The 63,437-nt window shown below is 41.3% G+C and overlaps 4 protein-coding genes across 5 annotated transcripts; 2 read left to right on the forward strand and 2 right to left on the reverse strand.

Annotated features, from left to right (window-relative positions):
• The first annotated feature begins 7,906 nt into the window (after positions 1-7,906).
• On the forward strand, positions 7,907-15,734 carry LOC144466858 (uncharacterized). Its single transcript, XM_078174398.1, has 7 exons — positions 7,907-9,490; positions 10,660-10,857; positions 10,925-11,120; positions 11,213-11,440; positions 11,546-11,688; positions 13,004-13,139; positions 14,930-15,734. The coding sequence occupies exons 1-7, from the start codon at positions 8,235-8,237 to the stop codon at positions 15,116-15,118; spliced, it is 2,346 nt and encodes a 781-aa protein (XP_078030524.1). The 5' UTR covers positions 7,907-8,234; the 3' UTR covers positions 15,119-15,734.
• Positions 15,735-16,587: 853 nt separating this feature from the next.
• On the reverse strand, positions 16,588-35,604 carry usp8 (ubiquitin specific peptidase 8). Of its 2 annotated transcripts, none has more exons than XM_033622913.2 (19): positions 35,504-35,604; positions 34,625-34,800; positions 34,286-34,430; positions 34,071-34,156; positions 33,815-33,956; positions 33,481-33,523; positions 33,170-33,341; positions 32,648-32,810; positions 32,382-32,523; positions 30,096-30,364; positions 29,499-29,978; positions 28,203-28,277; positions 27,729-28,027; positions 27,302-27,523; positions 27,003-27,213; positions 24,331-24,567; positions 20,200-20,342; positions 19,847-19,979; positions 16,588-18,199 (listed from the first exon to the last, which is right to left on the reverse strand). In XM_033622913.2, the coding sequence occupies exons 2-19, from the start codon at positions 34,726-34,728 to the stop codon at positions 18,041-18,043; spliced, it is 3,225 nt and encodes a 1,074-aa protein (XP_033478804.1). In that variant the 5' UTR covers positions 34,729-34,800; positions 35,504-35,604; the 3' UTR covers positions 16,588-18,040. The 2 variants fall into 2 exon arrangements, with proteins under 2 accessions (XP_033478804.1, XP_033478794.1); XM_033622903.2 differs by having other exon boundaries at positions 29,484-29,978.
• Positions 35,605-38,019: 2,415 nt separating this feature from the next.
• On the forward strand, positions 38,020-48,970 carry hdc (histidine decarboxylase). Its single transcript, XM_033626620.2, has 13 exons — positions 38,020-38,119; positions 38,517-43,222; positions 43,345-43,517; positions 43,610-43,723; positions 43,814-43,936; positions 44,036-44,173; positions 44,257-44,400; positions 45,601-45,667; positions 45,793-45,955; positions 46,062-46,152; positions 46,244-46,342; positions 47,755-47,856; positions 48,145-48,970. Exons 2-13 carry the CDS (start codon positions 43,195-43,197, stop codon positions 48,916-48,918), a joined length of 2,016 nt encoding a protein of 671 aa, XP_033482511.1. The 5' UTR covers positions 38,020-38,119; positions 38,517-43,194; the 3' UTR covers positions 48,919-48,970.
• A 1,071-nt stretch (positions 48,971-50,041) lies between these two features.
• LOC117256889 (long-chain fatty acid transport protein 2-like) lies at positions 50,042-56,975 on the reverse strand. The gene is made up of 10 exons (XM_033626630.2): positions 56,427-56,975; positions 53,805-54,014; positions 53,521-53,679; positions 53,183-53,307; positions 52,782-52,976; positions 51,955-52,045; positions 51,672-51,870; positions 51,194-51,291; positions 50,654-50,784; positions 50,042-50,566 (listed from the first exon to the last, which is right to left on the reverse strand). Exons 1-10 carry the CDS (start codon positions 56,905-56,907, stop codon positions 50,393-50,395), a joined length of 1,863 nt encoding a protein of 620 aa, XP_033482521.2. The 5' UTR covers positions 56,908-56,975; the 3' UTR covers positions 50,042-50,392.
• Between the last annotated feature and the right edge of the window lie 6,462 nt (positions 56,976-63,437).

Consider the following 63,437-nt stretch of genomic DNA (forward strand, 5'->3'; position numbering starts at 1 on the left):
GCATTCAGCAGCTTTATTACATCCTAAAAATGAAAATAATAAGTCAACTAGGTATAAAAGCCCAGACACGCCAAACTGACATTATCATTTTCATCATTATCACAACTAGTGGCGACTAAGGCCGACTGTCTTGTCACCTTAGTTGCACTTCAACATGTTGCAAAGACTTCAGCCAACAGTCAACTAACACGAATGATCTCTGTCTGTGTGAGAGGGAATAACTCTCCATACCAGCAGGCGGTGATGGTCTGTATTCATCATTAAAAAAAGTAAACTGGAAGACAGACAGGACAAATTCAACATGCTAGTTAGCCAGTTACATACATGTGCAACTGCAAACCATTTCTGCTAAAAAGCTCAATAGCTAAAAACACAATCTTTCCTTATATAACAAATTTGTTTCGATCCCTCTTCTTGACTTTATCTGTTTGTTTACTGCTCCTTACTTCTGTTTCTCTTCTCGTGCATTAAGTTGAACTGCCAATCAGATTGATTTTATTCACCGCTGGGCTCTGCTGACTCTGAGACCGATTCAACATGCTGAACTGGTCGGAAAAAAGCAGACAAGGGCCAGCTTGTGCCAACGGTGTGGGATTCACCACAAGAACTAGGGCAACAGACACTCACTAACAGCCTGACATTGACTGTTGGCTTGTTGTGTCAGGGCCCTAAAAGTAAGAAGCCAACAATGCCTCACACGGGACACAAACCTCAGTCTCCTGGGTGAAAATCCTGTGCTTGACCCATTAATCCACCACAACTTCCTCCACAAGTGGAATTTGTCACTCATTACTATGTCTATGTCTACACTACGTCACCAAACTTTCTGGCAGAAAGGCATTTTTCTCATACATTTGTGAATGTAATCGAAGAGAGTTTTTTTCTTTTAAATTTACCACTTTAATTTTAAAATTAGATTTTAAAAAAGTTTTTTTCACAGAATAATACCTCACTGAACAGACATAGTTAGTGACTGTGGAGAATTTAGCGGCTAAAGAGCCACACATGTCCCTCAGGAGATGGTGGAGACCAAAACCAGAGCTAAGAAGGAGTGAATATTGGACTTTTGTTCACCATATCAATGTGTAAATAAGCAAATGTATGCTAACAGGTTTGCAATATAGACTTAAAGGTTATGGTTTGCAATGTCATATTCACAGCTTCTGAGCAAAACAGTTTTTTGTACCAGGCCGTAAACATGTTATTTCTGCCGTAAGGTTGGGCATTTTAACATGGGGGTCTACGGAGATTGACTTATTTTTGGAGCCAGCCTTAATTGTTCATTCAAAGAACTGCAGTTTCTGGCACTTCAGTGTTGGCTTCGGAGGTTGCTGCTTGGTTCACATTCAAGTCTGTCTTAAAACCACACTCACATCCCAGCAAAATCTTTTGCTCTCAGTACTGATTTCTCCTCTACACACTGGCTGTGAAGAGCCTCTCTAATGCAATTTTGATGTAAGAAATGGATAACAAAATCCACAGCCTTCATTCTTAAGAAAAATGTCTACAATAAAACAGTTCTTCTGCATGCAAACAAATGGAAGCCACTATTTTTATCTGGTGTGATCAAAATATTATGTTGTGTGTAGTCTTTAGTAACAAGACAAATCTGCTTTTCCTCCCTACCATGCCCACACAGATTGTTTAATGTATGTACCCAGTGTTCCCCAGAGAGCTGTAATAAACTGAGTGAATCATCCTGGTGAAATAAAGTAAATTGAGTTGTTCCCACATGATAAAAATACAATATCTTTGGGAGTTTCCACGGTTCTGTTCTAACATTATAGATGTATTAAAATATCTGGGATTGCTGTACTGTACTCACACAGTTGTGAGGGAAATGGTTCAGGTCTGCAGGTGTCTGAACTGGCCTGAAAAAGAAAAAAGGAGACAGATAGACTTATCAGTTGGCCCCATTTTCCACACTGTGGCCACCGCTCACAAGCGAGCCTGCATGTATTCCCACCACAATAACAATTCCTTGTGTTTTCCAAAACAAAGTCGACCTTTTTCAGGGTGTGGATGTTTCCAATGTCACATAGATATTTCAGTTTCAGACAGAGGTACAGCTGATGTATACGTAGATGTCAAACTTTTCTCCAACTGATGACATACGGTGCTGTGAGTTCTCTGGTGGAGACGTAACAGAATGTATTTTCCCACAGACATCCTGGGAAAATACATTGGAAATGCATACTATACTATACTTAGAAATGCAGTTTGACACGACACGTTTTATATTCAGTCCAGTGTGATTTGCCTTTTTATTCGTAAACATATACACTGCTCATGAATAAGTAAATGTCCTGGTGCCAGAGCACAGGATGCAAAGAGGTGAAGACAAATTGTTCTTTAATATAAAACAGGTTTTTGTGTCTATGTCATCTGTGTGTGTGTGAGAGAGATACTAAACCTACCAAAGTTCAGGAAAAGGAAGAGCATCAGCATTTATGGTGTGCTGCACAAAACTTCAGTGACTCAATGTTCTTGCTGATTCTTAAAAAATAAATTTGAATATACGAAGGAGGCAAATAACTACTTGTGCTGCCTAATGCGTTTAATGAACGGGTGCAGGAAGAATTCACCCAGTCATTATAAGGCAAAGGTAAGACTGAGCGAGACAAGATGTCATTATAAGAAGTGCCTGTGGTGTGCGGTGTGTGTGTTATCAGCCAGACAAACTCATGTGACCTTTCACATGTTGTTAGCAGTATTAGAGGAAATGAGGGTGTCAGCACTGATGTTTTCTTTTTATATTTCTTTTTTGCCCTCAGTTGTGAAACATACATATGTTTACTTTTAAAAACTAAAGTACAATTTTGAGGTACAATTTGATGCTACTTTACAGGCTCTTTCTATTCCCTCACATTTATTTGACTGCTAGTAACTTTTCACTTAGTGTTTTTTTGTACACGTGCATTGTAGTATTTCCAGAATGTCGTGTTGTTATCAAGATGCTCATTCAGAATTTTTTTTCTTTTTTTGGTGACAGACAGCCGACCTTCATCAAACGATCATTAACCATCAACCCACAAGTGTGTGTGTGTGTGTGTGTGTGTGTCTGATGGGGGCTGCGGGCGCTGAACATGATGTTCCAACAAAGTGGTCAAGGGCCGACGAGTGCCAATGGTGCAGGACACACCGCAAAAACTAGGGCAACAGACATTCACCAACAACCTGACATTGACCAGCGGCTGACCATCGGCTTGGTGTGTCAGGAGCCTAAAAATAAGGAGCCAACAATGACTCACACAGGACACAAACCCCTGTATCCTGGGTGAAAATCTTGTGCTTGACCCTTTAATCCACCACAACTTCCTCCACAAGTGGAATTTGTCACTCATTACTATCCTATGTCTACACTACGTCACCAAACTTTCTGTCAGAAAGGCATTTTTCTCATATATGTGTGAATGTATTCTCAGAGAATTTCTGAGGGTTTTTTTCACTTAAATTTACCACTTAAATTTCAATATGTCAGAGTTTTGTTGTTGTTTTTTTTCCTTTTTTGATGTTGGTGTGAGTCTGTCGGGACCGTTTAATGACTCTCTGTTGAATGCTACCCGCTGCTGCTGTGTTAGCTTGTGCTAACCGGGCAGATTTTGAACTGACGATCCTGTGTAAAGGCAGCAGCAGAACGTTTGCTGATCCTTTCCACTCCTTTCCACCAATGAAGAGGGTTTGTATTCAATTGCATCTGGGTCAGTAGCTTGTTGAGGGGTGCTGTGGTCGTCTCCCAGGAGCAACATCATGGCATTGCCCTGGCGGTGGCGTAAGACTCCAGTCTGGGCAGCAGCAGACTCCACTGTCTCATCATCTCCTCCCATAGTGGCAGTATATTATATTCAATATATACTTTTAACTGTTTATCTGATAGTATTAATTGGTCAAAATTCGTTTTGTTGGTTATAATGAACATCCCTAGTTGTTAAACATTAAAAAATTCAACAGTGAATAAAAATAACACAAAAAGTGACAAGCTACAAAATAAACTGATTTATCAAAGATATCACATGTCTTAAATTTAGATGCACATGCAAACGCCCACCCTCACGAAGAAAAGCAAAAACAGCTCAGCTGCTGGACGTGAATCTTCAGAAGATAATTTGAGTGGTGTTTCACTGCAAAATATCGCCTACATATGTATGACTTGAGACTCCTACATTAAAAAAAAATCATCACCTTTGTATTTTCTTATCCATTGTGTGGGTTACATGAACTGGCCACTTCACAGTGAAGCACATCCAGGAACAGCGGATCTGTTCTCTATGGGTACATGAATAGTTCTTATATTAGAAGGTGCAGAAAGCTCAAAGGGCGTACAGAAGGAGAGGAGATGGCCTTTGATATTAATGGATTAACATATTTTGAGCTTGAAAGAGGATTTGATTTATGCAAGAGAGCTTCCAGAGCCCTCGAGGTAATTGTGTGATTCTTCCGCCCCCGATGACAGAAGGCAGGGTATTGTCACGACGCGCCGGTGCTGCAGCAGAGACAGTAGATTCACTGTGGAGAAAACACTTACAAAGACTGCTGCTGAGAGACTATTATTGTTTGTTCATCTACTTGATTAGCTATGCTCTTGCAGGATAGAAATCTACAGTGTTAGTGTCATGTCACTCTGCACTGAGCCTTAAAATGTTATTTTTCATTTGGGCGAAAAGTATAGTTTTTGCTCACATTGGATGACACTTTCTTTGGGAGGTTAAAGGTAAAATCACAGGTGAACTTTAGACTAATAAATGTTGTGAAATGAACCCAGGGAACTTTGGGGACTTGTACTAATTTTGTTTTGATCATAATCAAGGAAAACAATGCTAAGAAATGCCTCTTGTTTTTCTGCCTTCATTGCCAAATATATCTGCATTTCACAGCCAAACAGCTTGGAATATTACAATTGTGCTGAAGCCAAAAACAGAAAAAAAAGCTTACAACAGATATTTCTGTTCCCATATGGTGAATTTTGGATCAAATCTGTAGAAGCAGAAATGTGTTTTGTCAAAACACAGAATGTTGGCTCAATAATTTGGCTGAAATTGTCCAGACTTTATTATTCGAACTGATCTTGCCCCAATGGAAAGAGCTCTGTGAAATAAGAACTCCCCTGTCAATTATTGCGACGCACATGAAACCAGGAAATTCAAACCCACAATTTAACATGCATGTCAAGTTTAACCTGAACCACTTACTGGTAAGAGAAGCAGCAGCAAATGTAGCCCTGATGATGTGTGCCATCTACAGGCAAGCAAAGTAAGAGCTTCTACAACTGTTTGTGTTAATGCAAAAACTGTGCAGTGCAATTATTTTTATTTTTCTGGTTGCTCTGTGTGTACATAGGTGTTAAAGGATTTATATGTTAAACTTTAAACATGTACATGTTTGTTTAATTGGAAAATATTCTAATGAAGCAGCCTGGTGAGTTTGGCGAGGAGAGAAGGCAGCACCCAAACTGGATATCCACATGTCACATGAGCTGGTGGTTTATTATAGGGATTATAAATTTAGGCTCTTTATTAATGATTTACTAACATTAATCCCTGCAGATTTTATGGTTTACTATTCATGCACTATCAGAAGCTGGTTAATAGTTTACAAACATCTGTAAAAGTGGACTTGATACATGGTAACCCCAAAAGTATTTACTAGTATATTGACGACCATAAAGTGATTAAATTGTTTGAGCTATAACTTTATTTGCCTGCAGTAGGTGACATCATCATGTTTGGTCTAAATCTGCATGTCCAGTGTGATGGTGCTATCAATTTCTTTCCCTGTGGGTGACACAGGCCCCATTTACACTTCATATTGACATGCATTTTGGGTGATTCAGTCACCAGTGAACAGCTCCAAGTCTGTATGTTCACATTTGGCATTAGCTCCACATGCGTCTTGAGTGACCATTTGTGATTGGATCTCACTTCCCTGTTCTATAAACCCATAAACACGTACATTGCTTTCATTTGCAAAGACCAAATGTGTGGTTGTTTTAAACTTGCAGGAGGTTTGTCATGCTTTACACACTCCAGTGCTAATTTATTAGGTTGCCTTGAGAGGACAGACTATGGTAGACTGGCTTCAAGGAGAAATGGGGGTTCTCACAATGCACCAACTGGGTACATACTTCTGCCTATGCAGGGGATGTCAGCTAAGTTGTGGGCCCTTCAGTCTGGCCCAGGACACATAAGCTTACATACTGCTGAAAGAAATGCGGCCATATGTGGCCAAGACCACCTCCGAATGTCATCTCAAAACACATTTGGTGCATTCACACCTGCACTTAGAGCTGTCCACTTGTGATCTGAACACCTAAGACACATGTTAATCGCAGTTGGGAGAAATCTTTCTGCTGGAAACAGTTCTCTTGGTGAAGGGTAGGAAAAAAGTCATGGTTTGGGTTAAAATTAATAGATTTATGTCAGTCAAGGAAAACCTCTCTCATGTGCAATACTAGGTGTGAACAGGGCCACAGGTTGGCTCATGTCGAGCTGATCTGACAGTCACTAAACAGCTCCCCCTTGTGGAGGATCTGCAGACGGGTACACAATAAGCACATGATGTTGCTTGAGAGAGTGCTGTGTTAATCTACCTCCACTTCCCTGATAAATCCGGGCCTCCTGCTGATGTGCTGTTGAGCCAGGCACTTAATCTTGGACAGCTCCAGTGGCGCTGCTCACATCAGGGGAGCTTAATGTGTGTAACTGAGTGTGAAAGAGTTTTGCAAGTTTTGCAAAGTCAGTCATGATTTATTAAATACACAGTGCTGTTATCCAGACCCAGAAACACGAGAGGCCAGTTTGATCCACCAACAGAGTGATGGTGAGCGACACCATTATATTTTCTTGATGCTGATACTTACAGGATACACTGTTAATAAATCAAACCTGATAGCACTGCTACAAATATAAGTTACTTTCCACTGATCTGACTTGAAACTACCTGTATTACTCTTTTATTTACACACATATACTGATGTAAACAAGTCTTTAACACCCTCAAAAACATTCATGACTGACTGTAGTTGTTTTCTAGATGTTGCTGTTGTCTGCTTTGATTAAAGACAAATTGATAAATTTGGGAGTGATGTATCTGAATGTTGGTGACGGGGCTCCCCTTTTTATTTACACTTTGATCACAGATTGCCTCTAGGAGTAAGCACATGAGCAGTAGGCCACTCAGGTAGAAACAGTACAATCTGCACATTAAGTACGCATGTGGTTACCAGGACAAAATCACTCACCCTCTGCCGCAGAGACCCGAGAACAATCCCTAATGATACCTTCAGCTTGCCAGTACTCAGGGGGTGGGAAGCCAGTGAGGGGCTCATGTCCTTATTGCTGCATTGGCGGCTCCTACTGGCCAATCATAACACCTGCATGGAGTGGAGTGGGTGATCTGAGGGACATTACAAGCACCACATGCACTGCAAACAAGTGTTTCTCCAATGGGGATACATGTGCCCCTAGGGGTACTTTGGAGTACTGCAGGGGGTTGATGAAATTTCCTTTAAATGTTAATTTAACACGGACCAACAGTGGCAACTGGCTGTTCAAAGAGAGGACAGAAAAATGTGTAAGCAATAAAAGAAAAGATAAAAAATGTTAGTGGATATTGCTTTATTCTGTCAATGGCTAAAAGCTGCTGCACATGAGCTGTATTTCTTTCATTAGCTCACAAATTTGCATCCAGGCAGAATATTCCACAGAGTCCCATCTGGTGGAGGGTAAGAAAGATTGTTTAGACCTCAAATAATGACCAATATTTACACAATGAAGCAAACTGATGACACGCAGGGTTTCCCTTTGCTTCTAAATGGTTTGCTAAATGTCAAGCCAAACCCTGAACTCACACACAGGAGGACAAAACATGTCCTGAGAGCTGCACGGGAGTTTAAATGTTGTGTTTAAAGGTTGCCAAGACACAGTGGATCCCTGGTGATTCACCGCAACAGCAGATTCTCATGGGTGTTCACCTGAGAGCAGATCAACACACACATACATATATGTAGAGCACACACAGTTTGTTAGACACCCTATAGGAAGAGAGACATACAGTGTTCTGTGGAGTGGTTATCTTCTACGTTTGTCATCAGGGAGGAATCTCAGGCACGCGGCAATTAGGTTTTTGTGACTTATCTCTTGACATGTTGTAGCAGTTGCAGATCAGAGGTCTCTGTTGTGAGAGAAGATGTCACTGTTTTGAGATGACTTTTTCTTAGACCACGCAGAGAGGCTAAGATGAAGGCCAAAGCTCTGTCGGTCAGAGAGTGCACCTGGATGTCAGAGGAGTGCCATCTAGAGGATGAGCTGCATGGAGACACCCAGAGGGACAGCCTGTGTTTACCAAACATCTTCAGGTCTAAAAAGGTGAAGCCACTCGCCAGGATTCAGACTGGACCCACTTACCAGGTGTACCATACAGCCAGAGAACTGCTTCTGGAAGTGTTGGACAGGGGAGCTGTCCGGGAGCTGATCAGGAGAGCTGCTAGTGTGAAGTCAGGAGCTAACCGTCCGTCATACAGCCACAGCAGAGAGCAGAGTGCAGATCTCTCTGAGGAGGAGTATGCCGAGGCATTAACGTGGATCTCTATAGTCCTACAGAGCGGCCTGTCTGTAGGTGAGGACTGCAAGTTTGGTTCTGAGCTGACCCTGAAACTGGATGGGTGGCAGGGCATCCTGAAGAGAAACAGCTTCCAGACCAACCTCCTGTCTCTGACCAGACTGGAGGATGGAGACAAGTTGGACGTCCTGTCTGCTTTCTGTAGCCACTTAACCAGGCGCTACCAGGCTTTATACACACCTGGTCACAACCTGGCTGTGAAGAAATACAGACTTTCCTACCAGCAGACGCCTTGTTCGCTCCATCTTGCCCTCCTCTGTGACATGAACTCCGGGTTTATCTGTAACATGTATCTGTACTGTCCAGAGCAACTCCAGAAGCAGAGTAGGAAACCTGTGGTTGAGCAGGTGGTGGGACACCTGCTGAGACCTTTCTGCAGCTACAGACACACAGTTCAGCTGGACAGCTCTGCACAGATGGAGGGCAGGCTCACGGACATCTTCTCCAGCTTAGGGGTCGATATTAATTTTGTTCCAACTGCTAAAAGGTCAGTCCTGGACCCACCATCATCTTCGTCTCCACCAGTCAGGCCACATCAGGTCAAACGAACTTCTGACAACTCACCGTCTCATCTCGTAGCCCATCTGCAGGGCTGGACCGGACCTGCTCTGTTTCCTCTGTCAGACCTGAAAGGATCAGTGGTAGATGTGTTTCTCCCAGGCCTCTGGGTGACGCTACACATCATCTGCATCAACACGTTCAGGCTCCACACCCTGCAGAGTCAGGGCTCAGGCAAACAGGTCGACCTGACGGAGTTCACCAGGACTCTGGCCTCTAAGTTGGCCGTGGACAGCAGCATCACTGTGCCTGTTCTGCCACAACTGAACAGCAGCTCGTACCAAGAGACAAGTTTAACAAATCTTTCTAAGCAGAGGTTAGTCTCACTGAATTGTTGTAGTGTTTCAGCTCAAGCTAATAATAGTCTTCACAATATCAGATGTTTGAGAAAACCTAGGCAAGTCAAAGCAGTGTGTAGATCTATTTTTAAAAGCATTTAATGTCTAAAAATATATTTGTATTAAGGCGCCGTCATTTTGAATTCAGTACAACCTCAGCTGAATTCAATTCAATATTATCTCAGTATTATTCACTGTTATTCTCTATATTAATACAGATTTTATGGTATAATAACACATTAAAGAGTAAAAAAGATAAAGTACACTGTATGTAACGTACAGCACATTAGTCTATCAGTGTAAACTGGGCTGCAACTAATGATTATTTCCATTATTAAATAATAAGCCTTTAATTTTTCTAATTAATTGATTTGACATTTCATAAAAGACTGAAAAGGTCCACAATTTCCCAGATCCCATCTTCAACTTTCTTTAGTCCAAAATGTAAATATATTCAATTTACAGTTATTCAAAACAGAGAAGATCTGAAAAGTAGCAGTAAAAGTTTGACATTTTGCTTTATAAATTTAAATTTAAATATATTGTCTGGCAATTAAGTAATCATCTAACCTATTCAGCTGTAGAAACATATTTAAAGGGGAAGTTTGCTCATTTTCAAAAGTCATACATGTAGTTCCTGTGGTCTAAGATGGTCCAAAAATACATGTTAATATGAATAACTCTCTCCCAAATCCAAAAGCTGGAGGCTGAAACTCAAATTTGTGATGTCATCAAGTATAAAGTGTGGAGCTTCTTCATAGACAATGAATGGGAGAGATGGAATAGATGACAGAGTGAGCACCTGGGGGAATGTTCTGAGTATATGAGTACATTTTCTGTTTTACAACTGAAAATACTACAAAACTGGAAAAACACTGTGGGTCCACCAAATTCTGCTCTCATTCATCATCTATGGAGCAGCTCGAGACTTTATACTTGATGACATCATGAGTTTGAGACTTACTTTCTGGTTTCTCGTTTTGAGAGAGAACATCTCACGTTAACGAACATTGATTGAAGTTTCCTAGGCCATGGAAATAACATATTGGACTCTTTGATTTAGCTGGCGTTCTAAAGAACAGAGTGTGCACGGTCTGTCTCACAGTTATGAGGATGTGGTTTTGATTTCTGTTCACTGGTCTTGCAGCTGTGGTCAGGTGATGGAAAATGAGAAACGAGGCTACAGCTCTGCAGTGAGGCTGCAGGGGTGGAACAGACCAGGAGTGTGTGGTTTGGACAACTCTGGCAACTCCTGCTACTTAAATGCTGTGCTACAGTGTCTGTGTTCCACTGTGCCCCTCGTGGAGCACCTCCTCAATCAAGACACTCGCAAAGAGCTGGGAAGGTAAGACACCCCCTGCCAGTTCTCTTTCTTGTCATGTTTTCCCAGCCGTTTAACCTCTGTTACACAGGTCTAAGTGCCGGGTTGCCGAGATGTTTGTCCGCCTGCTGGACGAGATGTGGCAGGGAAAGAGCTCCAGCTGTTCCCCTGTGGAGGCCAGGTCTGTGCTGTGCTCCATCCTCCCACAGTTCAACAACTACTCACAGCAAGACGCCCAGGAATTGCTGCTCTTTCTCCTCAATGCGCTCCATGACGACCTTAGAAAGGTGCAGCAACATTTATCACTCATCATATAGCTCTCTGCAGGGAAATAAATACACCTATAGAAAGAGTAAATCTGTGTGTGTCTGTTTACAAGGCTGCAAAGCGCCAGATGCGCTCCTCAATACGACCGCCAAGACAAGACCACAACAGGAACTGTGCCACTGCAGCGGGGGAGTCCACCACCATTGTCACACAGCTGTTTGAGGGCCGGCTGGGCTACATGACTCTCTGCATGCACTGCAACCACCAGACACACAGCACACAGACCTTCACTGTACTGTCACTACCGATTCCAACTGACATCATCAAGTGCTCCATTCAGGTACCTTTAAACGCCTGCAGCTGCCACTATCAGCCAGACTGTGTGCATGCTGAGGTTTCCTTATTGTTCTGTGCTTTCACACAATTCTGTCTCTATGTTGTGCAGGATTGCTTGTCACTGTTCTTTGAGCAGACTATCCTGACCGGGGGAGAGCAGATGCTGTGCTCAGTGTGTGGGCTGAGGAGAGAAACAGCAGTCCTCACTAATTTGGAAAAACCTCCCGAAATCCTCATGTTGCACCTGAAACGGTGGGTAGACACATAACGTTATCTGATAAAGACAGCAAGAGTACATGTTTAACTGATTCATCTTTGGCTATTGTGAACAAATGTTCAAGATATAAAATGGATACTGTGCAGGATTGTCGGTTACTGTTTGAAAACATGCTCACCAGCCAGAGTGAATGAAAAAGTCAACCCTAGATTCACTCTTGTTTGGTGTTTTGCCATGTTGGATTTGCATTTCTTTGGCGCTGAGTCTCTTATATGCCTACTGCTTAGAGTCTGGCACCTGGTTGCTACTTTTTTAAAAAGCCCCAGCCTCACCTGAGCGATGTGAGTACACACATCCATAAACATCCTGAACACATAAAATAAAAGAAAATAAGAAAATATAGGCAGGGGCAGAGTCTCTGCAGATAAACACACTGCCACACACTTCTAATGGGTCATGAGAGATGACTGATTTATAAGTCTATGCGTTTTCTAGGAAAATCCTGCATAGTTTATCTTTAAATCATGATTGATAAAAAAGAATCTCACCTCAAGGGTCCACATGACCTTCGTCAGCAGATGAACTTTGCCCATAAAATCAGATCTTCAAAGCAATTTAAGGATTTTTAGTCCATGTTGGTTTCAAAGTTTAATTTAAAACTTCACTCTTGACCTTGAAAACAACAGCTGACGACACTATCTCCTTTAATCATCGTTCAGTGTAAGCCTTGCAGTTGAGTCACAGGGAAATTTAATTAAAGCTGTGAACCGGAGCGCCTTGTTAAGCTTCATTAAAAAAAAAAAATAACACGGTTCATGAATCTTCTCTTCCTGCACAAAATATAATTCTGCTTAAAAGACTTTGGTCTGTTATCAGTGATAAACTTACAACTAACACATATAACATTGCCTGCTTTGAAAAACCTGAATTCACTACAAGTGTCATGACAACATTATGCAAACATGGGTATTTATTAGAATAATTGGAGGAGCCGAGTTTGATGAACTAAAACCATTTATTCAAGCAGCAGCTCAGTGTGCAGAAGTCATCCTATTAATGAGAAGTCAAAGCACTGCCAGACATGTGGAAGAGAAAGACTGTAAATACTAATTTGATGAGATTTTAATTATGGATGATTTAACTGTGAGTTTTATGTTGAGCAACAGACAATCACAATCCATCATGTGCAGTGATCATGCATTAATTCAGGGAGAGTCGTGCATTCTTGATACACTACCATGAGTTTGTATGACTGACTACTACATCTAAATACCCTGGAGATACTGGAGAGCTAATGTTGTGGATATTAAATATCTTCTTAAATCAATATGATCTTTATCTATTATGCAGGTTTGGTTGTAAGGGGAAGAACCAGGTGAAACTAAGGACTAATGTCGTGTTCTCCATGAGGCTCGATCTTACCCCGTTTCTGTCCAGCTCAATACAGAACAACTCATACTCTTCATACCGCCTGTATGCTGTTGTGGTGAGTAAACATGCACACACACTATGTGGTCAAAAGTCAGTGGACACCCCTACTGGTTGATGAGTTCAGGGGTTTCAGCCACACCAACTCTCAGGTGCATAAAATCCAGCACAAAGCCATGAAATCTCCACAGAAAGGGTCGTAAAGAGCACAGTGAAAGAATTCCATCTTTGCCACGTCAGTTGGTGAAATTTCTGCCCTACTAGATCCGCCCTCATCAAGTGGAAGCGACCACGCAAACTCATAGAACGGGGCCAACATGCACATGGCATGTAGAAATTGTCCATCATCTGTTGCATAAGTCACTACAGAGTTCCAAACTGACTCTTGAAGCAACATCAGCACACTAAATGTGCAGTGGGAGCTTCACAAAAAGGGTTTCCATGACTGAGCAGCTGCGCACAAGCCTCACATCACCATGCGTAATGCCAAGCGTCAGCTGAAGTGGTGTGAAACACGCCACAACTATGGAGCAGTTGGAATTTGCTCTTTGGAGTGATGAATCATGGTTCACTAATACTAATCTGGGTTTGGTGGATGACAAGAGAGCGCCATCTACCCTAAAGTAGTCTACTGTAAAGTTTGGTAGAGGAGGGATAATGGGGCTGTTTTTCATGGTTTGGGCCAGGCTCCTTGGTTACAGTGAGGAGTCCTTTTTATGCTTCAGGATATGAAGACATTTTAGCCAACTGGGCTCTTTGAACTTTGTTGCCGCACTTTGGAGAAGGCTCTGTGCCCCTGTGCACAAAGCAAGGTTAATAATGACCCGGGTAGACGAGTTAAGTGTGTAGGAGCTTGATCAAGCCCCCAGGAACAGCACCATGCTTTTACCTAGTGGCTGAATGTGGAATTACAATGTCCAGGTCCATCATGTGATGCCATAAGGCCCATAAGGCTTTGTACCCATACCTACGCTGTGAAAGAGACGTCTGTAAATTTTTGAGCATCACAACCCCCAAGAAATGACTCTTTCACAACCTGGCTTTGATCCATTGGGTCCATTAAAACTTCAAATGTCTAGAAGAGCAGAATTTTATCCCCATTCAATTTAGCAGAGCACTTAACAGGAAGTAGCCACTTAGCCGGTGGGAATTCGCCGCTCGGCTGCCCAACAATGTGAAAGATCCCGGTAATTTCACACTGCAGAAATCAAGCTTTTTTGGCTTCATGCGCTACTGAGCACCTTTCATAAGAATAAACAAGGCCCCGCCTCCAACACTGTATCCAGGTCTCTTCATACATCCACGAGCACGACTGGCTCGACCGATTGCAAGCCAGGCCTTCTCACTGAACGCCAGGACCTGACCTCACAAATGCTCTTGTGACTAAAGAAAGAACACATTCTCACAGACACACTCCCAAATTCTTTTGGAAGGCCTTCCCAGAGGAGTGGTGACTTAAAGCCACAAAAGGGGGGGTCCAACTCCATATTAATGTCCATGGTTTTAGAATGGGATGTACAGCAAGCTGATATATGTGATGGTCAGGTGTTCACTGACTTTTGGGCAATAGCGGCAGATTACTTAAATTCCTTGGAAGGTGTAGTTGGATGTTTTGTCATTTTTTACAGCAGGTAGATGTAAAAAAAAAAAAAAAAAAAAAAAAAAATACTGTAAAAAAGTAAAAATTGACTAAATCTGTCACCAATTTATTAATAGTTTTGTCATTCATCATAAAAGGGGTTCTCATTTTTCAGACAGTTTTGGTTCTGTGAGTTTTGTCCTACCTCAAACACTACAAGCTCTTTATTTGATATAATTTTCATGTACATTAACCCTCTCCTTCTCTAGAACCACACAGGTCATCTAAATATGGGTCACTACACAGCTCTGTGCCACAACGCCCTGACTCGAACCTGGCACTGTTTTGACGACTCAGCAGTCAGAGAGGTACGGGATAACTTTGTGCAGTCTCCAAATGCCTATGTGCTGCTTTATAGTCGCAAACCTTTTCAAAAGCCAAAGATCAACGGACTCTGAGGTCGCCGACCAGCTGGCAATATCAACAAGGCGACTGAGTTTCAACTTCCTTTCTGTTTTTTTTCTTTTTTTTTTAACTTGAGACCAGTGATCTCTGATGCTTGTTTTTTTTCTTATGTATATTTTGGGGGGGGGGGGGGGGGTGTGACATGCAGCAAAGAGCCACAGGCTGGAGTCGAACCTGGGCCGTTGCAGTAACAGCCTTGTACATGGGGCACCTGCTCTATCCACTAAGCCACCGACGATGTGCTTGTTTTTTTCTGTTGGCTTCATTTCTGCTTTCCAAATAAATTTGAGGATCCAACATTGACTTGTGTGCCATTATTATAGTCACTTTGTGTGTAATGTTTATTCAAGAAAAGGCCAGCAACACTCGGTGTCCTTCGTTACCAACTTTTAATACCTCACTGGTACACTGGTTTCAACAAGTGTCTTCCTCAGTGTGTGAAAAGACCGTCTTTTCACACACTGAGGAAGACACTTGGCGAAACCAGTCTGTGTGTTTGATCGCCTGTACCAGTGAGGTATTAAAAGTTGGTAACGAAGGACACCGAGTGCTGCTGGCCTTTTCTTGTTTATACTGTTGTTCTGTGGCCGAGCACCTCCAGACTTTTTTCTTCTTTTTTGAGAGTGCATGTTGTCTTTCTTCATTGATGTAATGTTTATTCACCATACTGTCTCATATCCTCAGGAATGAAGGAAATAAAAGATTAAACAGGCAGGGTTACATTCAGCGTGTACACACTTAGGACTGAATATCGTTTGAAATATATCAGTATCAACACCGGTACCATTAAAGTGATACAGATACCAGTAGAGTACTTTATTTGATACCCATAATGTGAATGGAGTGGCGTGTAGTATAGCCATACTTGCGAGCATTTTGGTGGCATCACAGCATGCTGATGTGCCAACTACGTCCAATGCACTGTGCTCAACTTTACTACACCACAGACTGTAAGGGTTGCTGCTGCTGCTGCTGCTGCGAGTGTGTGAGCTCTACGCCAGGGACAGTTGTGAGAGTCCACCTGGCCGCACATATACAGTGACAGGGCTTAGTGTTAGCATCCCTCAGCTAACGTTAACTAATGGTTACTAATGGGTTTAACCACAGAGTCGAGCCATTTTGGTTTGGGTGAGTTTGTTGGGGCCATTTAACGGCTCTGTGTCTGCCTTAGCTTGTGCTAACCAGACAGCAGACATTGAACTGACTGTTCGCTGGGACTACAGCAGCTCCGGCAACGGCAGCAACAGAAAGTCTGCATATCAGCGGAGAGTCTAGGCGGTCTAGGATCAAACCCCAGGCGCAGAAATGATCGAATGCAGGTATCGTTTGACTGGACAACAATTTCCATGAACACCTTAAAAAGGTATTGAGCACTGATTCGCAGCCCTTTACATACTGTGGTTTTATTTTTGTGGCACCACTGTAGCTGATTTATCCTGAAACAATCATTCAGACACAAACACTAATTTGAAGCAGTTTTAATAAATAGTCATATGAGTTGTTTGAGGTTAATATAATCATTATATCTGAAACAATTTTTTTTAGAGCATTAAGAAATAAAATCAACATGTACAAGTAGAAAGAAAACAGATTATGATCTCATGCTAGGCAATAAAACTGTACTCAGGAAGTCAAATCCTGCCACCTCACATCTCTGGTCCACTCAGAAGAAACATCAGTATCCTTTGTGCTTGCTCTTGTCAGTCAGTCGGTCAGTCAGTCAGTCAGGCAGCAAATGTTGACACTAACATACTCGTGCAAGAGAATAAGATCATTATCTTATGCCTTCATATTCTCCCAGGTTGGTACTGAACACAGAAATAAAATGATTCAGAAAAATCTCAAGTCTAGCCTCCTCGAAACCATCAGCACTGGTTTAAGCCAAAAAGGATGCCAAGTTATCCCAGTAATTTTCCTCTAAATAGTTTTTGTGTTTGAATATAATAATGTAAAGAGTTAAGTGTATTTAACTGAGAATAAATTCTATGACAAACTTTATAGAAGCAGGTTTTTCTGCCACTGCCTGGACCGAGCAAGACGGACAAGCTCTCAGCATCAGTATCATTTTAAAGCATTCTGAGTCGAGTATTAATGTCTGCTGTTAAACAATGTGTTCTACAGAAACAACTTAAACTGTTTGCATATTGTGTAAGTGCAACGATGTGGCTAATATGAACAAGCAACGATCTCAATTCCCACCTCTCTTTATAGGAGGAAGGCAGAAGTCAACGCTCACAGTCTCTTCCTCTTTAAGATCATGTTTAACATCAGAAGGCTATAGAGTTAAACCCCTAAAATACACAGTTTGTCTTCATGAATATGGTGATACTAAGATGGCTGCTACTTTCAAGAAAAATAATCATAATTTGGTCACTTAACAGATAAACAACTTGCCGTCCGGTATTTACATTTTTGAATGTGCAACATCAGCATTGGTAAGTATGTACATGCCATCTAACTGTTAACCCTGTGGTGTATACACAGTACAAGAAAGCTGATCAGTTCGGCGATACGGCCATCCACGCTGAGTGCAACAGAAATGAGAGTGAAGAGCATCTGAACCAGCGGTCAGCCCTACAACACAACCATCAACAAGTCAGAGTAAAAGGAGCATCTGTTTAGTCACTAGATGATCAGTAATATGAACAGACGGCATGTTTTACCAGGTATAGGGTCCTCTAGTAGCTGAAGCGTTGCACAGTGTGCCTGCACCATTCTCCCATCTGCCACTGACGGAATCTCATCGCCACTCGCTCGAGTACGTCCTTGCGTGCACATACACGACTAGTTAAACCACAACTACGTGCACCAGGTCCTCAGAGCTGTGATTTTCAAAAAGGAAACAAAAAACAACCTCTAGGCTTTGAGCGTCGCTGCTCTGGTGTAGTGTTCTCTCTTCACGTCCTACGGCTCCATCACAGGGTGGAGTAAAACAAGATGTAGGCTGCAGAGGACTTGACGGAGGAGGTGGAGATGTCGGTCACCTCGTGGTCATCGAACTTGTACCAGCGCTGCTTATGGACGTTCTTACAGTAGGCTGTGTAATGGCCGCCATCTAAACCCCCATAGTGGTTCTGGTAGGAGAAAAGAAGGAGGCTGAGCTTTCCTAAGCAGCTACATAATTATTAAAGTTAATTGTTACTTGATACAGTTTTGAATGTGTGTTTAACCCCATTTTTTTACGTACAGAGTATGGCTGAATAATTTGGAAAACAATGCCTAATTAAAATTATTTTTGTGCTATTGGAGACAATGGTCATTTTTGCATAATTTTTCTCATTTTCATTGAGAAATATATTAATTTGTTATTTTTCTGCGAGGATCTGTACCAAGCCAAGATTTTTTCTTAAAGGAATGGATCTGATCTTTTCAAGTGGGGTTGTACTAATTACTTATCCATAGTCAGAGTATTACATACTGTACACATCAGTTGGCAAACCCCCAGTGCAGAGAAGCAGGCAGGCATGCAAGCTGAGCAATATGTGGATGGCTCAGAAACCAAATCTATTTAAGCCACCTAAAAAAAACTCAATAAAAGTTTTAGTGTACGCCATATGTAGAAGATTTGGTTTCTGAGCCCTCCACATAATGCTCAGCTTGTGTGCCCTCATTAACCAGGCCCCACCCTACCTGTCTGAGCTCCTCCATCATCACACTCCCAACCACACACTCCGCTCTGACAATGCAAACCTCTCTCCAGTTACACATGCTCTCCTTAAAGCCACCAAACACCACTGGGAAAAATAGTAATTTTAGCGTACTGAACACAAGAGCTGCTGGTCTACCACTGCCTCAGTCATTTAGTTGTTTTATTAATTGTGTGACTTTGGTGAATCCAAACTAATGCAAAAGTCATACAGTAACACAAAATAACTGATCGAGGCAGTGGTAGACCAGCAGCTCCTGTGTTCAGTGAGCTAAAATGACTGTTTTATTCAAAGAGTCTGGCTTTGAAGAGAGCGACATAATGGATTCAGTTCCCTTTTTTAGGTGGAAAATTACATTTTATTGTTGACCCCTCCACAGCAGTACACTGCTTAGCTTCCGTGTTGGTATTCGTGCCTACTGCTCCACACTAGGGGTGTACTGACCAACATCTACTGTATATAAAACATTGACTACAGATAAGTAACTCATACAGCTCCACTTCAAAAGATCCGAACTATAACTTAAAGACATGATTTGTAGGTTGGGACATCACTGCAGCTCCACAAAACCTAATTTACAACGGTATTTTGACACATATTTTGCCTTTAACAAACATTGCGCCTCCTGCAGTTTTGTTAAATGTCCAATGAACTGTTCAGCCCTTGCGCACAGTCAGCTCTTCTTGTGGCCAAAACATTGGTACACTAATTTGTTGTCGACTTATTTTCCAACTATTTATGGACTCTACCAACCAAAGGACTGACAGCTTTATGAAAAATGTACAAGATATAACTAAACGACAATAGTTCTAATACGACATTCTTATGTATAATTTATTATCTGCATGTCTTATCCTTCTTTTAATGTTTGTATTTTTGAGTATATTCCTTGTCTTTACATTGTTTCACAGCCTAGAGTCTCTTAACCTCTCCTGGAACATACTTCCATTAAATAATCTGTACTGTTTTTATATATGCCAATAAAAAATGTAAAAAGGCAACCTTCAAATACATAATTATTATCATGATTTTCTTAATACACTTCACAACAGAATTAATTTCACTTCTACTCACAGAAACTCCATAAAGGCTGTATTTCTTCAGGTTCTGTTTGGGTCCAATGACGTACTGGGCCAGGTCCAGAGAGTCTAGAGGGAAGTCTACAGACGTCTGCAGCTTCTGCTTCCATCTGCCCTCATAGGAGAACCTGCAGAAATTACACCCAGGTTTCAGTGTGGAAACACTAAGAAAATTACCAAGATATCAGTCCAGATTCACATCTTCTAAATTCTTGGAGATAAATTAAAATTTCTAAATCATATTTAACACCCTGTAAAAGTGAGTATTGCAACAGTAACTTACAATGGTTTTACTAAAAGTGATAAAGCATTTAGTCTTTGTCTACATTATTTTAAATCACAACAGACCGTTTTAAGTGCACCAGGAGAATGGGTGGGACCTTCCAGACCTCCAGTTTCTTGGTGGAGTCTCTGTGGGCTTTGCAATGTCTGCAGAACACCTTGTTGTTGTCGGTCAGCTTCTCTTCCTTGGAGAACAGCCTCAGACAATCCTGCCAAGGAGTAGCAAACATATCAGGCAAGTATAACAAACAAAGATCATACAGATTTTTGTTGTGACTTTTTATATATATATATCAGTGTTTCCCATTAATTAACGAAACGATGGCGGCCTGCCATAGTTTAATTTGACCCGCCATAGTTTGTAAATAAAAGATTTAGGCTGCCGAAAGTATTGACTTCTCATGATATAAATAATATCTCGAACGCCGTAGTGTTTTGTGCCGATGTGCTCAGGCTGTCAGATCCAGCGCTCAACAGTGCGAGCGTTTCACTTGACTAAAAATACGTGTGTGGGAACTGTAAAAAATATTTAGGGGCACATGTGCGCATAAAAAAAAATCAGCCGAAGCAGCCTATATTTTTGTCAATAAAAATATATGATAATCTAACCGCAAATGTTGGAGGAACTCCAGCCGCCTTCCCTCTTCCCTCTTCCCTCTTCCCCGTGTGACACGATTATGGGCGGTTTTCCAAGCCACTGTCGGCACAATGAATATAAGTCCCACTGTCGGCTGGGTGGAAATAAGTCAAAGGGCTCTAGTTTCCCAGCGCAGCGCAGGGTGGCGAACCCCGCACAGAGCTAGTTTCGAGCAGTGCAACCCGAGGCGCGCTCAGTTTGGTAGTTTGGCAGACCGAGGTGCGCTGAGATGGGTGTGGTGGCGCAGCAGGGTGAGGTGTCGACAGATCCAGCTTGGTGCAGTGACAGTTTCGTGCCAAAAGGCTTCGCTGAAGGTGTGCTAAAAGCTCGCCATCTGAAACCAGGTCTACTGTCAACGCAGGGGGAGCGCAGCCGGTGTAAGCCAAAGTTTGGCTGACCGGCGGACAGTGCGCACACGTCACTAAAACCTCACAGGCAGGTTTCCAGAATATCAGGCACATTAACGATGCAATAAATACCCCCCACCCCCCAAAAAAAACACTATTCAATGCAACTATCTGCAATCAGCACATAAATGTATCTCTATATCGACTGTCCCGTCACATCTGATGTCAGATCAAAGGGGATTGGCACCGCTCGGCATGTTTGGCACGCGTAATGGAAACCCAACCTGAATTGATTAAACAGCTGCAAACTAATGAGTTCACATCCCTCTCAGCCAACCACAAACAGCCACAGCATCAGATAGGGAGTATATATTCAGCATCTGTCATCTTAGAAAAGTCAAAAGAAAAGAAACAGAGTGAGACTGCGAGAGAGAAAGAGAGAGCGCGCGCACGAGAGAAACGCATCATTGATTTACAATTGTGGTGACCTCCTCCCAGGCTACCTTTGCATCATCAGCCCGTGGAGGTCTGCTCGCAGTTCCGTATATTCGGACACTGCGAGCTTGGACCTCCCGGACCAAAACATCAGTTTCCTCCTGGGAGAAGTTTGGCCGTCTGACGCTGCTGCTCTCTTCTGCCATGGTGAATTGAGTAAATTCTCATTACGCCTTCGTGCGGCACATTTAAGGGCGAGGAGAAGGGCTCATTTGATTGGTGTGATGTGTGTAAAACCCACTCCACGCCTTCTCTCCTCCCTCTTTCCACCCAGTTGGCGAAGCGCAGGTGCGCTGCGCCCCCGCCTCGCCCGGTCTGCGAAACTAGAGCCCAAAGTGTGGAGAAGAGGGACCGGGAAAAGCGGCGGACCTCCGGGGAAGCCTGCTCCGTTCTCCCCGCAGTTAGGGACCGTTCACCACGGTACTGCTGCTGGGCAGGGTGGAAATAAGTCCTGCAGAGTTACACAGGACCTGAAGAATGTTTTATGATAGTAATAACATTATATAAGATAATCATATTACAAAGATAATATAAGATAATAACATTAAAGACAAAATGAAAGTGCAATACTTTTTCAAAACTTGATGATTTTACCTTTCTGTACATTTTGTATACAAATTCAATTTACAATGTTCAAAATTTTCTTCGATAGTTTCCCAAAATCCTGTGGGAAACACTGTGTGTACATATATATATATATATATATATATATATATATATATATATATATATATATATATATATATATATGTACAGTCAGGTCCATAATTATTTGGACAATGATACAGTTGTCGTCATTTTGGCTCTGTACACCACCACAATGGGTTTTAAATGAAACAATGAATACCTGCTTAAAGTGCAGACTCTCAGCTTTCATTTAAGGCTTTTTTCAAAAATGTAGTATGAACCGTGTAGGAATTACAACCATTTCTTCACACAGTCCCCCAACTTTAAGGGCTCATAAGTATTTGGACAAACTAACATAATCATCAATTAAACAGTCAGTTTTAATACTTGGTTGCAAATCCTTTACAGTCAATGACTGCCTGAAGGGTTGGACACATAGGCATCATCAGATGCTGGGTTTCTTCCCTGGTGATGCTCTGCCAGCCCTTTACTGCAGCCGTCTGCACTTCCTGCTTGTGTTTTGGGTGTTTTGCCCTCAGTTTTGGCTTCAGCAAGAGAAACGCACGCTTAATTGGATTCAGGTCAGATGATATGACTTGGCCATTGCAGAACATTCCACTTCTTTGCCTTAAAAATGTCTTTGGTTGCTTTTGCAATATGCTTCAGGTCAATGTCCATCTGCACTGTGAAGCATCGTCTAATGAGTTTTGAAGCATTTGGTTGAATCTGAGCAGATAATGGTGCCCCAAACACTTCAGCTTTCATCCTGCTGCTCTTGTAAGCAAGACAAGACTTCACTAGAATAAATACAGTGGGTTTATCACAAGATGCAAACCATTGGTTAGCCTTAAAAATGGAAGGCCAGATTAGAGTTTGTCAAAAACCATCTAAAAAGCCTGTACAGTTGTGGAACAGCATACTATGGACAGATAAAACAAAGATCAACTACCAGAATGATGGGAAGACAAGAGAAGGAAGAAGGGAAGGAACTGCTCATGATCCAACGCACACCACCTCATCAGTGAAGCATGGTGGAGGTACTGTTATGTCATGGCCATGTATGGCTGCCAGTGGAACTGGTTCTCTTGTATTTATTGATGATGTGACTGCTGAGAAGAGCAGCAGGATGAAAGCTGAAGTGTTTGGGGCACCATTATCTGCTCAGATTCAACCAAATGCTTCAAAACTCATTAGACGATGCTTCACAGTGCAGATGGACAATGACCTGAAGCATACTGCAAAAGCAACCAAAGACATTTTTAAGGCAAAGAAGTGGAATGTTCTGCAATGGCCAAGTCATATCATCTGACCTGAATCCAAGTGAGCATGCGTTTCTCTTGCTGAAGCCAAAATTGAGGGCAAAACACCCAAAACACAAGCAGGAAGTGCAGACGGCTACAGTAAAGGGCTGGCAGAGCATCACCAGGGAAGAAACCCAGCATCTGATGATGCCTATGTGTCCAACACTTCAGGCAGTCATTGACTGTAAAGGATTTGCAACCAAGTATTAAAACTGACTGTTTAATTGATGATTATGTTAGTTTGTCCAAATACTTATGAGCCCTTAAAGTTGGGGGACTGTGTGAAGAAATGGTTGTAATTCCTACACGGTTCATACTACATTTTTGAAAAAAGCCTTAAATGAAAGCTGAGAGTCTGCACTTTAAGCAGGTATTCATTGTTTCATTTAAAACCCATTGTGGTGGTGTACAGAGCCAAAAATGATGACAACTGTATCATTGTCCAAATAATTATGGACCTGACTGTATGTGTATATATATATATATATATATATATATATATATATACTTCATAAACTTCCAAGATGTGGTCTCTATGTGTTCGTCAAGAGAATCAAACTGAAACTCAACTGATGGTTGACAAAGTCTGGAAAACTACAGCCTGAAGTAAAAATGGTGAGTAAATGTTTACGTTAATGTGGACTCTGCTATTCACACATTCAACTCAATTATGTAAACTGTTTTTCACTGCCCTCAACAATGAATCTCAGTAATGTTAAGAAAAATCTGCACATTCTGACAAGCCTTAGCCTACAACAAACTGTTAAACATTGAGAAAACTCTGACCGACCTGCAGGGAGCACTTGCTGGTGGAGGCCAGAGGCAGCGACAGGTACATAAAGGTCTCAAATGTCCGTGACTTGCGGTGGCAGGTCAGACACTGCACAGTGGACTTGAACTGGCCCTGGAACAGCGCTACAATGATGGACTCGTTCAGCAGCTTGTGTTTGCTCCAGGCCAAGTCGGCTGCCGTCTGATCGTCCAGATGATCGTTTTCCTCCTCCTTGTACCGCTTCCTGTTGTCCGCCTGACACCAAAGACGTGAAAACAACATGTTGGTAAACAAGAACTACTGCAGCTTCAGGTGTTAGCAAAACCTGCCTTCATGACTCATGGCAGATACGTAATCAGTATCTGGAAGATTAAAATTACTTTACTGCAGTTAGCACAGAGAAAACAGAACTCAATGAGAACTGCAGACTGAATGTCTAAGTAATAAACGTTTCAACGCCTCTCTAATGACTTTCAGCCTCATTAGCATGCAGTTCAGCCAGATCACTCTCATTGTGAAAGGTAGGAAGATATGAGAGGGAGGTTAACACTTGCTAATTAATATCCCATTAATTAGACTGACTAATTTATCAAATAGCCTGGAGAGACAAAGTGGACTGGGACAGGGCCGGCCTGATGGCAGACGGGTCTGAACATCACACAAAAGGGATGTGATGAGATGGAGAGTGTCATGAAAAATGCACATCATCAGCTGCTACAACCTAATTGGCACCTCATCCTTACAATATAATAGCTTGATAAGTAAAATGGGGTTAGAAATCCCAGTTAAAAGACGGCTGTCACGGCATCTCAAAGCTGCCTGTTCTTCTAAGAACCATCTCTGACAGCCTGTGGCCTTCACTACAAAAATTGTCTTTGAATGTTTTAGTGAATCTAAAAATAGAAAATGTAAATATCAAGCTATGAAATTATCTCTTTTTCTTTTTTACCAAATCACCTAGTCCTTTCCCCCAATCAAATGCACATGAAGCCAGTAAAATCAGTCGATACAGGCAATGAGGCATGTCTTGGGTCTACATGCACAGAGGTTCTGACGGGAGCATCAGACCAGACAGATTCAGAGACGCCACACTCACACTGCTGCAGGAGGATCAAGGACACACAGCTATTTACTTACTCTCTAATTTGCCATCAAAATGAACCCAGGTGAAAAAAAACAGAAAGAAGGAAAATGATAAAAGACTACGTTTTAATTGTTAAACAGGCAAATGTGCAACAACAAACAGGGGTAGAAGAAGACAAGCCATAGAAAGCCATGGTTAAAATGAATAAATTACTTGTTATTTATTCACTCAGTATTTAATTCAGGGTGAGCACATTTAGATGTTAAGGTTTCTCTTTTCTGTTTCTTTTGCTCGCTGCAGATATCAAAAGGTTTTTTAAAGGAATACTTTACCCAAAAAAATGATCAATTAGTCATGCTGTGTTGCCTTGAACTCGTGAAGAAAACATGAAAACGTACAGGACTCTATCTAGTGCCAGGGTTTGGTTGGTCCATCTTGGGCTACTGAAAAATCACGGCGTGCAACAAGTCGAACTCTGTTAACAAGGACCCCTCCCTATGTAGATATAAACGGCTCATTCTAAGGTAAGGGAAACACCACGACTCTTATTGCCAGGTGATTTTACAGTAAAGAAAACACACCAATCAAGCAATGCTCTGTTGGGAAACCTTTGGTCCTGACATTCATGTGGATGGTAATTGATGCTCTCCACCTACCCGAACACTGTTGCATACAAAATAAACCCCCTCATGGCAACGGCACTTATCGATGGCAGCGGCCCCCCAGCAAGACAATGCACCATGCCACACCACAGAAATGCTCAGGCATGACCCAAGGAATGGGACATAGAGCTTAAGGCATCAACCTGACCTCCAAATACCCCAGATCCCAACCTGATCAAACATTTTAAGGGACGTGCTGGTACCCCAGAGGTACCCCCGACCCATGATGGGTGCTCCTTGGATCAGACTTGGCTCTGACCTGTCAAGGCACAGCCACAGGACCTCTAGAGGGTGTTAGCTTCAGATATTTTGAGTCCTGTGGGTTGTGAGGTGGGGTACCAGCATGTCCCACAGATGTTTGATCAGATGGAGATCTGGGGAATTTGGAGGCCAGGTTGATGCCTTGAGCTCTTTGTCATGTTCCTCGGACCATTCCTGAGCAGTTTTTGTGGTGTGGCATGGCACATTGTCTTGCTGGGGGGCCATAGCTACTGGGGAATGCCGTTGCCATAATAGGGGCTGCCTGGTCCATACTTGTGTTTAAGTGGGTGGACTGGTCAGGTGGCAACCACACGAATGTCAGAACCCAAAGTTTCCCAACAGAACATTGCACTGTAACAAGATGATCAGTGTTGTTCACTTCATCTGTCAGTGGTTTTAATGTTTTGACTGATGGGTGTATATCTATTATATCATATTCCATTTCTGCCAATTTATTCTCCCAAATCCTACACACACACAGCTTTTAAACATGGCCCCCAATCAATCAATATCTTTGCCATTTTCCGTGAACACAAAGGTCTTGTCACGAATTCAAGGTAACATGGCATGACTAACTGATATACACATGGTCATTTTGTAGGTGGAGTATGTCTTTAAGACTTAATTTATGCCACACTGATGATTGTGTATTAAATGTTGCATGAAACAAGTGTGCGCACTACCTTGTTGAGGTCCTCGTGAAGCCCATCCATGAGGAACAGCAGCAGCTCCTGGGAGTCCTGCTGGTCATAGCCAGCAAACTGGTCGTTGATCTTGCCTATGGTGACTTTGAAGTCCCGCGGACTGATGCACTTGTACAGACCGGCCCATAAGGCCTTCATGATCACACCAAACTCCTCCGCCACCTCCCCTTTATGACCGAGGATGTTGTACCTGGCAGAGGAAGAGGGCATGTATTGAATATTTAACTAATACATGATTTTTTTTAATGGTGAGTAACTTCACTTATTTGGTCCCTGACCTGTTGATGTCCTCCAGGTAGTAGTTGTTGTTGAAGTACTCAGCCATGGCAGGAGTGTTACACAGACATTGCAAGATGGAGTTCATGTAGCATGTGTTGCCCATGTTACGCAGGCCGGTCAGCGAAGCACCGAGACCTCCAAATGTAGGGTTCAGGTTGCGGATTTTGGCAGCTGACGGCCGTGCGATTTCTACTTTAGAATAAACTTTAGCAGTGGCAGGTCTGCGGGACAGAGGAGCACAGTGAGAGATTACCAGACTAGTTTCTGCAGAGATAAGACTAAAGTAAATACAATGTGTAATATGTCCAAAGGGAGACAGAGCAGCTAGTTTATGATAACAGACACCAGATGCAGGACAATGTCCACTTCTCACAGTCACTGGAACATTCTATAATTGACGGACATAAAAAAATCTGTGTGCCTTACTTAGTCTCTCTGTTGATGGTGGGTATGACAGCAGCAGTGGTCGGGGCGGTCGCCTTCTTCTGGGCCTCCTCTCTCAGTTCCTGACTGATATCAGGGGATGAATAGGAGCGTTTCAGTTTGGACTGTTCCCGCTCTCGTTCCCGGTTGGCATCTGGCTCAGCTGGTCGTGGTGGTTTCTGTTTAACAGTTGGCGGTGTGGAGGGTGGGGTCTGGGGAACAGTGACTTCAGGGGGGTACAGGTGGACACGGTTGGTAGGGGAATGGTAGTATCGGTACGTCCCCGTCACTGTGTCGAGGAACTAGCCAAAAAAGGAGGGGTGAACATGAAAAGAAAGAACATTAGGTTTCAAAGTAACAATCAGGCACACAGAAATAATTATTTCCCAATTAAATTCTATGGCTTTTTAACTTTCTGTCATTTATCTTAAGTTACTCCAAATGACTCAACATATTTTAGATTTAAATGTCTGGTACCTTCATCCAACCGTCTGGAAGGCCTGGCACACTCCTACCCATCTCCTCACTCCTGGCTCGAGTCAGGGGCTCCCTCTGTGGATAAACACAAACACACACCGACTTTACATTTGAAAATGTCTACAGGACAAACTTGTGTCTCCAGTAACAAACCACAGACACACAAACTGCATCTGCAATTATTGTATTTTCTATCAAACTATTAATGATTTGAGTCTGTCATGTACTTAACTCAGACTAACAGTGATGCAGGTTGGACACTTGTCAGCAGCCAGTCTAAATGGAAAAGGCTGGACAATATCAGCTAGTGTGTGTGCGTCAGAGAGCAAGCATACAGAGAGAACTGAAAGTGAAACTTCACTTTATTTGGTACTTCTGTAAAATTAGTTCTGGATATCTATAACATTTAGAAGTGTGTGTTTAGTGTTAGGAGACACAGTTGCAGATAACCAGCTGTCTCTGGGTCAAATGTGGATTACACATGCATTCAGTAGACCAATAACAAACATGGGTGCGCTGAACAAAGGCTTTTAGCTTTAAAAAATAATTGTCTTGCTTTAGCTTTAGATTTAGATTACTTTGTGCGGTGGTGTTTCAATATTAATGTAACATAATCTATAGTAATCTTGGCTAGCTAGCTTCGGATATCACCTTTATTGGTTTTGTGTCTCATCATATTTAGGAGAGAAAAGGGCCCCGATTTCAAATTGCAGGCAAGGAAACAAAATGCTGTTTTACATCAATAGGCTACAATCCTTTTCTTATTTCACACCCAATTTTTTGTACCAGCCTGCCGAAAAAAAAAAGGTGAAAAATTTTCCACACTAACTGACAACTACTAAGACACTTAATTGCTGACGACACAGAGATATTATGTGATACCAACAACATTATACTATTGTCTCACGAGCCTTGTTAGAAGTCGTAACAAAACATCGGACATCATACACAAATATAAACAAAACTTAAACTTAACTTACTTCTTAAATCATTAACTTTCAAATGTAATAATTTCATTTTAAGAAAAGCTGAAAGCAAAAAACTCAGTGGATGTTTTTTCCTCCTATTACATCAACATAAAACTGTTATCAGTAGGACCTTTAAGGGACTCTACGGTTGGCATCTGATCCCTGTTGTGTGATTTGATGACTTTGCTGATTGCACTGGATGCTTGTGTCGTGACCAGCGAAAGCACAACTATTAAACACCCCGCACACACAGGGGTGAAGTGAGACATCAAACTGTCGTGGTGATTAACACCGACAGCAAAGGAAGGCTCACCTTAATCTCACTCACTATATGGTTGGGAGCAGGCGAGTCCAGAGACATACTCTTCGATGGAGTGTCGGTGTTCTGCTCTTTTCCCCTCTTCTCTTTCTCGTCCCACACCCTGTTCTCTTTGTCCTCCTTTTCTTGTGCCTTCTGCCTTTCCAGTTTCTTTTTCTCCTGAGGTCCACTCTCTTCCTCGTCCTTCTTCTTCTCATTTTGCTCCTTTTCAAGCCTTTCCTTTTGTTCTCTTTCCCGCCTCTCCTCTTCTACACGACGCTCCTGGTTGCGTTTCTCCTGCTCTTGTCTGGCCTTCTCCATCACTGCCACTGCCTCGGAGTGTATCTTACTTTGTTCTTCCTTAGACAGAGAAGTATTGGGGATGAGCGGTGGTTTCACTGAGCGGTCAGGGATAATTGGGCCGTTCTGTGTGGACTCCTTCGCTGACCCGTTCTGGCTGGGCTTAGGCTCATCTGACACCCGAACGGAGGGTTTCTTGGTACGGTCAAACTGGGACAGAGGAAGAAGAGGGTAAAACTAAAAATGAGCAATTTTGAGACACACTAGGGAGTCCTTTATGCTTTGTACTATCCCAAAGCCTAATAGTTATCAATATGGAAACAATACCTGTGGGAAGGCCCTGGCTGTTGCAGGTGACTGGTTGACCTTCTTACTGAGGTCTTGCTCAGAATTTGTGGAGCCTTTGGCAGGGGAATCAACAGTGTCCGGCAGCCTGTCAGTAATCATGGAAGTTTTAGATGGTGGAGGTTCTGCTGGTGCAAGACCATTCACCTGCACAGGAGCTGAGGGTTCCTGAGGCTCGGGGGCAACCTCAGGCTCTGGTAGAGGTGGGGTGGGAGGCTTTGGTTCCTCTAGGGATGGGTAGCTAAAGTTCACTGTTAAAAAATGAAAGAGAATAAATTAATTTGGAGAGAAACATTAGACTAAAGAGTCCAGCTACACAGCACATGATGAGTATTACAAGATTAAGGCCCTGTCTTCACGTATAAAGTTATTTTTGAAAACAGATCTTTCCTCTACGTCTTGGCCTCTTGTCCACACACAAACATATGGACGTGTTTGGGAAACAAATATCCTCCTTAAAGTGCGCACACCTGTTCTTGCTTTGTGTAAGAGCATGAACCTGAAACAATAAAAACAACAGTGGACTACCTGTTTGTTAATGTTTTGTTAGCACTGCATGGTCTACTGACTTTACATTTTACACTTAGTTTTGCTACACCACTTCACAGACCAACAGAGGTGTCTGCTGTGCCCACTGCCCAGTGTTAACTGGTCCACCTCTGTGTGTGCAGTTTAAAGTCAGCATGAAACGACGGCTATGGATCGTCAATGAGGAGTGGATGGAATTTTACACATGTCCAGTGCATTACTCATATCTTTGTGTGAGCTCCTTTATCGTATCAAAGGGGAATCTACGGTGATAAGATCTCCAGTGGGTGTTTTGAAAACGGTAACATATGTCTGTTCACTTTACTACCTTTGCAATGAGGGGAGACTGCAGAAGACAGCTAAAGTTGTTGTGCATTTAAAGTTGTTTTTGATTTTGTAAAATGAAGGTCACGTGGACAGATTTTTTTTTTTTTTAAACCAAGGGGGGAAATATCTGTTTAAAAAACATCTATACAATCTGCATCTACATCTGCATTCTTTTCAGGGGTTTTCAAATGGAAACACCCACTCAGCCTGAAAAGCAGTGACGTAGGTCAGAGCAGCGAGCCCTGGTAATGATAATAAACTGAAAGGGATAGGTTGGATTTTTTGAAGTGGGGTTGTATCAGGTACATATCCACTGTCAGTGTAATATTTTCACTGCTTTACCTTGCTGCTGACAGCCCTCTTCAAATCCACCACACTCCTTTGACAAATCCAATTATTTTACTTTGCATAACACAGGAGCTGTTGGTCTACTGCTGCTGTGATCTGTTAGTTTGTTCATGTTATTATATGACTTTCCAAACCAACTACCGTGGCATCCACAGCAGTACACTGTTAAGCTAACGTGCTGGTTAAGGGGTTGGAGGAAAATACTGTTACTAAGTTGGAAAATCAATTACACAAAATTAGGGGGTTCATATGCAGCAATGTCATCAGGAGAAACCTACGTCAGGCCATTTGGGATGAAATTTTTAGAGGGGACGCTATAGCATTTAGCATACTTAAACTGAAATTTTGAATTGAATACATAAGGAACCCGACTGGGAAGCTACAGAATGATTTAAAAATAGCTTTAAAAAAGGACCCGCCCTTTGGGGCGTCGGTGGCTTAGTGGTAGAGCAGGCACTCCATGTACAAGGCTGTTGCCGCAGCGGCCCGGCTTCGAGTCCAGCCTGTGGCCCTTTGCTACATGTCTCTCCCCCTCTCTCTCTCTCTCTCTCCCCCCCCTTCACGCTTCACTGTCCTATCGATTAAAAGCAAAAAAATGCCCTAAAAAATATCTTTAAAAAAAAAAGAAGAAGAAAAAAAAAAGGACCTGCCCTTTAGTATTTTTAGAAACCATATTCTTCTTAAGTTTCTATCACCGCTACAGGTGAAGAATGCAGATTATGAGCTGGACTAACTAGTCATAATGTGCAACACAACTGATGTAGGAACATTTGTTTTAAGAGCTATTTCAGGTGAGCCATTAAAATCAAATCCAAAAAACACAAGCATGATGTGGGATTCAAGGCTCACAAATAGATTTGTGGTCAATATAAAGTCTGCCATTTTGATAAAATCTGAGATTGAATTAACCCCACTTTATTTTACCAATATATTGTTTTTACTGTTTCTTAAAATAAAATGACAACAGCTGCATGAAAACAACCCTGGCAATAAATCAAACTATGTGGTCTGATAAATAACAAAGAGCTACAGCTGTAGCGTGCATGCTGTGCTGTTGATACTCACACAGAGGGAGGGAGCTGATGATATTCTGTTTGGGGGGGTGAACTTTAGCATTGGTTGTATACATGGGGTAAAACCACAGCCAGTTCTCGTAGCCTCCCTCCAGCACCAGCGGCTCACTACGCAGGATGGTGATGCTGTCCCACTGTGGAGTGTGCAAACACATTATTGTATCTCACAGGAAAGTTCTGCTGTTGTTATTCACACTCTGAGAGTCACACATAAGCATGTGCACAAATGGCAACACCCACACACACTCACACAGTTACCTTAAAGAGGGCATCTTTGAGGCTCTGCAAGGTGGTGCCCAGTTTAAGGTCAGTGACAGAGCTGAACCAGTCCAGCAGGACTATATAGTCCACAAGTCCCCGCTGCCTCCAATGCTCTTTTGACACATCGGGCAGGTTCGCCTCAATCTGATTCACAGTGATTCTGACAAGTCACGACATATGGGTTTAGGGAAATGAGACATTTATCCTCTCATTGTTTGAAAGTTAATAACAAACAGAAGAAACAGAAACAAGTTAAAAGAATACTTTAACCGCAAAGTGACTATTTGTAAATCAGTTACTCACTGCAAGTTACATTGAATTCTCTCCAGTGATCAGAGAATCCAAAAGAAGAGGAAGATTCTTTATGAATTGAAGTCAACATGGACTGCGTTTAACTTCATCATATCATCCTGACACAAACTCTCACACAACTCCTGCAGTATATCCCACTTTCATTTATCCAGTCGTGTTCTGTTCTTCCCAAACACAAGCATTGACTGACTTTGACTGCTTTCTCACCCTGGGCTAATGGCCTCCTCAGGCACGCTGATGCAGGTCTGCCCTGGGACCTGAATATGAGACTCCTCAAAGTCCCTGTAGCTGCGGGCATCCATGACAATTATTGTAATCGTCTGGTCCTTCATCATGTTGAAAAGTTTCTCAGCTGAGATCCCACCAGCAGGCACCGCAGCTATCAGATGAAATCATTAAATCAATACAAGACTAAACGCTGTAAAAACAGTCATATATTGGAAATAGAAGCAAATTTCTCAGCAACTCAGAAAGAACCACACAGGCTTATCAGACCTCTCTTGTTTTAGTCTGCTCACCTTTTGAGGTTGTGTTCTTCTGTTCGTTTTGTTCTCCTTTTACCTGACATACAGATACAACAATCATGTTATTAATACATTAGTACTAATTTGATCTATTTGGCTTGATTTCATCATATAGGATATTACTCCAAATAATAAAACATGCCATTACTTACAACAACGTCCTATATTTGCTAACAAAGACAGGAGTGTTGCTGTTATTTATTTCTAGTATGATGTAAACTGCAGGTGTAAACTGTGAGTGCAGCAAATAAAACCAAACCATGCTCCATTACATCATCATGTACACTAATTGTTTTGATATGCAGATACAATGACAGTACATCTCTACCTTTTTGCTGTCCTTCTTGTTCGCTGATGACACTTTTGGAGAGCTTCGACCCGCATCCTTCTCTGTTATTTCCTCCCTCCTTTTCTTCTCCTCTTGTCTCTCCTTCTCCTCAAGTTTTTTCCGAACCTCAACTTCCTCATACCTGTTTAAAATGTAAAGATGTAGTAAAGTAAAGCAGAAAAAAATCCAGATGTCCCATCTTGCAGCTTATACATTGAAAAGGTGTGTACAATCTGAGAGAAACAAAGCTTCTAACCTGAGTTTAAGGCTTTCAGAGAGCTTCTCGGCTTCTTCAATGGCTTTCTTAAAGCTGTTTGGCCCAAGCATGGTCATGTAATACTCCTTTGTACATGGGAAAAGAGAAGAGTTAAACAGAAATAACAAACTCCAATTCTTGATACATCTCTACAACAAATCTTTACATAAAAAACACACTGACATAAGTTACAATTTTACAACTGTTTACTATACCGGTTGGTGCTTGAAGTCTGGTCTTTTCTTGATGATGTCATATACTGTTAAATACTTCATGTACAGGACATACGCTCTCTCCTCATCTCTGTCCAGACGACACTCCTCTGCCGCCTTGAAGATTTTGCAGGCACTCTGAACATAGCTGCAACACAGCAAATAAAAAACTGTCATCAACATGTGACTGCAATATCCTTAGCTCAAGTTAGACTTTCATCTAAGCATGTTATCTCTGTCTCTCTCTCCCCTCACTTAGAGACAAATTCACAGTTCCTTTGTTGAATGATTTTATTTTATGCCATTCTGTGTTAATACTGGTAAACATAAACCTAACATTACCTCCTGGTGCTGGTCTTGTCTGGCTTTATTTCAGCCTTTTTATTGAGTTCACCCAGAGATGTGGACAGGTACAGCTCTTTGACCTCGGTGGAAACTGCAGGCATTTTCGCGGGTGTGTTCAGTCAGAGCTCACAGGCAGGCAACCAGTCAGTGCTGTACACAAGCTCTGAACATCTCTGGAAACAGGTTTGTGAAAGCAAAATAAAGTCAACACAAGCTGCCTCTAAAGCATTCAACTAGTCCTGCTCCAAATCTGTTGTTGAATGACGTTAGCTGAGATTTACGTTGCAGTTAGCTTTTAGTATCACAACAGGTAAACAAATTGAGTTTTCACTGTCATGCAGTATTTAAAAATGGCCACAGTTAAGCTAAAAACACGGCATGACGATGAAAAGTTACATCTATCTAACGTTACCCCATTGACAGGATAATGCTCTCACTGTTAGCGCGTTAGCCAACTTTAGTTAGCTGGCGCAGAATATGTCAACATACACGACAACAAGTAATAGTTTTCTGGCTAACGTTAGCCGCGACCATTTGCCTCGACTGGATGTCCGTTGGGGAGCTAACGGACCACAAACCGACGTTATTCAGCGTATAAGCCTAAATCAGACACTGCTTTAAAATAAACACCCTTTAGCTGGCAAATTAAATATTAACTTAGCTTTGTTACCTTCAGAGTTAGCCAGCTAGCTACGTTAGTTAGCAAGCTGCGCTATGTGCTCACGCAGTTAACCGCTAGCTTATTTAACTACAGCACAGGCAGCCACGGCTTACATCACACACAGCAGTAACGGTGAAACAGATTCCTTCCGGTAATAATACTGACACATATTTAGTAGCCGAGTGCTTGATAAGATACTGAAAATGAAAAATTACCTCCTTCTGGTCCGTTGCTTACACTTTAGCTACTTTTTTTTGACAGCTGATTCCTGATTCCTTGTTCCGCCTCCTCCTCTTCTTCTTCTATGACGTTTTGCAGCAGCTGCTATTCTCAATGTCGCATTACTGCCACCTAGTGGTGCCTATTCTCTGCGTCACCGACCACTTGGTCTTGACCTGACCCACCTTCTCAATACTCCAAAATTCTTTTTTTTTTCACTTAACTGTAGCCCTGATTTTCAAAGGTCAGTGATCATGGCCTCTGTGCCACTTATTTCCTGTAGTCTTTGCTATCATCACACATTGAATGTTTCAGATTTTTTACATTGTTCACAAAACCAGTCAGGTGTGTTCCTGCAATGTCCTATTGTTATTGTCAGGTCTTTGCACTCCCCTTTACTCATGCTCTACTTGCACCACAATCTGTAGCCTGTATGTAATATGTTTATGTTTGTGTATGTTTTGCTGTATATATACAGCTAAAAAAAGGGAGCAATTTAATCACACATCAGATCTCTCGAATTATTCATGTTGAAAATCTTTATTGACATACATTCTATAATTTGTTGAGAACAAAATGACGTAACAACAGTCAGTGGAAACCAAAATCATCAACCCACTGAGATTCAAAATCACACCAAACATCAAAGTAAAAAACTGAAATCACTGGCTGATCCAACTTGTGACTCAGTAGTGTGTATGGACCCACGTGCCTGTATGCGCTCCAGACAATGCGCTCCAGATCTCCTCCCAGACCTGGATCAGGACATCAGTGAGCCCCTGGACAGTCTGTGGCGGCACTTGGCAGCGTCGGATGCACAGATACATAACGTCCTGTTCAGGTGCTGTCTGTTGTCACAACAACAGTCACTCTGTTGTCATATACACACACACGCACAAACAGGACAGGCACCCTGAGCAGTTTGGGATTCGGTGCCTTGCTCAAGGGCACCTCAGCAATGCACCTTGGCAGTGCCCAGCTACCGGTCCGCACTCCATATTTGGTTTGGACGGGGACTTAAACCACAGACCCTCCAATTCCCAACCCAAGTCCCTATGGACTGAACTACAGCTTGATACATTTTCAGTCACAGACCTCCATTTAAAAAGATTTTGGTTGTTAGATATGATTAAGACCTAAATTCTATAGTTTTAAACTACAGTTGAGGAGACAACTGTGGAGAAAGTGAAACCTATGATCTGAATAGTCACTCTAATGAGACTCAATCACATTGGGTTCACTTCTATAGTATGATTAAATAGTGAAAATAAACTATATCCTGTTTTGTGGAGACCCTGTGAAACTCCCTCATGGACCCCTGGGGGTCTCTGGATCCCTGGTTGAGAACCACTGCACTCGAGCCTGACTGATTGTGTTGAAGCTGATACAGGAGGGAAAAAAAGATAAGATGAAGTAAAACTTTGCTTGAACTTTCTGTTTCTTGTCCTTCCTCTACACCCATACTCCTACATATACATGACCAGTCCTCAAGTGATTGATCAATACCAGCTGCATTGCTGCTGTTTAATGACTAATGCTCACAGCAACATAACTCAGGCCAGAGTATAGAGAACATGGATAAACCTTTTGTAGAATGATCACACGTAGTACAGTTGCATAGAGTCTTATAAAATGTTTTATGGGGTTTCTCTTTATCAATACAAAGTTGCAAGCATATATATTTCATGTCTGTGGAACAATCATGGGTGGATTATGAGACAATGGGCCCCTGGGCACAGACATAAAAAAAGGCCCTAGCACCTCTCCTACACAGGAGCAAGACACACAGATGTGGTGGTGGTTTGGGCTCTTTTTTGTTGTTGTTTTGCATCTTTTTGGGATCATTTTGTGTCCCCTAGTGGTTGTTTTGTGTCTCTTTATGGTTAATTTGTCTCCTTGTTGCCATTTAGTGTCTCTTTTAGTCATCTAGTGTCTTTCTTTTTTATAATTTTGAGTCTCTTTCTGGTTGTTTTGTCCCTTTTTGCGGTTCATTTTTATGTCCCCAGTCAGTGATCCTTCCATGGGAACATTGTGGCATAAAACCTAAATGACACTCAAATGACATAAGTTGTTGGCTTGTGCAGCACATCCTGACTATTGCTGAAGTGGCATTGAAATGAATCCATATATCATAAATGTTTCACAATCTGTACATTCACCAATAAAGTTTATATATATTGGGTTGAAAGAGTATTCAGAGGAAGGTATTTGCTTTGCACTGACTTGTATGTTAACAGCTTTTTCATATAACACTTTTAAAACAAATGGTTCACAAAGTGCTGCACAGAATTAAAATAATAGGACCTAGTAAAGCATAGTGCACTGGTGTGCTTTTCAGGAATGCCCTGTTAACACACACACACATTAATCCATACTTGGATTAGCCCAGTACAATCAGTCTAGCACTAAGCAGCCCCACTGGGGCAGGTGTGGGTCATGGGCCATGCTAAAGTCCACCTCAGTGGTGATAATAAGGGAAGGGCAAGTGCTGCTCTGTCATTGTCCACTCTCAGAATTACACTGCCAGTTCAGAGATCGATCTTCCAGTAACAAGGCTGAAGTTAAGAATTGGGGAATGATAATGTCACGAGCAAACCATACAGCTACAGTAGGTAACGTATATACAAAATAACTCTTTATGAAATTTGCTGAAACTCTCAATATATTCTGACAGAACATCATTCATTGGAAAAGAGACACTGGCACTTATCTGGGCATTGCAACACTTTGAGGTATGTGTCGGGGGTGGAGTAAGAGCTTTAGTGGTGAACACTGATCATAATCCCATAACCTTTCTCCATTCACTCCCAAACCCAAATTAATGGCTTATGCGTTGGTGTCCTTTTCTCCAACCATTTTATCTTGACATACCACACGTGAAAGGAGCTGAAAGTACACTGGCTGACGGCATGTCTAGAGCTATGTCTGCTTATGTTAACTTGTGTTTTACCTCCCTGCAGTATCTCTGTCCGTCCGCTCAGGTTTTCTTCTCTCTTAAATGCTTCCTAGGTACCAAGGTTGCTGAGGGGGTGGCGTTGAGACTGACTGCAAGTGGACGCTCACATGTTAACAGTAACACACCAGAGTGCATTGGGTTATGATTGCTAGTTGTATGTATTGTTTTGGGTAATGGCATGATATTGTAGCCGTGCTTGAATTTTTGGGTATCCTGGTGAGGACCCCCATTCTTAAGGGAGGGAGTGTCCCACTTTGCCCGTCAATTATCTTAAGGGGGATTAATTGTGCGGCAGACCCTACGCTAAGCATTTATACGTGTGTGGTGGTGTGTCTGTCACTCTGCAGTTACACCTCCAAAACACTAGTTGGCAGCAGAGGTTTCTGTGAAGCGCTGTAAGGTTTAATTGATTCAAAACACACCCAAAACACACATTTAACACAGCTTAATAGAGACAATTTCAAACACAAGTACACAAATTATCTTACTCTGCTGTATGTGACTGCAGATGCCGGGAGGTGGCTGGTAGGTGGAGCTGGGAGGGTCATCTGGTCATACCTGCCCACCTGGGTGGGACTCCCAGAAGGCAAAATAGGACCGCCTCTCTAATCAGTAACTCTCCCAGCTGGGCCTGCAGCATGCTCCTCAGCCTTTGTTCTTTACCAGGAAACACTGCACCATATTATCACTCATCCACTCACTTCTTACATGACTGATCCCTTTCCCACTTACAAACTCCACCAGTTAGTTAATATGTTTCTTAGTTAACGTTAAATAAATAATTTTTTGATTGATATATGTGTGTGACCTTTATTTTTTGTTGCCATCTTTGAGCCAGGCGGTAACAACGAGACAGATAATGTGAAAAATCATATTCCTGTAACATAGTCGACAATCACTGCTTGTGGACAAACTGTGGACCCACCCTCCCTAGTGCATGTTCTCACTCAGTCAAGCTCAATATCTTCAACGTGTAGCTTCATGAGGAGCTTGCCAAACATGAAGGCTGAAAAAAAAAACCAACCACTTGCCATGAAACAACTGTCTATCCTTCCTTCTCCAACAACGTACACGGCAAAGACATGTAAGAGGAAGAAGACAGTTTTCTTGTAGAGTGCAAGCAAGCTTTTTGTCATCGGTCTTCTTCTGTTTACTTGTCTACGCTGTTGGCATTAGAGACTTCTCCTGAGCTCTGATTGGTTGTTTTTCATTCCGTTTTTTCGTGGATTCTTGCAAATACTGTTAGAGGCATTTAGGATTCAGATGAACATGATTTTTTTCACAGATTATCTGTCTTATGTACTGTCAGGATAAAGTGACAGTTTCAGCAAATATGACAAAAGTTATTTTTATAAAAGTCACCTACTGTAGCTTTAATTGAATCAACTAATATTCTACATAAATCTTATTTTGAAATATACTAGTATATTATAACCTCACCATGAGCTGACATTTTTAAACCCACGGCTCATTCTTGTTTACCTTTTTGTGTGTATTTTCTGCTCCTATTCATGTCAAATTTTCTATGAATTGTTTCTTATTTTATGTTAGAAATATCAAGTCCAGAGGTTTTTGTTTTATTTGTGACAGGCTGATGTCATGTTGACATTTTCAGCTTATTTGAATAAAAGCAACAGCAGAGGATCCATCAGGAAGCACTTTGACTTTGATGTCATGTTAATTGCACAATTATGGTTAAACCTGCTTTCATCAGGCTCAGACTCCCAGACGTAGAGGCACACAAGGAGCACAATAGTCACAGTGTGCTCCGCTTCATATCACATAGCATTTATTTCTGTGTGTTGTGCTGCACACACACACACACTTACCATTACTCTAGTCATTGCCTGCTACTGGGCTTCCTGTCTTCATTGGGATCAAAAGTCTGTAGCAGTTATTGCTCGAATCAAAGAACCTGTGGGTGTTAAAGATCCATTGTGTAGGATTTGGGGTATATTTTCATTAGTTTATTACCACCTGAAAATAAGAATTGTTGTGTTGTTATGTTAGTATAAGCCATTTATATCCACATATGGGTCATCTCCCACCGAGTCCACCATGTTGTTTCTACAGTAACCCAGAGCAGTCAAATCAGACACTGACTCTACATGCCCGGTTTCATTCCGAAGTCGTCAAAATCCGGCACTTAGGCAGTGACTTGCGGCATCAGACACTGACGAAAAAAGTTGAAATGAATCACCTGTTGGTGGTGTTGATAAATAATACACCAATTCAGACTGAAGTTCCTGAAAGAATTGAAGTTTATTAAATACGCAGTTTTGAATTTAATAAACAGGAGCACAGATTTGAAACGGCTTAGATAAACATTCTATGTTGCTTATTAGCTTCATTGACTCCATGTTGAATGCCTCTCATCATTGTCTCTATAACAATGATGTGTGCTTAGTGTGTTTGGATTATGGTTAGATTTGCATCCAACCATTAGCTTCCCCAGAGAACCAGATGAGAGCGAGCACATGTCGAGCACAATGCACAGTAAACAACGCCCTGTGTGAACAGTCCAGGTGCTGCTCGGGTTTTTGTCAGAGTTTAAAAGGCAGCAATAAACTGTGACTTAGATGGGTTTGCCTTCATCATCCTGTTACCTTTTACTATGTGTTTATCCATTGTTCATTTTGTTGTAATGGCTTCTATACTTAACCTTTCTATTTGTTCGTGAAGAATCATCACCCAGTACAAATATTGCTCTGCTCTAACAGTCATCATCTGTAATGTGTTCAGGCCAGATGATAATAGGAAATAGCAAAGAGTGTTGATTGGATCAGTAATGAGAGGCACCATTGTTTCAGAATGACCACACTATTTCTTGGCCAGGACCAGTAGATGACTGGAGTCTCCACTGTTTGCCCTGCAACTGTTCCCAGCCAAGAAAAAAATCAGCATCTTACACAACCATAAAACAGTAAATTGTTGTTTACACTTTGGTTTTGCATGGATTAAACAAAAGTGATGTGTTTATTAGTGGTGCCAGTTGACAGACTTTGAACTTTTTGGACAGAGTCAGCCTAGCTACTTCCCTCTGTTTCCAGTCTTTATGCAAAGCTAGTTGCTTGCTTCAGCTTTATTAACAGCTTAGGTGTACATCCCAAAATGTGGAGCTGCTAGTCCCAGCACAAAGTGATTTTACCTCTGAGGTTTTCAAAACCAATTATTTTAGGCAGAGAGAAGACATATTACGAATATATAATATTTCACACACAAAAAAAGTAGGCCTGGGCTAAAGATCAAAGTCGCCCACAAATCACCAGCAGCAGACTTGTTAGCTGCTGTATGAGACCCAGCAGGTGGCAGCAGTTTTTGTAGCTCTGGGCAACTACTGCAGTATGAAGAGCAGGAAAGGGCAGGTGGGAGGGGCGGTGTACGGGTCAAACAAACACTGGACTTTCACCTGGGAGACTCGTGTCCTATGTAAAACCAAAAGTCTTTACACACGGCTGTGGCTCAGAGGTAGAGTGGGTCGTACACTAATTGGAAGATTGGTAGTTGGGTCCCTGGCTGCTCCAGTCCGCATGTCAAAGTGTCCTTGGGCAAGATCCTGAACCCAAAATTGCACCTGATGGCTGTTCCATCGGTGTGTGGGTGTGAATGGTTACTGAGTAGTAGGTGGCACCTTGTATGGTAGCCTCGGCAGTGTAAGCACAATACGAGGCCTGACAGAGGTGTACGCCACTTCCCACTGAAAAGTTGTGATCTATTAAAAACAGACTTGATGGGAGAAACTTTGACCCATGCCTATGAACATTTTGGAGACGTGAAAGTGGCGATGCAGATGGTGAGGTGGAAGTCTGATTGTAGAAACTGTCAATATTTTTGACGCACGCATTTTTGACTTTTGTCCATACGTACATTTTTAGTATGGATCCTATGCATTGTTTTATAAATGAGATCCCATGTTGAGAACCATGTGCTGGATTAAACTACTGTGCCAACCATATAAGATACTTAAAACTAGCTCCAGCTCAACCAGCTACAACAGTAAAATGCATCAGTAGGCCTTTTAACAATCTAATTATGCAAGGGCAAAAAAACAACATCATTATCGTTTTATATTATAAAATGTAATTGTACCTATTTTTCATATTCAGGTTTTTACGATAAAATAAGTGTGATATAAACAATTGAAAAGTCACTGTAATAAATTGCAAATATGTTTGATCTATTTCACAATACACTCCAAATCCTTCTTTAAATGTATGGTGTCAGATCATATGTAAAATATATTTCACATACATAGGAAGTCCTAGTGCAGTATATAAACCGATCATTTTAAATTGCACATAAAATAATAATGATTATAATGACACTGGGGTTATTTTCTTTCTATATAGAGATGATTGTTACAGGTGCAGAGGCATTGATGTGTATTACTCAAATAATATTGCACTGTTACGATAACATCGTCCCATCGTGCTAAAAACAGTATCATGTTGAAGATGTGAACAAATAAATCATTACCACCAGAGGAGGGTAAATATTAAGTACAAAGCTGTAGTGAATGGGTGCTGTGACCAATGACTCCAGTGATGGAAAAAACATGTGAAGGGCTTTTTTCTTTTTCGGTGGTTCAAATGCGTCACCGGTTCAGGGCGTGTTCCTCCCAACAGGGTCTATATAGTTCTGTGATCTCTGCCACACAATACACAAAGCATTATTGCAGCCTCCTCTCACACACACCAAATTAACCCAAAGAGCTCTCATCTGAAATATAAAATGCAGGCCGAGGAGTACAATCGCAGAGGTAATCATAACTTCCATTTTACTACTGATTTTGTCTGTTGTTAAATTTCACTGCAGGTAATGATAAGGAAACATAGGAATATGGATATCATTCCAGCTGTTACAGTGTCTGTTACTGATCAGGTAAGGAGCTGGTCGACTACATCACACAGTACCTGGGCTCCATCAGGGAGAGACGGGTGATTCCAGATGTGAAGCCAGGTTACATGAAGGAGCTTCTCCCTGACACAGCGCCCACAGAGCCAGAGGACTGGGAGAGTATCTTCGACGACATTGAGAAAGTCATCATGCCAGGAGTAAGTAATGTCATCCATTATTGTAACATGTGAAGGTAGGGTGCACCTTTCCCTGTCTGCTTTATGAAGTATTTTCTCATCTTCTTCCACAGGTGGTTCACTGGCAGAGCCCTCACATGCATGCCTACTACCCCAGTCTGACTTCATGGCCCTCTATGCTTGGAGACATGCTGGCTGATGCCATCAACTGTGTTGGATTCACCTGGGTAAGGTGCACTATTTCTCCACTACACTACCTAACCACAATGGAGTTACACCATCTGAATATTAAATTGTCTGTCGCTGGTTTTGAACAGGCCTCCAGCCCAGCGTGCACAGAACTGGAGATGAATGTGATGGACTGGTTGTGTAAAGCACTGGGGCTCCCCTCCTTCTTTCTGCACCACCACCCTGACAGCAGAGGTGGAGGCATTCTGCAGGTCTGCAGCAGCTTTGACTAGTTATTTTAAACCCTAAACCTTTACACGGTAATCTCTGTTAACTTATTATCTTTTTCTTCTACCTGACACTCCTGTTAGAGCACAGTCAGTGAGAGCACACTGGTTGCTCTGCTGGCAGCCAGAAAAGACAAAATTACGCAGCTGAGGGCGGAGCTCGACCAGGATGTAGATGACTCGGTCCTAAATTCAAGACTGGTGGCCTACGCTTCAGACCAGGTCAGTGTCAGTGCTCCTTGTACAATACCCTCCTGTCAATCAGATTAAAGAAAAACTGATATCATGTGTGATTGTTTTTATAGGCTCATTCCTCAGTTGAGAAGGCAGGTCTGATCTCCCTGGTGAAGATCACGTTTCTTGCCACTGATGAGAAGTTGTCTCTGAGAGGTGACACTTTGAGACAAGCCATACAGGAGGACAGGAGGCGGGGACTGGTCCCTTTCATGGTTGGTATTTGATGCTGAGGGATGGCATGGGTATAATAAGAGTGTATATGTGAAAAGAGCAGCGTTTGTGTCCTGTTAGATTCTAAAGCCAAACCCTGTTCTTTTTTTCTAAACCCAACCATGTGTATTAGTTGTTGAGGGAAAAAAAAACATCAATCTGCGTTATTGTACAGACGTAGTGCATTTATTTTGAAAGAGACTGTATGTTAATGGTAAATTTCCTGTGAAAACAGAAGTGTATTTTGAAAAACGACAATGCATGTAACAGGCAGAACTTGACACGGCGTCCCAGAACATCAACAACCAACGCACCCAGGGTACCTTGCACATAGTATCTGGACGTGGAAAGTCCATGACCAAATGTTGATATGTGACAAGGTCGCAGTGAGAATGTGTTGGACTGGCAACTACTTTTAAAGCACACACTATTGTACTATAAAATATCATATTTTAGAATCTTTCTTGTTGGTACATTCAAGCAAAATCCAAAATCTAAGATATGAAAGTCAGTTGTCAATTGTGCAAAAATATATATAAAAGCAGTGTCAACTTGGGATCCCCTCGTCACATTTCAACGAGACACCCCATAAATGTCTCAAGTGATTTCATTTAAATCATTGTTTAAGAGAGGGAAATTTAGAAGACTGAAAAAGTTACACAAATGTATGTATCAGAAGTTGTTTTTTTCCTCTCCCATTAATCATCTCGTGACCCCTCAGATTTATCTTGTGAATCTTTGGAGGGCTCAACCCCTTCATCTGGAACAACTGGTCAAACTAAAGCAGTTAAAACTGGCCACATCACCAAAAATGTAATCTAACAATGTTATGAATAAAAATATATCAGTCATGGGACATTTTTCTGCAGAACATCTCCTTTTACTTTAATACTGTGTGTATGTATATGTTGCTGATAATACTTGTGTGTTTACCTAAGTCGGAGTTTTAATGCAGGACTTCAACTTGTAATGGAGAATTTTCACATTAACGTATTGATACTTTCACGTACAAGATCTAAGTACTTATCCCACCTCTACAAATACCTTGAAATGAAAAAGAAACAATGCTGCTTCAAAGGTGAAAATATAAAAAATGGTCAGTGATAAAATGTAATTGTACAATTTGTAGAGCTAAGCTAAAACTACTGTGTTTTACATTGAATATTACATCATATATGTGATTTTGTTTCTCTCCTGTTCAGCTATGTGCAACTTTGGGAACCACAGGAGTCTGTGCCTTCGACAACTTGTCTGAACTGGGACCAGTCTGTACGTCTTCAAATTTCCTCCCAATAATGTCTGTTTAAATACTGCCTGGGAAGTCAAACATTGTGTTGTTGCACTGAGATGCAATAGGAGAATTACAGTGTTTGTGTTTAAATGTTTATCTACAGGTGCAGAAGAGGGACTGTGGCTCCATGTTGATGCTGCATACGCCGGCTCAGCCTACTTCTGTCCTGAGCTCCGCTGGTCCCTGCAGGGCATTGAATTTGCTCACTCTTTTGTCTTCAACCCCTCAAAGTGGATGATGGTCCATTTTGACTGCACGGCTTTCTGGTAAGGAAGAACACTGAAACCTTATCTAACATCACCTCAATAGGAAAAGAAAATCTAAATTAAAATAAAGATAGGTTGATGATATGGTTGAACTTTGTTTTCTCAGGGTCAAGGATAAATATAAGCTCCAGCAGACATTCACTGTTGATCCTGTTTACCTCCGACATGAAAACTCACAGGCAGCCACAGACTTCATGGTATCACACTGCCATGTCTTCACCTAATTCAAGACTCAGTTATCATATTGGATCATTTCATGCTATGACCTTTTCTCCTCCTGTTGTTCAGCACTGGCAAATTCCTCTCAGCCGACGTTTCCGTTCTCTCAAACTCTGGTTTGTGATGCGCTCCTTTGGACTGAAAAACCTCCAGGCTCATATCAGACATGTAAGTGGCATTTAGTTCTCTTCATGCAAATTTTCTTAGGAATAAATATTTAAAAAAAATATCATATAAAGACCTAGAGTCTTTATATAGGCCTGACATCTGCTTAAAGTTGGTACTATTAAGGTGGAAGCCTCCCCTTAAACTTTAGATTTCCCAGTGGATTCTTTAATTACTAGACCTCTCTGAATCTCCGTACAGCAGAAACTCAACTTGCTTTAGCAAAATGATCAAAGACCAGAGGACAGTAAATATACAAACATTAATTATATTTATCAGTATATATAATAAATGAATTACCTGTTTTCAACCTTGCATCATTGAGGATTGAGGCTTTTGGCTCCCAAGGGCTCAACTAAGTTGAGTGTTGCTGCTCTGGAGCTTGAACCAAGAGTACAAAGGGAAATACAATTAACACCTTGCCCGAGGCACTGGTGGAAGTTAAGTTATATAACCCAGACTGTGAAATAACATTTGTGACTGTATATAAATTTTAATACCAAGATATGGTCTCTATGTTTCCCTGTGGCAGTTTTTGACATTAACTGATGTTTCACTTGTTTTATTTATTCACTATTTCTATTTTAGTCTGTTTTATTTTAGTCTGCGTCTGTCTTGTTGCTTCTGGGTTGTCTTACCCATATTCCATCCAGGGTGGGAGAAGGGAGGAGGAGAAACTTTAAAGACTGTAAGGACAATAGGATCCTTATATTCTGAACCTCTTAAACCTTTCCCCTGACATTCATTTATTCATTCATTTTCCATTCCCGCCTTCACTGTTGTGGGTCGAAGGGGGGCTGGAGCCTATCCCAGCTGACATTGGGCAAGAGGCAGGGTACACCCTGGACAGGTCACCAGACTATCACAGGGCTGACAGACAACCATTCACACTCACATTCACACCTACGGAGAATTTAGAGTGACCAACTAACCTGCATGTCTTTGGACTGTGGGAGGAAGCTGGAGCACCTGGAAAAAACCCACACTGACACGGGGAGAGCATGCAAACTCCATACAGAAGGGCTCACACACCCCAGGGTTCAGACCAAGTACCCTCTTTCTGTAAACAATGTTAACCATTGCACCACCATGCCACTTTCCCCTGACAAATACTCTTAATATCATCATTTAAAAAAGAAACAAAATAAAAATTAAAATGAATGAAATATGCAAGACCATAATGAAGTCGATGAATGTCATAGAATAAGTCCAGTATTACCGGCATATGTAGATGCTCATAAGTTGCCTTTAAACTCACCTCCCGTACTGGGAAATAAAATTTTGATCACGAATAAAGATGAGGACTGAGTATTTAGAGTGTATTTAGTTTCTATGACAACCTGCGGTATTTTCTTGGTTTTAAGTTTCAGTTTTTACATGTATATTCATTTGATCATTTATTTTGTCTTTTCTAGGGGATTGAGATGGCAAAGCTTTTGGAGTCTCACATAAGAAGTGACCCAAATTTTGAAGTTCCTGCAGAGAGGCACCTCGGCCTGGTGGTCTTCTGTCTGAAAGTATGTGGCACAAATTTGTACCGTTTGTGCAGTAAACTTGTGACAAGCAACATGTCTTTCACTAGCTAATCATTGTTCAGACTTCCCAGTCACACCTCGTTCAAAGGTGAGTTATTGAATAAGGTCAGCCAGCTTTAACAAGCTCAGGTCAGAGTCATATCAGTGATTGTTAAAGAGAGCTGAAACCTTGACTTGATGTCGCTGAAAATGTTTCAGCTTTGTTCTGGAGCTGTTAGGTTTTTAAGGGCCTGCAGTGATTATGAATATTTTGTAATTTTCTTATTCTAGGGAGGAAATAATTTGACCCAGGAGCTGCTGAGGAGACTGACCCGGTCAGGCACCATGTACCTCATCCCTGCAGACATTCACACCAAGCGTATCATCCGATTCACGGTGACCTCACAGTTCACCACCGCAGATGACATCCTTAAGGACTGGAGCATCATCTCCAAAACGGCTTCCGCTCTTCTGGCTGAGACGCAGGCACTGAATAATGCAGACCAACCAAAATTAGGGAAAGACGAGGTGATAGACGAAAACCAAGACCCCAAATCAGGCACCCAGTCTGAGGAGAGAGATAATGCTGCCTCCAGCCTGGACAAGGCTCAGGTGGAGCTGTGGATTGACAAGGCCTGGAATCGATCTCGGAGACCAATGCGGTCTCTTAGCTGCAGCAGCGAGCCGTACACTTACACCGGGCCGCTGTCTGGCTGTGACTTTGACACAAGGCCTGGTCTTAAAGATGCTGCAGGAGCCCTCCCCAGTGCGCCATCAGCAGCAGGATCTGGTCCTATGTTTAAGATCACAGAGATGCCTTCAAATCTTCTGGGTAAACAGGTCCTGAAAAAGCTGACAAAGTTCTACAGCGTGCCCAGTTTCTGCAACCAGTGGGTGCAGTGCGGTCGGCACCAGCTGTGCTGCCCCGTGAAGGTCTCACAGGGAACTCAAAAACACTTGTCCTCCACCTGCAGAAGAATAAACTGTATGTCCTCTTCTCCTGTAACCAACACAGCCCCCTCTCCTACTCCACTGGAAACTGCCACTGCACCCAAGCTCCTGTAAAGATGCTGAAAGCAGTGTACAGTAATACACACACACACACACACAAACACACAGAGTAATTCAGCTATTTAATAATTAAGCAATTTACTACCAGCTGTGAGCCGGCATATTCAGTACTTGTCTGAATTGAAGATCACCATCTAACTGTGTCAATGATTTGGGATTGCTGTGATGGTTTACAATCATGTTTTTAAAAATATTTTTATTAAAAAGTGTTTCAAACAAAATTATATACTTTGAAATATTTCAGTGCACAATATTACCCACAAGTAGCTCATGAAATGTGTTGTACATAAATGCTCAATGTGCAGGTCATTTATCATTACTTGGCATCCTGTTTCAATAAAGTGTGCAGGATTTAGAGGGATCTACTGGCAGAAATTGAATATAATATTCAAAATGATGTCTTCATTGGTGTATAATCACCTGAAACTAAGAACCATGATGAGCCCCAACTTATCTACAGTCAGCCTTGTTGAGATACGGTCACACATGAGCAAAATTAACCCTGGCAAATATTTGCCTCTTATTCACTTGCATTCAATGCGAGCAGAGCGGTGAATAAAACATAAGCTTCCGATGGCAAAGCAAATTCACATTGTGGCATTGTGTGCAGTTTAACTTGGTGAACTTTGACTAGCAAAGTCACACCTTTATGGATGTGTCACTGACTGTTGCCGACCAGCTGATATTGTATGATGTTGGTCAAGAAAAATACAAACTGCTCTGCATGAAATGCTACCTGTCTGGCAGTGAGTTGGGAGACAGACACTGAATGTAAGAAAATGGAAAATGTACCAACGACATCATATTTCACAGTATTTCTTGGCCAGCTAGCTTTCTGTGTCCCATCAGAAGCTAACCACATTCAGCATGAATATCGCCTTGGCAAGCAATGGCCACTCACCTATATTCGCTCATGTGTGACCATCTCTTTGTACCACCGTGTTTCTACAGTAGCCCAAAAAAGACAAACCAAACCATGGCGCTAGAGAGGGTCTTTCGTCTTTTTTTACATTAAAGTCGCAGCTTAAGTTTGGTCGCGTCATAGATTTTGGATATCGTAATATTGTAAGCGCTGTCTTTTAAAGGCTGCATTACAGTAAAGTGAAGTAATCTAGCAGACTGTTTTAGCTCTTTAATCACTTAGTCATTCTATCCACATTACTGATAATTATTTATCAAAAATCTCATTGTGTAGATATTTTGTAAAAGCACCAACAGTCGTCCCCACAATATTGTTGCAATATCGATATTGAGTTAAAAAATATTGTGGTAGTCTATTTGAATGAAGGCCACCACAGGTTCTCCAACATTCTTGGAAAGGCAGGCGTGAGGGGAGAGGTATTCAGTCAGCTGCAATCTTTAACCTCACCACTAGATGCCGCTATATCCTACAAACTGGTCCTTTAAAGCCTAAAAATCAAATGTACAATTTTGAGGTTGAAAATCCAACAATAAACACTGAATTCATTCAGAGCCTGATTTTTCCCTCTGCGATGGAGTTGAATATCTCCTGAGTCATGGGTACGTAGCCCTTGTTGTCCTCCAGGTAGAACAAAGGGTCCTTGATGACAGCTGGGTTGAAGCCCTCCTCTGCCAGCTTCACCTTCATTTGCTTAAATGTCCCAGTTACTACCAGTGCATCCTGCCAGAGGAACATAAATGGCTGTATAATGGTTGCAAGACATTTTTTTTAATGTGTTATTATCTTATTGAGCAAGACTTAGCTTACCTGTATGCGTATGAAGCGCGGTCTTGCGTAGCTAGGGAGGTAGCTTTTGACATGCTGATATGTAGCTTTGCCGTCAAACTCCATGTTTTCTTTGAGCGTCAGTGCTGCCATTCCAATTCTTCCCTCGTGTCCTAATGATTGAACGTCAGAGCTGTTTATTTAGACTTATTCCAGGACGTGAGCATGAACAGCTCTGCCTGTGTTTCACAGTAAGCACTTGTTTCAAATATGTGCTGTCCCCTTTCAAAATTCTTCTAAATTCTCATATTTTTAAACTTTACTTGAAGGATTAACATGATTTATGATTACAGTGGTTGATGATTAACAGGCATGTGAAAGGTTATATAGATCCAACAGGTCTAATCAAAGCTTTAAAAACCCTAAACAGACTCAGACACAGATTTGGTGGTCAGAGAAAACCTTTTACTAATTTTATACCTTGGAGATTTTCACATACGAGATCTTTCTAATACCCATTTTTTAATTAGTAGCCTATGTAATTTATGAATCTTAAATAACTGCTAATAGTGTCATTATTACCTGGCACCTTCACACCATAGACATTAGCCTCCTCAATGCAGTCCACTGTGAGCAAATGATCGGCCACCTCTGTGGTTGCCACGTTTTCTCCTTTCCACCTGTATTGAATGACAGTATGTAAGAGAACAGTTAGTTATAATTTACATAAAAACAGTCAGGAAAAATCTTTTTTCACTTGCAGAAATGCTGAAATAATAATAAAATGTGAAAAACATCTTAAATTCAGTTTCTAGAGACAAAATGTTATTATTCCATAGGTTTTTTCCAGCTGGTGACTTTCAAATTCAAAATATGCCTGAGCTGACATGACTTTCAGGGATTTTGAATAACATTAATCTACAGAAGTCAATCATCTGTAACGGTTGGCAATCAGGCTTTGTTCTACTTTTAATCCAACCAACAGCAACCCTGTTTTCAGACGTGGATTCCATTATTTGCTTTGCTTCTCACATTTGTTCAATTGGTTTCATCCACTCACCTGAAAGTGTCTCCAATGCGGTCTTGGAAGAAGATAAATCCCTCGTGGTCTATCTTTAGAAGGTCCCCACTGTTAAAGTAAAGGTCTCCCTTCACAAACACATCTCTCAACTTCTTCTTCTCTGTCTGCTGAGTGTTCTTGGCATAGCCGCTGAAGGGTGCTCTCTTTCCGATCTTTGCTACCAACAGACCCGTCTCTCCTGCGAGTCAAAGTAACAACGATGGGTATTAGTCAGAGCTACAAGGTCAAGAGAGAGCTATGCTTTAGGAGGAGATTGGCTCACCTCTGGGGACTTCAATACAGAATCCTCTGGAGTCTTTGACTGGCTCCTCTTTCTCTGTGTCGTACCTTATGAGAGCATACTTACACGCCATCTGAAAGACAGACCCAGAGCAAAACGTGGTGAAGAATAAGAAACCCAATCGCCACAGTAAATGTTTGCAATGTAGTTTCTACAAAACACAGATACATTACACTATTGTACACTATTTTGTAGCAAATATGTTGAAACTTATTCAACAATGCTTTGGTGAAGGATTGGTTGGCTTTAGGCACAAAAACCACTTGGTATTGGCTAGGAAAAGATCATTTTTTGGCTTAAAATACCAATATTTGGTGGCACAAGGTTGCTGGAGAAGCAGCAGTGTCAGTGAAAGTCAGTGAAATATACCCAGATTCAGTGGCTCAAACACTACTGGGAAACGCCGCAACGTGGCACAAACACTGGTGAAAACAGCATGAATTGTCACCAAAATCAACTGGTGTTGTTTTTTGTTGATCTCAAATAGTCATCTTCATCTTCAGATGACAAAATCAGCTCATGAATGTCACTTTAGAAACAGTAATACATGTATGTAATGTACAAATGTAACATATCCAGTTTGCAGAAATGTACAATGCAAACACTTTCTCCTAGCGACAGAGCTGAAAATAAAGTAGTCATATAAATAATCTTGTTTTGCACATTTAAACTCATATTGTTTATATTGCAATGATGCAATTAGCACCCGTAAAAGCTGGAAAAAATAGTCTAGCCAGCCCTCCAACTTCATCCCATAGTGTTTAATATTAAACTCTACAACAAAAATACAGAAACAAGGGACCTCTTACTTTGTAGAGAAAATGCTCTTTGCCAATTGCTCCAACTTTGCCGCAGTAGTTGACAAATCCAACATTTCCTTCTGTTGCTCCGTAGCATTCACAGATGCAAATGTCCCCAAATCGCTGCAGGAAATCGGCCCAGGTATCGGATCTTATACCGTTCCCCAAAGCCAGTCGGACTTTATGATCTCTGTCATTGTCTCTCTAGAAGAGAAGTGAGATCAGGACAAGAAACATCACATTATGTTTACCTTTGGTTTTGGGTACAAGCAGCGTATCTGACTCCTGTAGGTGTTAGCTTTTAGCGAATGGCATTAAAGCTTTTTATGATTAATTTATATATATACTGTTGTAGCCTTTTATAATGATGGTAAAATGATGTAACAATGTGACATTGCCCTGAGGTTTACCTTTGGTGCGCTGCAGAGATAGCGCATGATTTCCCCTATGTACTGAATAACAGTCACATTGTACTTTCGACAGTCATTCCAGAAGTGGGACGCAGAGAATTTACGCCTTAAAACAACAGTGATGCCTGAAAATGAAGAGGCACAGATTTCATAAACACATAATCTCACACTGAGAGCTCAGTTAGTGTCGTAAACCTTCAGGACTTTGAAATACAAATAGTGGAAATCAAAGTCAAAGTGTGATTTGAGGTCATTAAGCTGTTTGTTTAACCTTTGGTAAACTCATCAGGCTTCAGCCTGGAAGTCATGTTTTGTACTTTTATGGTGCAATGAATTACCGTTTTCTATGGCCCCACAAAGTCCCATCAGAAAGCCAGCAGAATGGTACAGAGGCAGGTAAATGTAGATGACATCGTCTGAGCGTACGCCAGCAACAGCCTGCAGAAAAGTTGCCATCCAAACCCTTTCATGGTTGATTACAGCTGCCTTTGGAAGCCCTAAAAAGAAACATCGTCATGAGAGGCAGACTTGGGTAATTGTTATTGTCCTACTTCTGCAGCTCTGCACACTAAAAACACAAAAGCAGATTAAAGGTGAAGGTCAGATGAGTTTGTTGACCTACCTGTCGTTCCTGAGGTGTAGATGTACAGCGCAGGGCTCTTTATCTTGATGTTGGCCCTCAGCTCAGGGGACACAGGCTGGTCTGAGGCCTGCTGAATTTTACCAGAGAAGCTTTCAATGCCCTCTACATCACACTTCTCACTGAGGATAAACACATGGATGCCCTGTTGTTTCAAAGTGGGCAACACCTCCTCTACAGCATCTTGCAAGTCTGAGAGACACAAACAAGGGAGAGCAAGTGAAAGCTTTATGGAGGTCAGTACAGTGACAACAAAATAAGGAAAACAACCCTAGTAGATGTGAAGAATCATGGTCATTAAACCCTTTTAGACCAAACCCAGGGCATTACATCGGCCAGTTTCAGTTTATTGCAGATTTATTAATATCTGTGTGTATGTCAGCTGACAAGTAACAAGAAATTACAGAACAGAAATGTCCAACTCAATTGACAGAAATAATGTTGGCATTGTACATTCCTGCAAACCATAGATATGTTACATGTTACAAGTTTTTATGTAGCAGTTACACTGAAACTTTACATATCAAATACACTGTGGTTTATGTGTTATTAGGTTTAGGCACAAAAACTACTTGGTTATGGTTAGGAAAGGATACCTGCTTTTCATGGCACTCTCCCAGCTCAAAAAAACAGCTACAGGTCACTACAAAACACCTTCATTTGGTGCCCAAAAAACGCTGGAAAAATAGCAACCCATTAATACAAAACACCAACGTTAAGTGCCTACAAAGCAGCTGGAAAAACAGCGATAGGTGGCTACAAAACACCCACATTTAGTGCCTAAAAAGTCAATGGAAACACAGTGACTGGTTGCTACAAAACTCCCAGTTTTTGATGCCTAAAAAGCTGCTGGAAAACAAGCAAAAGGTGGCTACAAAATACCTACAATTACTTTTTAAAAAGTTGATGGAAACACAATGACTGGCTGCTACAAAACACCCATGTTTAGTGCCTAAAAAGCTGATGGAAAAACCCAGTGATAGGTCGCTGCAGAACACCCAATTCTAGTGCCTAAAAAGCCACTGTAAAAATAACTATGCATTGCTACAAAACAGAGACATTTGGTACCTGAAAAGCTGCTGGAAAACCAGTGAAAGGCCACTACAAAACACCTATGTTTACTGCCTAAAATGCAGATGGAGACATGGTGACTGGTTGCTACCAAACACCCAGTTTTGGTGCCTTAAAAGCCAAGGGAAAAACCCAGTGATAGGTTGCTACAAAACCCCCTGTACTGGTGCCTAAAAAGTCACTGGAAAAATAGCAATGTGTTGCTACTAAACACAGATGTTTCATACCCAAAAAGCTGCTGGAAAACCAGTGATATGTCACTAAAAAACACCTACACTTACTGTCTAAAGATGGAAAAACTGTGATGGGTTGCTACAAAACTCCCACATTTAGTGCCTAAAAAGCAGAGGGAAAAACCCAGTGATAGGTGGCTACAAAACACCCAGGTTTAGTGCCTAAAAAGATACTGGAAACACAGCAATAACTTGCTAAATCACAACCATTTGTTGGTCTTGTACAGTGGTCTGGAGCTTGGCCTTCTCTTCTCACTGGGCCATGGCTCGGGCCATTCTAGTTATAGAGTAAGCAAGGCGGTAGTGGTGACATAAGCTTCATTGAAATGCATAACTCATGGCGACTGCATGCTAGTTTTTCATCATCAGGAGCTGAGGCAGAGAGCACAGGAAAAATAATCAATTGATTTTTCGCAGGAGCTATTGAACAGGAAACCAACAAGCCTGTGCTGTCAGGGTCTTCTGCAACAAATCTGAAAGACATCTGTCTTGAAACACAGGAGTGAAAAGTGGAAGGGAAGAGTGTTGACATGAGTCAGTTTTCAAAGGCCTCAAGTAAAGGGCCTGGCAAATTTAGACTATCTCAGAGCTCAGGAAGGGACAATATAAAAGCTGTCCGCACCATCATGAGAAAAAAAACTTATCTTCAAGAGCAAGAACAACCAGTGTCACGCCATCCACCATCCCCACCACGTCCTGACGGCAATGTGAAGCAAATACAATGTGTTGGTGGTTTGCAGAAATGTACAACGCCAACATTTTCTTCTAGCAACTGGGACCAAAATGTCAAACTAGGTGTGACGTAATTCAGAAACAGAGTCTCCAATAATTAGTTTGTCCACAATAGAGAACCGATACATTTATTTTTAAACTGTAAATGTCTCTTGCAGTTTGTATCTTGGTCACATTTAATAATCATTTTAAATGTAAGGGATCATAACAAGATTGTTTTTTCATGTTATGCATTCATGTTAAAAGAAATGTCTTTACTTATTGGCCAAAATATAAATGTTGGCATCGGCCTCCAAAATCCAGTATCGGGGTTATACTGAAAACATCATGCAAAGAACATATTCACAGTGGGATATAAATATGACATAATTGATAATAAAGAGGTTAATTTCATTGATTCACAAGACTCATGTGAGCTGAGTAAGTGTTAATGACGTGAAATCTGAGTTTTAAATCCAGGTTTATGGGACAATATTAGAGAGGGAGGTGTGAAAAAAACATTATCACTTCACATTCCCAATGCAACACTATACAAAATGCAGTGTATCTCAGTTGTTTCCCAGCTCACCAGCACCAGCGACAAGGACCTTAGCGTCACAGCAGGAGAAGCAGTGCAGCAGAGACTTGGATCTGATGTTGTAGTTCAGAAAAGAAGCCGTGCAGCCCAGCTTGGCCAGTGCCAGCCACATCCACACAAACTGCGGCTCATTGCCCAGGAAGAGGGCCACCGTGTCCCCTGGCTTCAGGTGGGCATGCGTGGACAGAGCTCTGGCCACTTTATTGCTTTCTCTGTCGGCTTGGCTGTAAGTGTACGAGCTGTCTTCGAAAAGAATGAACTTCTTATGCGGCTGCTTCTTCGCCTGGTCCAGGAAACGATCCAAAATACTGTAAAAAGGTTTCTGCTTCTGGAATCTGTTGATGCTTATACCGATTTTAATGGAAGTAATAGTGTAACGTAAATCTTGAAAAAAGTAAGGGTTTCTCAAGTAAAGAAATAACGGCAAAACTGCCAAACCCGCAAGTACGGTGTAAAGAATATATGCAATCATTGTAAATCAGAAAAGTTTCAGTCCGTCTGCAGCGAGAGTCCTGGAAGATTCAGGTTTCATCAGCAAACATCAGTTGCAGATATATGCAGTTTACACCTCTTGAACTTTGACCGATTTTCTCCTCTAGGGGGAGTAACAAAAGAATTCCTGGGTTGAAATAAATTTGACCTCTCGGTGAATGGCTGCTTTATGATTTTACTGTTCGTCCTGTCTTGCAATCTAATTTAATCTTTGTGTTATTATCAGTGCCGTGCACAGACATTTTGCAAGGCAGGTGGTCAAGTGGAAAAGAGGGCATCCTTTCCACGTTTTTTATTTTTTTGTAGCTCACGTGAAGTGCTGGGACAAAAAAAGAAAAGAAAAAAAAAAGTGCACATGCAAAGGTCAGTACCTTGAGGCCCACGTGCATATACAGTTTATTTGTGTACAGTAATGAGCAGGAAACTTACATATAAGGTGTCTAAATATCTACACTATTGGCAACTTGCAGCTTCTACACATACACGTTCACTTTCTACATTTATCTTTACACACACACACACACACACACACACATATTTTTGTGATTACATATATATATATATATATATCTTGAAACTTAAGGAATTATTATTTCATTTCATTTTCATTTTATTTATTTATTTTTTCCTCCAATAAATCACATTTTAAGGGGTTTAACATACTCAAAAACTCATGAAACTTTGCACATATAGGTGCAAAAAAAAAGACTCAGTAGAGCCCCCTAAAAAAATAGTAACGTCCCAAAACGCACATTAAAGTCTCTTGGAGCCCTACCCTAAACCCAAGAGCCATTTTTAATTATATGTTAAATTTGTGTGCGTTTTTGGCCATTTCAGAGGTCATACCTTAACAAACTCCTCCTGATCGACTTCAAAGTTGATGTGCACCAATGATGGCTCCAAATCCACAATCCACAATTCAAGCAGACTTTCTGCAGACTTCAAAAGAGTCTGCTTGGGGTGCAGACTCCAGCAGACTTCATTGATTTAATAACCCACAATTCATTGCAATACGGACGTGACATTATAGGGTTTTGAACTGCCAAATAAAAGTATAATTGTGTAAAATAGTTATTCACAGTTAGGTCTATTAAAATGTTACTTGAATGTTGTAGGCCAGTAATAATATTCAACCACATCATCATGATATACATAATAAGTGCAGGTTGTAGAAGGACTGAAAATGCATTTTAATATTGCAGCCTATCTGGCTGTGCAGTGAAATAGGCACAAAAAAAGGCTGAGACACAACAAAAGAAGGTTTCTAATCAATCAATCAATCAACTTTTATTTCATAGACTCAAGGTCCATTTAAAAGACATAAAACACAGAAAGATTTAAAAAAAAAAAGGCACTCATACCAATATTTCCACATAGGTGACTGGTATCGCAAAGAACTTAAACAGGGATTTGACAGCAGCATAATGATGGAGTTATGGGACCCATTCAGTCGACAGATAAATTTGTACATCAGATTTCTCAACAGAGCATGAAACGTATTGACTCTTGCGTTACAAAACAAATCACTTGCACTGCACCACCTGGGTTTTCTAAGCAATATGCACATACAATCATTATGAGCAACCTGGAGCTTCTGGATGTTTGCTTTTTTAAATTTAATCCACAGGGGGGGCAGTATAAAGAGGAGTACAATAAGCTCTAAAAAGATTAATCTTAACATAATCTGAACACCAAGAAAATTTCCTAAACAGCATGTTAGCTTGTGCATATAACACACAGCATTGCCTATATAGGTCATCTGACATTTCATCATTAATAATGTGTCCAAGGTACTTAGTTTTACTGCAGACAGACAAAAGCTGCCCTGCCAACCAAAAAGAGGGAAAAACAAGGTCCGTATCCCCTTTTACCCTGCAGATCATAACTGCACTCTTACCATCATTGTACTTGACATCAAAATTAACACCATAATTAGTACATATATTCAACAGTTGTTGAAGTTGTCAGCATACATGAGATGGTTAATTAATGTATCACCAATCATACAACCTGTTTTACAGTTTCTTAGCTGGTCTGATAGATCATCCATATACATGTTAAAAAGGGCTGGTGAGAGTCCTCCCTGGCGAACTCCATTACCCACACCAAATGCAGCAGAGATTACATTCCCTCATTTTATCTGCATGCTCTGGTTAGCATACCAATAAGACAGAATCCTAGTTACACTGTCAGGCACACCCCTTTGACTCAACTTTAAAAAGAGCTTATGATGGTTGACTCGGTCAAAAGCCTTAGAGACGTCAATAAAACCAATTAAAACAGAGGAGTTCTGTCTTCTATAATTTTCTACTATTTCCTTTAATACATAGATACATACATCAGTACCATGCTTGGCCTTAAAACCAAACTGATTGTCCGAGGTACCTAGAAATGCACATAATCTATCTAATAATATGGATACCACACTGGCTAGTGCAATAGGTCTGTAATTATCCATGCTTCCCACCTTGCCCGCTAATACTTACTTATTGAGTTATAGTCCTGTCCTTAATACAAGCATGTCTGTTTTTGAAGGCATGTAGCCTGTGTGTTACATAGAGATACATTTTTGCTCAGTCACAAAAAGGCTATACATGGGATTTATATCTTATTACCTGCAGGAACAGCTGTATAGGCACTATTCATCAACTTATATGACATATATCTGAATATGACAGCAGCAATAGTTAAATGTTTCCACGTGACATTACATACAACTGAAGTCCACCAGGGCTCAGTCCGCAAGTCCAGAGGGTGGACATTTGGATTCAGCCGTAGTGGACACAGAAAATGTGCAACAGGTCATTCCAACACCCTTGCTTGCAGCTTTAATTCAAGTTTTTATTGGTTTAAAAGGCTCAGCACATGGCATACATATACATTATTTTCTGGGCATGCACAAGGCATGTATTTTTTATGACTTAAAGGTGGACTCCAGTACATAAAGAATAATTTACAAATAAGTCTAGAAGAAAAGAGAACAAAACAAACTGACAAACAAAAACATGTCACACATATGTCCTCATACATCACTCCACAGTTTCACATAATCACAGAGCAAGTTCATAACCACGTAGGCTTATTTTCCATTTTAATATGAGTCCAGACATTTATCAACAAAGAAAACAATGCCACACTGTAAATAAAAGCAAATAACCATTCAAAAATAACCATGCAAATGGTATTTTCTGAATAAATATGATAAACCAACAATCTACCTATGTTCAGTTGCAACAGTCAGGCTAAGTGTGTTCTCTCCTCTCCTTTATTCTCCACTCCTTGCCTTTGCTCTTTTCTCAGTAAACATTACTTCAAATTGAGTCTTGGTCTCATAAGACATATGGAAGTGAGAAAGCAGCAATTCCGCATTTGTCTCCACTCACACTGGGCAGTTGCTGAACCCGAATCTGTCAGAGTGTTGGAGGGAGACGGTCTTGTTTTACACTGGACGAGCTTACTTGTTGTCAGACTGGCTATAATGTGATTTTTTTTTTTTGGACAGTGGTTTAATTTCACAGCAGTGAAAGTGACAATAATTCATGATTCATTTTGGATCAGTGATTAGTTGGGAAACAAGATGAAGTCTGAAGAAATATCTGTTTCTCACCATGTCCTGAATCATACAGAACATTGTCTGTGTGTTTTGGCTGAACACAACTTGTGATCTGTTATCGTTCCGCTCAAACAAGACAAGATGAACATTTAGTCCATTTTGTGTCTAAACTGGGACAACTAATGAAGAGAAAATACTACTGAAATTCACAATAATTATTTGTAAGAAGGCTGGAAAAATTGCATTTGAATAATAAAGTTATTTCCATCATGCCTGTTACTGACTGAGGTGTGGACTCAAGGTAAATTTGATGACTTTAGACCTGACTTAATATCAAAAAAGACTTCCAACTCGACTTAAACACCAACGACTCATGACTTCACTTGGACTTGAGCCCTCTGACTCAGCTAACGTTGACATTATTCATTACCTGCAAGCCAACGCCTAATTCCCTAGCTCCACATTCCCTCTGCATCCACTCAATTTGCAGCAAAGAATTAGAAGGAGAAGAAGAAGAAGAAGAAGCTTTATATAGCACCTGAGAGTTTGCAGCCCTGATCTCCTCAGGCAGGTCATTCCAGAGTCGAGGAGCTCTGACTGCAAAGCCTCTGTCACCTTTGTGAATTAATCTAGACCTTGGAACAACAAGAAAAGATGCATCTGAGGATCTCAGGCGAGAGAAGGATTATAAGGCAATAAAAGATCTGTTATAAATCTTGGAGCGAGGCCTCTAAGGGTTTTGTAAATAATCAATAAAATCTTAAAAATCCATTCTCAAAGCAATAGATAACCACTCTGGGGAAGCCAGGATTGGTGTGATATGGTCATACTTCCTTGTCCAAGTCAAGATTCTGGCGGCAGAGTTTTGGATGAGCTGGAGGCATGAGAGGGATTTTGTACTGATCCCAGAGAGCAAGGAATTGCAATATTCTAATTGACTTGTTATGAATGCATGAATAACAGTTTCCAGACGTCCTGTGAAGTTCTGCCTGTTACATGTGGAGTTATTGTGTGGGACATAGATTAAGCTGCAGGAAATGTTGTGATGTCCACTTGTGAATGTCATAAAATAGCAGGTTAGGTTTGTTCTGATAGTTTTATGTTGGATCACAACTTAAATAGATCTGAGTATCATCTGCATACAAATGGAAACTGCTATTATGTCTGTGTATAAGATGACCATCACTTTCCCTGGCATCGGCATTACCCTCACAAAAAGACCAGCCTACTAGGTATGACCTGAGCCATTGTAGAGCTGTGCCATTAATATCTACCCAGGTTTGGAGACAGTCCAGAAGGATGTCACGGTCAATGGTGTTGAATGCGGCCCTTAAATCTAGGAGGACAAGAATGGATTTATGGCCAGTACACTTGATGATAACAACCAAGAACCAGGGAGAACTAACGTTACGTTAATGAGCACCAGTTGGCGGAAAACAAATGATACCAAAGATAATTTTGTTCACGTTCAAAAACTATGTGGTGGTCGAAGAGCACATTTAGACTTCTTTAGGATCAGGAACTCAAAGTTTAGGACTCTGGACTTGTCAGTCTTGAGTTGGGATTTGAGTGCCAAGACTTACTTGCAAAACAATGACCTGGTCCTACCTCTGGACTGACTTCACTGTGACACCAAGCAAGAGCTCCAACAATCAAATCAAATATTAACTTATTTTTACATCTAAAGCTACAGACTGACTATAAAAAAATAAAAACACCTTTCCCTCCATCAGGGTGGTGGAGTGAATATTACACTGAACTTGTGCAACAATAGTGCACCTCTAAGATTAGATTAGAGGTTTTGTCTGTCATGGTTTGTTTATGTATTTATTATTTCCCTGTGTGTAGGTGAATTTGCTGTTGTGTAATGGGTGAAAAAGTGATTCTTGAATTGATGTTTGAATTGAAACTGATTCAAATTGACCTATGCTGATAGTTTTGTACAAGTTCTACCTGCAGCAGGACTTTGTCCCTCTGAAGGAAATCTGCAACTTATTTTGTAATCATTAAAAATTTTCAGGGGCTGAAGTGAGTTGAATAGATTTGTTTGATAGGCGCAATGCAATTTAACGTTGTTCAAATCCAGAGCATGAAACGGATGTGCTGCAGGGTTTATAGCTATTGCCTTTATTTAGCTTTCGTCCTCATTGGGCTTTACAGTGTTATTTAATTATACAGCTTTCAGTATCATAAAAACCACAAGATACACATACCACAATACACTTTGGTAATTGCCAAAAAAAAAATACTTGTATGTTTCTGGATATGTTACATCTGTACATTATTTTGTAGCTTATACATTGAAACATTTCTCAACGCTGTGGTGAAGTCTAACACAGGTGCAGAGGAGTGGGAGGAGCAGGACACAATTTGCAGACAAACTCCTGCACACTGTCTAACTTGCAAGTGATACATTTATTGTGATGTTTCAGTAACTAGATCTTCATCAGGCAAAAGGTTAAGGCACAAAAAACACTTGGTTTTGGTCAGAAAAAGATCATGTTTGGCTCAAAACACCCATGTTTGGCAGCACAAAACCTGCTGAAAACGCAGGGACAAATCAATGAAAAACACCCAGGTTCCATGCCACAAACACCGGTGGAAACGTCACCAAGGGTCAGCAAACACAACTGGTGGTGTTGTTTTTGAACAGTGATCTCCAGCTTGGCAGACTTCTCAACCAGTTGTCACAGTGTCCACCATCACCTCCACTTTCAGATGACCAAGTGATATGATACGCTTGAAACATGCCAACGTATTTGTTGTTCGCAGAAACATACAATTCCAACATTTTCTTCCACCAACTGGGCTGAATTTACAATACAAGTAGCTAAAAATGGGTACAGCTCTGGTTTGCTTTAGCCAGCACTTTAACTTTGTTGTAAAGGACCTCATATCTGGAATTTAATTGTTTTCAGTGGGGAATGTTTTCCAGAGTTGACATGGAGAAAGCTGAC

This window comes from Epinephelus lanceolatus, chromosome 2 (genome assembly GCF_041903045.1).
Source record: "Epinephelus lanceolatus isolate andai-2023 chromosome 2, ASM4190304v1, whole genome shotgun sequence".
In the NCBI taxonomy this organism is placed as follows: Eukaryota; Metazoa; Chordata; class Actinopteri; order Perciformes; family Serranidae; genus Epinephelus; species Epinephelus lanceolatus.

Bases quoted from the DNA above. Each gene is read 5' to 3' on its own strand.
- LOC144466858 (XM_078174398.1), top strand. From the start codon at position 8,235: ATGAAGGCCAAAGCTCTGTCGGTCAGAGAGTGCACCTGGATGTCAGAG. The intron at 10,858-10,924 runs GTAAGACACCCC...TCTGTTACACAG, and splicing joins ACTCGCAAAGAGCTGGGAAG to GTCTAAGTGCCGGGTTGCCG. The intron at 11,441-11,545 runs GTACCTTTAAAC...TATGTTGTGCAG, and splicing joins TCATCAAGTGCTCCATTCAG to GATTGCTTGTCACTGTTCTT.
- usp8 (XM_033622903.2), bottom strand. From the start codon at position 34,728: ATGCCTGCAGTTTCCACCGAGGTCAAAGAGCTGTACCTGTCCACATCT. The intron at 34,157-34,285 runs GTATAGTAAACA...CCATGTACAAAG, and splicing joins CAGACTTCAAGCACCAACCG to GAGTATTACATGACCATGCT. The intron at 28,278-29,483 runs GTGAGCCTTCCT...GTTTATCCACAG, and splicing joins ATATAGTGAGTGAGATTAAG to AGGGAGCCCCTGACTCGAGC.
- hdc (XM_033626620.2), top strand. From the start codon at position 43,195: ATGCAGGCCGAGGAGTACAATCGCAGAG. The intron at 43,937-44,035 runs GTCTGCAGCAGC...CACTCCTGTTAG, and splicing joins GAGGTGGAGGCATTCTGCAG to AGCACAGTCAGTGAGAGCAC. The intron at 44,401-45,600 runs GTTGGTATTTGA...TCTCCTGTTCAG, and splicing joins GGGGACTGGTCCCTTTCATG to CTATGTGCAACTTTGGGAAC.
- LOC117256889 (XM_033626630.2), bottom strand. From the start codon at position 56,907: ATGATTGCATATATTCTTTACACCGTACTTGCGGGTTTGGCAGTTTTG. The intron at 52,977-53,182 runs GTAAACCTCAGG...CTTCTCTTCTAG, and splicing joins ATCTCTGCAGCGCACCAAAG to AGAGACAATGACAGAGATCA. The intron at 50,785-51,193 runs GTAATAATGACA...TTCAATCATTAG, and splicing joins CTATGGTGTGAAGGTGCCAG to GACACGAGGGAAGAATTGGA.